The 72,089-nt window shown below is 42.4% G+C and overlaps 4 protein-coding genes and 1 pseudogene across 4 annotated transcripts; 1 reads left to right on the forward strand and 4 right to left on the reverse strand.

The window, feature by feature from the left end:
• Nucleotides 1-546: 546 nt before the first annotated feature.
• Nucleotides 547-1,584, reverse strand: LOC128116546 (melanoma-associated antigen B4-like). Its single transcript, XM_052747881.1, has one exon. The coding sequence runs from the start codon at nucleotides 1,582-1,584 to the stop codon at nucleotides 547-549; it is 1,038 nt and encodes a 345-aa protein (XP_052603841.1).
• A 21,563-nt stretch (nucleotides 1,585-23,147) lies between these two features.
• On the reverse strand, nucleotides 23,148-24,146 carry LOC128114810 (melanoma-associated antigen B3-like). Its single transcript, XM_052745101.1, has one exon. It carries the CDS (start codon nucleotides 24,144-24,146, stop codon nucleotides 23,148-23,150), a length of 999 nt encoding a protein of 332 aa, XP_052601061.1.
• Nucleotides 24,147-33,493: 9,347 nt separating this feature from the next.
• On the forward strand, nucleotides 33,494-33,592 carry LOC128118436 (uncharacterized; annotated as a pseudogene).
• A 7,858-nt stretch (nucleotides 33,593-41,450) lies between these two features.
• Nucleotides 41,451-42,476, reverse strand: LOC128116552 (melanoma-associated antigen B4-like). The gene has a single exon (XM_052747890.1). The coding sequence runs from the start codon at nucleotides 42,474-42,476 to the stop codon at nucleotides 41,451-41,453; it is 1,026 nt and encodes a 341-aa protein (XP_052603850.1).
• Nucleotides 42,477-65,697: 23,221 nt separating this feature from the next.
• LOC128116557 (melanoma-associated antigen B4-like) lies at nucleotides 65,698-66,720 on the reverse strand. The gene has a single exon (XM_052747901.1). The coding sequence runs from the start codon at nucleotides 66,718-66,720 to the stop codon at nucleotides 65,698-65,700; it is 1,023 nt and encodes a 340-aa protein (XP_052603861.1).
• Between the last annotated feature and the right edge of the window lie 5,369 nt (nucleotides 66,721-72,089).

A 72,089-nucleotide genomic window follows, 5' to 3' on the forward strand; every position in this document is an offset into this window, starting at 1 on the left:
ATAATGGTTTAAGGTAACACTAGCAGTCTTCCAAAGAGGAGGTGACCAGAACAAATGAGTCTATTAAACAAATTTTCTTTTTTGCATTTTTATTCAGTTAACAACAACTAAGTATATTTCTTCAAACTTTACCAAAAAGTGAAACAGAAACAAAAGTGAATAAGGAAAATGGCAGTTTATACATTTTGATTTGTTTTCCTTTTTTTAGGAAACAAATTACACTCTCTCACACATTAAAAAAAAATCTCCATTATAAAGTCATGGTTGCTTGCTCTTCAACTTAAAAATTCAAGGGTTTTTAGAATGTAATATAGAATATCAAAATTCTTATAGTTAAATCTTCCAGCAACAAGTAATATGAACTATGTTATTTATAACTATTGATTCTGAATCTAAATAAGAATTCTAAGAAAAGGGAAACACTTGAAAAGTACTAATGTATAACCAAAGTATAAGAAGATACATATTATGAACTCTCAGCCTCTCACTCCTTTTAATGTGGGAAACTCTGCTCCATACCCAAGGATACATCTGCCTCTAATTTCTCTAGGAGCAAGAGGAGTCACCAGGTGTGACTTTAGACTCTGCCTTGTTTGTGGCAGTAGTGCCACACTTGCCTACAGCTTCAGCTCTCTCTTCCTCATCTCTCAAAGCCTCTTCATAATGAGATGGGAAGGACTGAGGAACGGTCTCATTGACCTTGGCTAAAAACTCCAGGACTTTCATTTTGGTGGTTTCAGCATAGGCTCGGGGACCCCAGAGGAATTCATAGCCTGGAGGCTCACTGTTTGCCACCCGCCGGTACTCCAGGTACTTTTCCTTAACCAAAACTTTGGTGATGAGGTGTCGGGGCTCCCCAAAGATTGTGTGCACCTTCCCATCATAGATTCCCAAAATATTCAGGAATTCCCAGATCTCTACCTCAGAGGCACGGTTGCCATTTAAGAAGATCACACCCAGCAGAGGCATCAGAAGCCCATTTTGGGGGAAAGGCAAGCCAGTGGCCAGAGTCCCACCAATGCTGGGGTCTAACTTGCTGACAAGGGTGTAGTAGCTACCATTGGGCTTGAGCTGCTTCACTTCAAGACCAAAAACGAGCTGTATGCGCTCAGAGGCTTTCTTGAGGATCTCAGGGAACTGCTCCCTGAATCTTTTGTTGATGACTTTCAGCATCTCTCCCTTATTCATTGGCTGTTTCATTTTGTACTTGCAGAGCAGATACTGCATCAGCATTCCCGCCTTCCTTGTTACAAGGACATTCTGGAGGCTCTCAGCGGACTGTGGGGCCTTAGAGCAGCAACTAGCGCTTTGCTCCCTTAGGCCTTTGGCACCTTTACCAGATCTTCTGCGGGCCACATGTTTACCAGCAGTGATGGGAGGTGCCTCACCCAGAGATTTAGACTTCTGAGGGAAGCTAGCAGCAGAGGTGCTTGCAACAGCATCTCCAGAATCATGAGCAGAGGAGGAGGGTGACTCTTCTTTCTCGTCTGCCTTTGTTTGAGCATCCTTGAGCCCCTGGGCCTCATCTTGGAGCTGGCGGCGTTTCTCTCGAGCACGGGCCTTACTCTTATGTCCCCTGGGCATGATGGCTGTGGTGAGAAGCCGCAGGTAGGAGTGTGGGCTGGAAATCAAGCACTTTGGGGGGCCTGGAGGAAGGATAAGGAGATCCTGTAAGAACTTTCAGGAGGATCATAGCACTTTGGCTTTTAGCAACCTGCCTCTACAGGTTTATATACAAACATACAAATACTAATCTAGGAATTCTTCTTGGTTAGCCTGAGAAAACAGTGAAGGAAGTTATGGTTTGTGCAGGCTGCAACAAGCCAGGCTCCTCTATAAGCTAGGCTTGCTGGAGTCTTCTCAGTTCACACACACTACTTTCAGCGGGTCCTAGAACCTCTTTCCTGTGCTGCTCAGCAGCTGAAAGCTCAAATCCCCCTAGTAGTCATGAAAAGAAAATGCAGGAGGATTTTCCTCCCACTGCTCCTATAAGGAAGAATTATCAACAGCTCTGTGAGGATCTAATTTGTCTTTCTGGGTCCCTTAACTGTCACTAAGAATTATCATTTTGTCTCCATACAGGGTCAAGAACCCTCCTTTCTCTTGTACCTTCAGCAAGAGGATTACATCTCACTTAAACATGATATAAAGAATTGAGTCTCAACTGTGTTCTGAGGCGCCAAGGGCTGAGTACCAAGACATCCACAGAGTATGGTTTCCATAAACTGGGATTGAGGGAGAAGTACTTTCAGTTTTCACCTATTGTTTATACACTGAATCCTGAAGTACTTAGCGCTAGCTCCCCTCTCTATACTTAAACCTCACTGACACTTAGCAGAAGGTGTGAGAGTGCCTCTATGTAGCCATATTGACCATATTTTCCAGAGGCCTAAGGCTGTGGCAGGTAGGTTAAGGCCCTTTCATGTGTCATTTAGCTCATGGTCCTCACTCAGTCTTCGAGTCTCAAAAAGGCCCGAATTCTTCCCCTTGCTGATTCATCAGACTAAGACCCACATGCTGTGGATATCCCTCTGTATAAATAAAACACTGATTGGCCAGGAGCCAGACAGGAAGTATAGGTGGGACTATCAGAGAGGAGAACTGAGGGAACAGGAAGGCAAAGGGAGAGACCTGCCAGCCGCCGCCATGACAAGCAGCATGTGAAGATGCCGGTAAGCCACGAGCAACGTGTCAAGGTATAGATTTATAGAAATGGGTTAATTTAAGATATAAGAACAGTTAGCAAGAAGCCTGCCATGGCCATACAGTTTATAAATAATATAAGCGTCTATGTGTTTATTTTATAAGTGGGCTGTCGGACTGCCGGGGCTTGGTAGGACCCGGAGAGAAAACTCCAGCTACAAATGGCGCCCAATGGCTTGAGTTTCCACCTTAAACCTAAAATATTTAATAACCAATTCTAAACGGAGCCCAAACCAGGTTCCTGCTTCATGTCTCATATGGCGGCTAGACGCCGCAACATGCGGGTTTGAGCTATGGAGGGTTTGTGGCCTGTGTGCGGGCTTGACCTAGGCTATGTTACACAGAGGTGTCTCCAAACTGCACACTATGCTGTGTGTTGGATATAGTTTTTACTAGTTTAAAAAAAAAGACGTTTCAGGGCTACACACTGCTTTGATAGAAGCACAGACCCACTATTTCTGAGAGTTGATGGCTCCCAGAGCTGGCAGAAAACGTACCACCACCATGTTGGAAAGCTGAAGTAGGTGGAGCCAGCAGTCACAGCTGTTTCAGTCTTAGAATGCTGCAGTTTAAAGCAATAGGTTCAAGGTAACATAAAAAATAAGCCACGTGCCGGGTGGTGGTGGCGGCGGCGGCGGCGGCGCACGCCTTTAATCCCAGCACTCGGGAGGCAGAGCCAGGCGGATCTCTGTGAGTTCAAGGCCAGTCTAGGCTACCAAGTGAGTTCCAGGAAAGGAGCAAAGCTACACAGAGAAACCCTGTCTCGAAAAACCAAAAAAAAAAAAAAAATTAAAAAAACAATAAGCCATGTAAAGATGGCTACCACATAGAGAATCTGGATTATGTTCTCTTTGATATTCGTAACTGAAGAAAAACATTTGATTGCAAAAGCTGTTGAGTTATGCAAAATGTATATTTTAAAGGTACCTTGACTTCAAAATTTAGATGTAAGAATATGTTGCTTTGGAACAGAGGCTCTGCTTTTGTTTCCACAGAAAGCCAGAGGCTATGGATTTGTTCCAGATTAAGATACATCAGGTTTGACCAGCCAAGACCCCCTGAAAGGTCTCCAATGACACCAAGGCCCAGATGATCCAATATCCAGAACGTTTCAAGGCAACTGGCTCAGACGATACACCTTCATGGACTACTCCATAATTCTAAAATTTTCTTTGTGTCCCCATAAGATACAGTGCCCCCTTCCAGCAGGAAGTAGTAAGAGAAGCTACGCCCAAATTCCCAAACATACCAAGCTGGGTTTGGAGATGGAATTGGCTCACTCCCTCTCTAAACCCAGGCATATTGCTAAAAAAAAAAAAAAAAAAAAAAAGCTTAAGAGATTCAGAGATTCTTATGTCCCAAATCAAAAGAGCCCTCTGGTGTAGGACAGAGAAAAACCAATATTTTTATTTAAAACAAGTTGATTATAAATACAATCTCTTTCTAAAGAAGAAGAGGGGATGTGATACAGATATGATAGGATAAAAGGGTTAATTGTTAAACCTATTTTAAAGAGCAACAACTTGTTTAAAATGTTTTACAATGGTACAGATTTTAGTTTATTCATACAAACTTAAAGTTAATTTTGTTATACTGGGTGTATATTTCTACTCTTGTTTAAGGTGTTACGTTTGTACAGCTCATTTAAAATTGTAATGGATAATTAAAAATAGATTAATAATTACTCATCTATGATAATCACACTCGTAGTCATGTTAGTTAAGTCTTCTAGATATACATAGATATATTTCAGATAGATAGGTAATCTTCAAATACTTCAAAGACCTACAGAATATGGCATTTAAAATATTTTAAAAATTTAGACTTTCTGGACAGTGAGACATGTCTGCTACTGGCAGCACCAATTTACTTCAGAGAGGAGAATGGGCATTGAAGACACTCCATATGGAGTTTATCTTCACCTTGGCAAAAATAGCCATTTGGGCAAGAAAGTGTTCTTGCCTGGACTGCTTGATCGACTGGACATACAAGACCCATAAAAAGGTGACCACTGAACTTTGCTTGACAAAATGGTCCTTCAGGTTTCTGCTTCGCAGAGGAAACTGCCAGACATTCTACAGGACACTAAAAAAAGTGACTGAGAGACTCTAGGCCTGTGGGCTAAAGACAGATGCCCCAACTCTTTACAAGAGAATTTTGCATGACTGTCCAGGCTGCCAGCTGTCTCTGTCTACCCTGCAAGACTCCCAAAAGTTGCTTGCATCCTTCTCCCACTTCTCAGGTAATAGTATATCCTTCTGAGGTCTTTGATGTAGTTGAAGCTAGATAGTTACAATTTTCCTTAGTTATGATAAAAGATAAGTTAGATATAAAACCTTAGACTCACAAATATAAGATAGATAGGATACCTTCTTTAATTTTGTCAAATAAATGTTATTATAAATAGACTAGATATTATAACTGTAATTCTTGCTTGGTAATTGTTTTGTTATCTGTAAATTTACTATGTTAAAGTTAAAACCTTCCTTTTTGAAAAAGAAGAAAAGGGGAAGTGCTGTGGATATCACTCTATATAAATAAAACACTGATTGGCCAGGAGCCAGACAGGAAGTATAGGTGGGACTATCAGAGAGGAGAACTGAGGGAACAGGAAGGCAAAGGGAGAGACCTGCCAGCCGCCGCCATGACAAGCAGCATGTGAAGATGCCGGTAAGCCACGAGCAACGTGTCAAGGTATAGATTTATAGAAATGGGTTAATTTAAGATATAAGAACAGTTAGCAAGAAGCCTGCCATGGCCATACAGTTTGTAAATAATATAAGCATCTGTATGTTTATTTTATAAGTGGGCTGTCAGACTGCCGGGGCTTGGTAGGACCTGGAGAGAAAACTCCAGCTACACCCACATTTTTAGTGGTTAGTTAGTCTTGCGGAGAAACTAAGGGAACTTCTGTAACTGAGGCCTCATGGGGATAACATCAAGCGGGACTCTGTGGGACCTCCCCAATATAAGGTGTGAGTTTCCTGAATTCCTCATGATCACCTGAAAGTCTCCCCTATTGACTTGATACCCTTCAAAGCAGATTAATATTTTTACCTCCCTCAGAACCCTGTGACGAAAGAAAACATGAGCTACAACCAGCCTACTGTACCCTCTATGGGACCCTACTGCTAGGAGGCCATGGGTCTCTTTAGTTCTCTGTCAGCCAAGGTATAAACTCACTCCTCAGCCCATGTGATTCCTCCAGCCTTATAGCAAGGCCTTCATTTTCCTGACTCTCCAGAGTTAGATGTAAGAGGGCCGTATATCAAGTGAGTTCTGCTTGGAGTTTCCTAGAGGGAAAGGAAGTTGTGGGTTGCACTTTCTCATTAAGTACTCCTTCCTCTTAGTCCTCCCCCAGTTTCCTCCTAGTCTTTACTTAGTGTTTATCTACTCACACTAAGGCCCTCACAATCCTGAGAGATGCTAAAATAACTCTTAGTGAGCCTGTGGTCTCATCAGCTTGCTGCAGTCTGCCAAGGCTGACTGATTAATCAGGGAAAAATATGCACTGTCTTGTTATGTGGTAAATGGATCCTAAAGTTGTTAGAATCCTTTCCGTGGCTCCTGGAACTAACTGGGAATTCTCTACCTATTAAACTGAGGTTGTCCATCTACCTTATCATAGATGCTTTAGAGAGAAGATAATGAGACTTACATTGCCGTATCCAGACCCTCCATGACTCACAGGTAGGTACAAGGATTTATGTGGGTCACTATATTGCCAGATAGGCCTCTTTACACTTATACCAAATTAATTCCCGTTAGGAACCAGGTCTCCTACTAATGCTTAATGGGTGCTCTCCAAATAAATCAAAGTATTAATGTCCCTGAGACCCTATCTGAATAAACTTAGGTGGCATCTAACACTGAGAGTTCTAACTCTGGATTCTCAAGGCTGGATTGTAAAGCTCAAGACCCTCGAGCTGTCAGCTGAGTCACTATAACTCTCTCCATTAAATATTGGGAAGGGAAGAGGCCACCCTGTAACATGGCTCAGTGCATAAAGGCAAGCCTAATAAGTGAAGTTGGATCCCTGAAACCCACATGGTGGAAGAGGAAAACTGACTCCTGAAAGCTGTCCTCTGCCATCTCCACACTCACATTTTAACACACACACACACACACACACACAATGTAAAATAAATAAACTGATTAATATTGAGTATGGGTCAGTGAGATGGCTCAGTCTGATAACCTAAGTTTTGTTCCTGGAACCTGTATGTGCACTGTGGCACGCATGCACACACACACACACACACACACACAAACACATGCACAAATAAATACAAAAATATTTTGAAATTAAATATTGAACAGACTCCATTTCTACACTCAGGCTATTGCCTTTGGCTTCATCTTGAGGGGATTCTGTTCTCTGCTGTCCAACATCTGCTAGAAGCAGGGACTAGAGTCTTAGATCTGTGTTGGAACTCAGCTCTCTTAAGTTTTATGCAGAACTAGTAAGATTTAGGATGTCTCCATCTACTGACTTGAGTCCCCAAGTTTCAAATACAAGCCATATTTTTTTTTTTTTTTTTGGTTTTTCGAGACAGGGTTTCTCTGTGTAGCTTTGGAGCCTGTCCTTGATCTCGCTCTGTAGACCAGGCTGGCCTCGAACTCACAGAGATCCGCCTGCCTCTGCCTCCTGAGTGCTGGGATTAAAGGAGGGTGCCACCACCACCCGGCTCTTTTTTTTTTTTTTTTTTTTAAATCTTTTGGTTTTTTGAAACAGGGTTTCTCTATGTACTTTTGGTGCCTGTCCTGGATCTTGCTCTGTAGACCAGGCTGGCCTCGAACTCACAGAGATCCGCCTGCCTCTGCCTCCTGAGTGCTGGGATTAAAGGAGGGTGCCACCACCACCCGGCTCTTTTTTTTTTTTTTTAAATCTTTTGGTTTTTTGAAACAGGGTTTCTCTATGTACTTTTGGTGCCTGTCCTGGATCTTGCTCTGTAGACCAGGCTGGCCTCGAACTCACAGAGATCCGCCTGCCTCTGCCTCCCGAGTGCTGGGACTAAAGGCGTGCACACCGCCGCCCGGCCCAAGCCAACTTCTTGCTGAGTCATTAGAAGGGGAAGTGTGCACCACTGCTGACTATGCTGAAGATTTCCAAGCCTAACAACAACAGGGGCTCAACTTTCTGAGCTTCCACATTTTGACTATTGATCTACCCAGTGGCACTCCAGATTGCTTCCGCTAGGGCTGCTTGGCAGCTCGTGCCTTTAATCCCAGCACTCTGGAGTCAGAGGCAGAGGGAACTCTGTGAGCTCAAGATCAGCCTGGTATACATAGTGAATTCCGGGCCAGCGGGAACTATAAAGTGAGAGTCAGCCTCAGGAAAACGAAACAAAACAAGTAAACCAACAAAGACCTTGTCTATTCTGAGGCCCCTCCCTCTCTGCTAATGGGGCTTTTTTTCTTCATAAAAAAAAAATTATAAATTATTCCTGTGTGCCCTGGCCCACGCATATGTAGGTCAGAAAACAACAGGTCGGCTTTCTCCTTCTGCCAAGCATGTCCGGGAGATCGAACTCGGATCCTCGGGCCTGCACGGAAAAGCGTGTTTAGCCGCTGAGCCATTTTGCCATTTCCGGTGTTTTTTTTCTTCTAGGGGAAAAAAAAAAAAATCTATTCTCGGGGAGCCTCTGGGTGGAAATAACGCTCCAGTTTAGTTATAAAAAGTCCTGGCCCAGGACCTCCCCAGGATGACTGATGCGCCCCACCGCCGACAACAATGCCGACATCGCCGACGCCCACGACGCCGAGGGATAAAGGAGGAGAAACAAAGCAACAGGAGTAGGGAACAACATTTCGTGGGCTCTGCTCTATCATGGGTGAGGGGTTGGTCCCTTCAGAACATATTCGGGGACCTTACCTTGATTCCAGAGAGATTCACCCGCGGAGGACCACGCACTAAGCGGCAGCTGCAGCAGCGGCGTCTCGGCGTGAAGACCAAAGTCTCCGCCCTCACAGCGGAAGTGAGAAAGAACTGTATCCGGTTGTGGTTGCCTGGGGTCTCTTAGAGCTAAGAGCTGGGGTGCATTGCTGAGGGTGCATTCCACTATTTCGGAATCAGTGTTCCTAGAGTGCCACTTGATAGATAGACGAGCTTGAAAATACTCACTGTAGTGGCCGAAGTCTCCCAACCACCAAACCAAGCCCAGATCTTTCACAGTCCCCACAAAGGCAATGGAGCCGAACCTCAAATAGCGTCCTCTGCAGGAACCCCGGGGCATAGCACCAGGAGAAGGACTCTGAACTGTGTTTTTTTTTTTGAAACAGACGCTGAGAATGGCCTATATAGATCCTCTCCCATATTCAGATTTTCTACAAATTTCTTCCTTTGTTGAACTAGGACCCCACCTACTAGAAATTACTACTTTGCTTTTTGGAGACATTTCAGACAGACAGGATTACCTGAGTCTGGTGGTTCTATATGGAAACTCAGATGGGTATTTGTTAAGTGATCCCCACCACCACCATCACCCCCCCCCCCCCACACACACACACACCTTTTTTTTTTAGCATAATCTCGTAACAAAGTTTTCACATTCTTGGAAGGTCCTAGGATTTTCCTTCTAGTAAAATTTGAGGTTGCTCCCATTAAACTGAAACCCTCACTTTCTTGAATTTTTCTAGGTAGAAATTAGCTTGGTATATCATTCTGCCTGGGACTTCCTAGGGAATACAGAACTGAGCATTTTGTGGTATCTATCCATAGGAATATTTCTGCAGTGCACACTACAGTCAGATGCTGACCAAGACAAATGGCTTGTTTTGAGACTTCTCTGCCTTTCACATGGACATCATTTCTCCCTAAGAGTTTTAAGTTGAGAGTGAGGATGACTCACAGTTCTTTTGGTCATTGCAATAAAGTATAGCAAGAACACAGCACTGTAGGATCCCACAGCTGTGCATGGGTCTTTCGATTTATGCTCATTTAGGCTCATCACATTTATATCCACCATAGCTTAGAACCTTTTGTTCTCAAGTAATTTCTAAATGATAGCACCAAATGACATTAAAAACACCTTTATGGGCTAGAGAGATGGCTCGGTGGTTAAGATCACTTGCTGTTCTGCTAGAGTATCTGTTTGATTCCCACCATAGCTTAGTACTGGCCACCTTCATTAAAGTTCTAAATGATTCCTATATTGTGGTGGGACTGTCTCTCCAGTTTTCATTTATCTTGACTGCTAGCTCTTGTTTAAAGGCTTTGAGGGAAATTAGATATCGCTGAAAAAAAAAAAAAAAAACTTGACCAGTTTACTGATTGCAGACCATGAAAAGAAATCCTTTTCTCAGGAATGTGATGTTGAGAAGTTTCAACAGAAGACAGAACATACAGAGACTTAACTGATAAATTCACCCTTTTGTTCTCAAGTAATTTCTAAATGATAGCACCAAATGACATTAAAAACACCTTTATGGGCTAGAGAGATGGCGCGGTGGTTAAGATCACTTGCTGTTCTGCTAGAGTATCTGTTTGATTCCCAGCACCTACACTGTGGCTCAGGACAACCTGAAATTCCAGTTCCAAGGAACCTGATGCCCTCTTCTGTCCTCCAGAGTCACCAGTCATACACATAGTGGGCATATATACACGTAGGCAAAACACCCACACACATAAAATAAAAATAAGTAAAAATCTTTAAAAAATACCATTTAAAACTGATATGACAACAATCTTAAAAACTATGATAAAGGTGAATTGAAATGGAAGGAAACTAGGGTTAACATGTATTAATTTAATGCTCTTGGCCAACTCCGTAACAATATAATAAAATATTTGTTCTTAAGAATATGCTCTATTGGTTTTATATTGTTTGAGTATTCATTGCTCAGTTTTGCTTCATATTTGTCCGTGTATCTTGTGCTCCAAATGAAACTAAAATTTATGTTCTAGTTAAAAATGGCAGGAATCTCAAGATAAATCTTGTCTTATCACAGAGCACACAGATCTGTTAGTTTTCCTTGCCAACAACATAAAGGTTCTTCTAAAATACTTGCTTTCTTCACAGAACGATAGAGCCAGATGATTTTCTGAGCCTTGGATCTTTTGAGTCTATCCAGTTTTGCATATGTCATTGATCATATTGTATTATCTCTCTTTCTATTTTATCGACCCCTCTCAGTTCTTTTTACATTCTTATTGATTTTGTATTTCAATTCAGCATTTTAGTTAGAGTTCATCTTTTTAATCATCTGAAGTATATTTGGAAATAGTAGAAGAAAGCAAATGAAGCAGTTCATGGTCAGCTCAATCTTGAATAAGTGGGATAAAGTGGGCTCTCAGAGTACTTCAGACCAAGAATTCAGGCTCAGTTTAGTCATTTACCACCTGGGTGAGCTTGAGTGTTTGGGTGGGAGCTCCACTTCAACCCCTGGCACCCTGGCATCCCTATATTCCAAGAGTCTGGAATGTTTGGAAGGAGTCTGGTGGAAGATATACCTCAACTCTCCTCCCCTTCTCTTTCCCTAAACCCGCCCCTTCAAAGCCCATCAAACACAGCTTCTCCCCAAACTCACCCCTTCAAAGCCCACCAAACACAGCTCCTCCCCTAGAGAGGCTCAGGACGACTCCCACAGGGAACATATAAGCGGCATCCCAGAAAACAGACTCATGGTTCTTCCAGTCCCTCATCCCCATCTCCTCTCTGTGGGACAGGGAATCGCCTGGAACACTTTACCCATTAAAACTGGGCTTTCCAATTCAGTCTGATTCGGTTTGTTGCAACAGCAGAGAGGCCTTCAGGAGGCCTAAAACTTATCATTGGGTACATTACCAAACTCTATGACCCTCAAGCGTTGCATCTGGGAGATCAGTTCATATGATCTGTCTTACAAGATTGGTAGTGTATAGTTAGTATATGCAAAGCACCTGGCACCATGCCTCGAGTGCACTGAGACTTTAAGAGATGTCTGCCATCACTACCATTACTATAGTTGTTTTAACCACAGAGGATAGCATTCCATCCTGATGAGCTTTTTCAACATAATATTTTTATTGATTCTTTGGAAATTTCACATCATGCACACTGATCACGTTCACTTCCAAATCCTTCCATGTCTGACCTCCCCACCTCAAAAATTAAAAATAAAATAAATAGAAAAATTTTAAAAAGAGTCCAGTTTGTGTTATCTATATACTCACTGGAGCATGGTCAAACAAACTCTCAGTATCCTGTCCTTTAAATAGAACTGAGTCCTTCCCCTCCCACACCCTCTCCAGAAGCCATCAATTGTGGAGAGCTACACCTAATTATCCTTATCATACTTTTTAAGAATTCTCTTCGATAGCTTCCTGTTTTAGGTTGCTACTTTTGGGGTAAGTGGGGGGATAGGGGTTGCCACAGAAGCTTTCATGTCCCTCTTTCTCAATTGTTCATCTGAAGTCATCAGTATCACTATAAAAGCAGCTTCCTTGCTCTTTTCAGTGGTAACATGGGTCATAGACATCCCAGCTGCAGTAGGACCACAGACCCAGACATGGCCTTCTGGGGCTGCACAGGCCCAGACATTATCATAGCCTCAGGCAGCAGCATAAATCACTCACATAAATATGGCTCCCAGGAATAGCACAGCCCATGGACATCAACATGGCTTCAGGCAGCAGCACAGACCACGGACATCAGCACAGCCCTTGGGTAGTAGCATGGCCACAGCCATCAGTGCAGACCCTGGCTGCTGTAGACAGGAGACAGGGTGGCCTGGCTGCCTTCCACACCCTGATGACTTTTTTTAAATCCAGAAGATGACAAAAAGTTTAACACTGAGGACATGGAACAACAAATCAGCTCAAAATGCTACTTCTAAAAAAAATTTAAGAACAACTTCTCTCATTAAACCATATTTTCAGTAAAGGTGTCTTTCCCAGCTAAATCTTCCAGGATTCTACTTAAAGACCAAATCTGACCTTTTGTGCCAGTGGTGTCTACCCTTTTGACATTGCAATATGATGTGAAAATCTGTAAACATCTGGGGACACATGCATAGATATCCTGGGATGCCATCACCTAAAATCCATATCTGCTTCGCTTGTCCAGACACACACAAAACACACACACACACACACACACACACACACACACACACACACACGTACGTGCATACACCCGCCTGAAAATTTAAATATCCTTTTTAGTGGAATGGGCTTCCTAGTTCACAGAAAAAGCACCATCCTGGTGGCCTCTGAGTTTCTAACCTCAAAGATCACAGGACAATTTTCTATGCATGCCCCAGGTGGAGATTCCCTCCAGTTTATTCACAGTCCCATGATATCTATTAAGAGTAATTTTCTGCTCTAGGCCTAGAATCTCAGCTATGAGCATCTACAGCCTCATCTAGTCACCATGCAGTCAACTTATATTTACCTGCCACTGAGGAATATGAAGATGTCCAATGTCTAATATCTTTCAAGGAAAATTTATACTAAGAATCCTTCTTCATTTGGAATGCCTCACATTTTATCCTCTTCTGTGGCTTCTCTTAGGAAGTATCTGGACACCTTCTTTCTATTATAGATTCTCCCTCTGTCTGTCTGTGTCTGTCTCTGTTTCTCTGTCTGTCTCTGACTCGTGTGTGTGCTTTTAGATGTAAGTCTGCATGAAGGTGAATGTATACACATATGTAGATGCCAGTGGTCAGCTTGAAGTGTCAACCTGGTAACCTGGATTTTTTGAGACAGGATCTTTCACTGGCCTGGAGTTCACCCATTAGGTTAATCTGACCAGCCAGAAATCGTCTGTGAATGTAGAGGCCAGTTGTCAATCTCACGTATCATTCTTTAGGAGCTGTTCACCTTGTTTTTGTGAGAAAAGATTTATTATTATTATTATTATTATTATTATTATTTAAAATCTGATTTTTTATAACATGATACTTTATTAATTCTTTGAGAATTTCACATCATACACCCCAATCCCACTCACCTCCCAGTCCCTCATTATCCACCCATCACTCCTGCAGTGTCTCACCAAAAGAACCCCCCAAATTAATTTAAAACAAAACAAAACAACAAAATCCCACCTCACACTGCTCTGTCTTTCCCGTCTTTCCAACACCTCTTCATTTGTCTTAGTGGCATTGGGAGCTGCAGTGTGTCACACAGTATACCCTTTTGTCCAATCAGCACCACTCACATATGTTCATTGTGTAATGTGGTGTTGGTCTGCTTCAAGCCCTCTGGCCTCTGGCACACCATCATCACTGGACCCTCATCAAAACTCCTCTCGGGCCGGGCGGTGGTGTTGCACGCCTTTATTCCCAGCACTAGGGAGGCAGAACCAGGAGGATCTCTGTGAGTTCGAGGCCAGCCTGGTCTACAGAGCGAGATGCAGGACAGGCACCAAAAACTCTTCTCGGATATACTGCCATTGCCCCAAATTTTTAAAAATATACAAGAGTACAAAAATACGTGAACCCCCTGAAATAATAGGTGATAATATTTTGTCATATGTGTATATATTTTATTTTTGAAATTAAAGTCTAATATTTACAGTAAATGCTAGTCTAGTACTTGCAGTTAATATTGTGTAAGTTCTATATAGTCTTCTACTCTAGATTGACTATTAATGCATTATGTAATGTAGGGATGGTCTGTCTGATATAAATAAAGTATCCCATTAAAAGGGGGCAGGGGAGGCCAAGCAAGCAGGCCTAGCTGAACCATAGACCCTGGAGAAGGATCTTCTTGTCTCTGCATCCTCAGGGCTGACCATTAGAAGTACATGCCACCATACTTGCTTTTTAACATGGGTTCTGGGAATTAAACACAGGTCCTCATAGTTGTGTGGCAAGCACTTAATTGACTCTCCTATCCCTCTAATCACCCCCCCTCCAACGCCCAAGAATCCCATTCTTAAGAAAGGCCAAGTCACTGATCAGACTCTATGACTGAAAAAGTCTAGCTTAGTGACAAGTATGTAGGAAGGGGCTCATGCCCTTCAATTCAAGGCCAAAGATTAGTTCCATGTTCTCAAATGTTCTCCTATGAATATCAGAGTAGTGTTCACTATGATTTGAGTTTATATGACAACTGTGCTCCTCAGTGACTATATCAGGAACAATCTGTCTATGGTGTGCACTGGGTAAGCATTGACCAGTCTTTTCCACATGATGTCACCAAATCTTCCTGGCTAGGAAAGCTCTAGAAACCTGCTGACAAGGAAACCTGTGAACCTGGGTGCTGGTTCCCATCGTGGACCCAGCCTGGGAAGCCCCACAAGTTGTTTCTATTGATGTCATCATTTTTGGAGGCTGTAGACCTAAAGGGGTACTGCTGACTTATGAGGCCTTCAACGGGCATCATGGGATGTCTGTGGATAGCTTCTTGTCCTCAGAATCCACTGAAGCCACTGAGCACAGATAAAAGACCAATTTGCCATATGGTCTTTTTCTAGTTAAACTTTGGACTTTACCTTGAACACTGGCAGAGCATAGGGAGACACAAAACCTGGCTGCTCCATATCTTCCATGACAACTGGTTACTGAAAGATGAAGCAGGTAGATTCCTATGGCTAGGCTTTGGGGAGAACGCACTCAAGCTAGACTGTATCCGTCAACCATTAGGGGGAGAAGACAGTGCCCAAGAGACACCTATTTGGCTGTACCAAAGGAAGGAGACCTGGATCTCAGTGCCCTCAGGCATTTAAACCATTCAGCTATTCTCCATCCCCAGGGATTTCTAGAGACAGAAGGTTTTTAATATTCAAAGCTGCCTGATAGAGCAGGCCAATCAGGAGGTGTTGACTGAGCTCAGAAGGATGTGTGCACAGAAAGTGACCTGAGGCTCTAGACTAGCAAGAGCACAACATCTGCATGCTCATGCTTGTGCTGTTTCACTCTCACCTGACTGCAACCAGAAGCCATAAAGCATTTGTGAAAGCACATTCAGTTTTAAGACAGCTGAAATCTCCTCCTCCTCTTCCTCCTCCTCCTCCTCCTCCTCCTCCTCCTCCTCCTCCTCCTCCTCCTCCTCCTCCTCCTTCTTTGACAAAGTCTCATGTAGGCCATGCTGGCTTCAAATGCACTGTGTGGCTAAAGATGTACTTTCAATGCTCCTCTCTCTACCGTCTGACAAACATGCCACCAAAGCCAGCTAGACAACTAACACATCATCTGTGTCCTAGGCACTGTTCTAAGCACATTACAAAAAGCCCTTTCGCCGGGCGGTGGTGGCGCACGCCTTTAATCCCAGCACTCGGGAGGCAGAGCCAGGCGGATCTCTGTGAGTTCGAGGCCAGCCTGGTCTACCAAGTGAGTTCCAGGAAAAGGCGTAAAGCTACACAGAAAAACCCTGTCTCGAAAAAACCAAAAAAAAAAAAAAAAAAAGAAAACACCATTTTACAGATCAAGAAATGAAGTTGGATTGAGCATAATGGCACATGTCTTGAAATCCTAGCACTAGGAAGATCAAGGCAAGAAAACTGCATATATAATGAGACCCTGTCTCTAAAGAAAGAAAACCACAAACTAGAGAATTATCCAGTGGATAGCCCCACATCTGTGTGTGTAACAATAATTAGACTCCAGGAGGCAGAGCATGTGGCTCTTGGTGAGTTTGAGGACAGCTTGGTCTACAGAAGTAGCTTTAGGACAGCCAGAGCTATACAAAGAAATCCTGTCTCAAAAAAAATAAGAATGAGGGGCGGGGGGTTGGAGATATGGCCGGGTGGTGGTGACATACACTTTTAATCTCAGCACTCTGGAGGCAGAGGCAGGCAGATCTCTGTGAGTTCAATGCCAACCTGGTCTACAGAGTGAGTTCCAGGACAACCAAGGCTGTTATACAGAGAAAAGAAACTCTGTCTCAAAAAACCAAAATAATAATAATAATAATAATAATAATAATAATAATACTCGATGGGTTATTAAAAAAAACAAAGACGAAGTTCAGAGGATAATATGTTGGGAAATGTCTGGGGTAAACTGGAGAGGGAAAGTGGATTTGATCAAAAGACATTGTATACCCATATGAAATTATCAAAGAATAAATAAAAATATGAAATATTTTTAAAGTGAAAACAAGAAGAGAGCAGGTGATGCAGCCACCCTGATAGAAAACAGTGAGGTAATACGAGCACTTGCATCAGGAAGATATCATTTCCTCTTTCAGGAAGCTTCTTCTCTATGTTTCAGGGTAAGCATTGTTCTAGGCATCCAACTGACCTGTTTGTCTTATCCAGTTTGTACACCAACAATGCAGTAGATCAAGCTATCTTTTTCAGGCTACAACCCACTACTGTGCACATTTCTCACTGCAGAGACAGCAGGACATAGCCTCTGTTCAATAGTGCAGCTGTTTCTTTAAGTTTGAATTCAGTATTTTCATGTCAACGCTTGTCAGGACCTGGCTCTCCTTCCATTGCAGCTCAAGACTGACGGTTTCTTTCTGTGGGTTGTTTATTGAGATGAATTTCATTATGTAGCCCAATTTGGCCTCAAATTTGCAGACCTCCCAAGTGTTGGGATTACAGATGTATGCTACTATGCCTGGCTCTGAAGTTCATACTTTAAAGTTCCCTGGAGTGCTGAAAATACAGCTCAGTGGTAGACTGTTTTCCTAGTGCATGGGGCTCTAGGGTGCTTCCTCACTGTTGCAAACGATAACAAACCCCTATAAAGTGCTCTGACATCAAAATCTTAAGAGATATGTCAGACTCAGAAAGACAAACACAAAATGTTTTCTTTCATACAAAATCTTGACTACAAAGAAGACATGAAAGCAGGAAGGGGAATACTGGGGACAAACGAGACCATGAGGATGGTAAATGAGACAAGAACAAATGAATGGGGAACGGATATAAGTGATATACATTTTACACAAGATTGACATACATTTTATGCATATATAAAATGTTATAAGGGAACCATTATTATGTACAAAAATATGTACTAATAATGAGAAGGAAGTAAAAGGAGTGTCATCCTCATTCTCTCCCTTGCCAAGAAGCTCTCTCTGCCTCATATGGGGAAGTGTAAAGGTGAATCGTTCAACCATCCTTACCAAGGAGCATGCAGTGATGATAGCTCGGTAGATAGAGCATGCCTGCCCTGAGCTCCTCAGGCCCTAAGTCCTTACTCGGTGTCCTCATCTGAACACCCTGCAGGGTCATGGTCTCACTTGTTCACTGATGACTGCACATGAAGAATAATGATCTCCTTTCCTCTAGATCTAAGGCAAAACACGATGGGCATCCATGAAGCAAGCGATACATTTGCCTTCACAGAATTAAAATATATTCCTTCCCTAGCCAAAAAAAATATCATAAAGAGAATGAGAAAACAACTCACAAACTTGGAGAAATAATTTTCTAAAGTCATAGCTGATAGAAGGCTGTTTCAAAATATTCAAGAATATCTAAAACTCAATGACAAAAATTCAATGTAAAAATAGGGGAAAGATCTGAAAAGATGCCTAAGCAAAAGATACAGAATATACATAAGCATGTATGTCCTGACATCACATGCCACTAGACATCTCAAACTAAAACAAAGATGCAATTCCACTACACGTCTATTAGAAGGGCCCACATCCAAAACTCAGACAACAGAAAACCTTGGTGGTAGGCAAAAGTTTCTGAGGCTACTAGAAAATGCCAATAACATCTCTGCTTTGGGAATATCCCCTAAGACAGGAAAGTAGGGAGAGGAGTTGGGGGCCACTTGGAGACACTGGAATTCAGCTTGGGCCTTGTGGGGTTTCTCAAAAGCATGGACGGGACCCTTTTCATCCTGAGACAGGCTGACTGGTCAGAGACAGACGACAAGAAGGTGGGCTGAAGGGCAGGCGATGCAGGCACCAAGACTGTGCAACGTGAGTCCAGAGTCATCACCGATGAGGATGCAAAACAGCACAAGCACTTGGGAAGACAATTTGGACGTTTCCTACAAAACCATTCAGACTTTTGCTATAGAATACAACCATTATGCTACTTGATATTTACCCAAACAAGTAAAAAACTTAACATCTATGCAACAATCTACACATAACGGTGTTTAGTAGTTTTATCCAAAGTCGTCCAAATTAGTAGCAATTAAGATGCTTGTCAGTTTGTGATCAGATAGATAAACTGTGGTGCATTCAGGCTATGTTACTAAAACTAAAGCCCCGTTCTTTAGCTGTGACCTTACTACTTCAACTGGGCATAACTTGAACAAATTCTGTGTGGTAAAGGGTCCACAAACTGAGTTTTCTTTAAAAAAAAATGAATGAGTTATTAAAGCATGAAAAGATACAGAAGAAACTTATGTATATATTACTTAGTGAAAGAAATCAATATGGAGACTATGTATGGTGAATGTTTTATATGACATTCTAGAGAAAGGCAAAACTGTGGAGACAGTAAAATATTGACAGTAGCTAGCACTCAGAGGGAAGTATGACATGAACATAAGGAACCACAAGGATTTTTCAGTGAAACAGTGCTATAGTGATTAATTCTCATTATACATTAGGAATTTGTCAAAAACGACATAATATACAACACCAAGAATAAAGTATAACATAAACTATGGAATATATATATATATATGTATACATATATATGTATACATATATGTGTGTGTATGTATGTGTGTGTGTGTGTGTATATATATATATATATATATCCCTGCACCTTTTATGTAGTCCTCATTCATGAAAATGAAGGTAACTGACCTTATCAGTCCACAAATATCCTTGATTTCTAAGATGTGGCAGACAAGAGCTGAAGAGACATCTCAGTCAGCAAAGCATTTGCCCTGAAAGCATGTGGACCTGATTTCAGTTCCCAGAAGTTGAATGCAGTAGTGTGTCCTTGTAATCCTAGCGCTGGGCTGGCAGAAACACGCAGGTCCCAGGGGCTTGCTGCCTGGCCAGCCTAGCCTCCTTGGCAACTTCTAGGCCAGTAAGAAGCCCTGAGGACTCAAAAAAAAGTGGCTAGTGCCTGACAACAAACAACAACCAGAGTTGACCTCTGACCTCCTTGCATACCTATCCCCTCACCCAACATACAGAAGTAGCAGACAGATTTATGTTTTGTGTTGGAATTCTCATTGAGACTCTTAACTCAGGAGCCTAAATCTAGCTCATTGTAGGACCGTACTTTTGCTAAGCAGGGTGTGAGGGTGGTTTTGACTTACATTGATGCCTGAAATCTCTAATGTCTGAGAGAGAATTCTATGGAGGTCTCACTGATAGAGGCTTGACAGTTTTAGCACTATTCAGAGCATTCACTTTCTACCTGCCATACCTTGAAAATCCTCCATCTCAAGGTCTGAGTCACCCAAGCCTGAGGCCAAGGTCTTCATCTTCCAGACACCTCTGAAGGAGAAATCAGCCCCACTCCGTTAAGGCTGTGTGGAAACTGTGAGCTGACCACAGGGTCAGGATACGAGGAACCACATTGGTCTGGGTGAGTGTTTCTCCACTTCCTCATCATTGTATACAATTTCTCATCGATTTAAGACTCTCCCTCTACTGATGTAAGGCAATTCTACTTTAGGTAAGACAGACGCTGAGAACCTTTACTATTGGGGTAGGTGATCCTCTGGCTGACAGCCCTGCTTAGCATGTTATTTATCTTGTATTCTTATAGGGATATCATAAATTTTATTCATGTTGCTAGATCACAGATTCACTGGGAAACACCAAATTCCTAAAACTGACCAGTTCCTCTCTACTGTAGGAAAATCATTAACACAGGAAGGGACCTTGGATAGATGCTTTTTTAGAAAAACACAGGTTTGTTCTTTTCTTTTTTCATTACAAGTCAGATTTAGACTCATATATTTACATTGAAAATGTTATAATCTTTAAAAAGAAAATTGTGCAGAATGATGGAATATGAGTGCATTATCTGATTTGCACATGTAATCATGGTTTTATCAATATTTTCTCTCTTTCATTCTCTCCTCTGTATCTCAGATTTCTTTTTTGTTTTGCTTTAGTGATGTATTTCAATCTAGTGGATTAGCCACTAAATCTCTCTTTGGAAAAAATATCAGGATCCTAACCCCAGGGTCTAGCTGGGTATGACCACTTCATTCTCTCCTGCATGCACCCTCCCCAATGCCTAAGATCTAGCCTGGGATCTTCTTGGCTTAGTCTGGTTACTGCTGCCTGAGCTATCCCCAAAGTCTACACTTCTGCCAAGATCTGCCCGACACCACATCCAACCAACCTCTTGGCCAAACTAGATCTTGAACAGCTTTTTTCCGGGGGCCAGGACATGCCCTACCTACTCCCAATCTAAAGGCCCCTTTTGAGCCACATCTAACCTGTTAACTCAGTCATAGCCTGCACATCCTTCACCAGGTGAGTCTGTCTCATCCCATACACCCTTTCTAATCTTCTACATCTACCAAACTACATCTACAGATCAAACTCCAGACTGGCACCAGGACATATATCCTTCATGGCAGTCCAGCTCGTGTCCACCTGACTCCATTTTACCTAAGCCATATCCAGTGTTTAGGCCCAATCTCCTCAGTGCACCCTGTGTCCAGGAACCAAGTAGATGTTGCTATTCTAATATCTCCTTCAACTTCAGACAAATGGCCTTTGACCAAGCCCTATGGTTTACCAGTTGTGTGAAACTGTGCATTATCAAAATCTGTGAACTTCAGACTTTTCCTATGCGACGTGATTATAATAACCGCTATCTTGTAGGAATGCCTAAGTGTGTATAAGACATGTAGAACTATGGAAATGTTTTTTAAAACACCAATTCTTGTTATGATTCATTTTCCTTTGATGTTACAGTGACCACCTTGTTTTTAAAGCCAGGATCTATATTACAAATTATATCATATTCCAGGACAAAGAAAACACTACCAAATAATGTGCTACTTAGCAAGGAAAACTAAGTACTGTGTTTTCCTATGAAAAATCAATTTCTGTGTGAGGTCAACCTTCCTCAGTTGATGCAGCACAATGTTTTTAAAACGTACATCAAGTACTCTAAAACTTGCCTCCCTTTGAGGTGCCATTCCAGTAAAGGCACTTTTCCTTTTTATCCCTCTAGCCCCTACTGAAACTGTTTGAAAGTTGCCAAATTGCATACAGTGTAACCTGATTAGTGCCCTCTTAAGAGGGCAAGCTCTGGATTCCCCAGCCCCTGGCAAAGAGTACCAGCAGTGTCTTTTAGGTGTCCTACCTTCCTGGAGCGTATCACTCACTTCTCAGATTCTGTGTGTAGAGAACACTCGGGTTATTCAGCAATCTTTAACTCCTGGCACGGGCTTACAGGATACTTTCTATCCCTGCCAGTTTTCTCACAACCCCCCACAAATAAATGCCAAGGACAGTTTGCCTTTCACAGCTTCATTTCTCAATTCTGAAGGTTCCTGTTCCTCACTCCCACATCCTAAGCTAACCCACCTGGTAGCCTCATTTAAATTATTTCCCACGGAAAGGCTTGAAGTTTCCTAAGACCCAACTTTGCATTAATCAAATAATTTTCATTTGATTACTTTCTTGTAAACATCCCTTCCTAGTCGGGCAGTGGTGGCACTGGCCTTTAATCTCAGCATTTAGGAGGCAGAGGTGGGTGAATCACTGAGGCAAGTTCCAGGACAGCAAAGGCTACAGAGAGAAACCCTGCCTCAAAAGACAAAGAACAAAAACAAAAACAAAACAAACAAACAAACAAAAAACAAAAAACAAAAAAAAAACAAAAAATACCACCCCCAAACCCACTTCCTTCCCTCCATTAACTGTATTGGTTACTTACTACCTCTTCTTTGTCTTAGCCCTCCCAGTACTAGTTTTCTAAGAGAATATGGTCAAATGATGTTTATGGAACAGATAAGTATATGAGCATTTGGGCCTAACTGAATACTACTTAAGTCCACATTTGTTAATTAAAATTTTTTCATATAATAAATTTTGATCACATTGTTTCCCCTATTCAACCTCCTCCCAGGTAAATAAACCAAAGACATTTATTTAACTCTTTTATTAAATACAGAGAAAAAGTTTTAATGCAAATATTAACCACATTACTATTTTTCTATTTCTCTATTTCATATATTTTACTGTTGAATTATTTAAAATTAATTTTAGAGAAATGTTTTTTATAATTCTATCTTATCTTGAAGTAGATAGATTAGCTAATAAAAGCTTCGCCAATTTCTTTTATAATGAAACTCTTTCTTTTAACACTGATGAACATGTGTGAACAATATAGTTTTTATTGAATGAATCATACTGATAGACTAAAACGAACATTTGAAAAAATTAAAATTAAACAAAAGGCAGATCATTTTCCAAACTGCCCATACAGAACAGGAACACAAAGCTATTCACCACCTTCCCTCTAGCTACAAACAGTCCTTCACTACCTCTTTCAGTAGCTGCCCTCTTGAACTACAGAGTAAAATCAAAAAGCTCTAACTTCCCCATCAAAAAGCTCTAACTTCCCCAGATGTGGGAGGACCTGTTTGACATGGTTGTGGAACATTTAATTGCCGTGGATTAATGTGTCACCGAGTATCCCTGCAGCTCCAGCTCTTTCTTTCTCATCTCTCAGAGCCTCATCATACCAGGACTGGAAGGCACTGGGAACTGTATGGTTGATCTTAGCCCAGAACTCCAGGATCTTCATCTTGCTTGTCTCAGCATGAGATCTCGGGCCCCACCGAAACTCATAGCTTGCAGGGTGGCTGTTAGGCACCTGACGGTACTCCAGGTATTTAAGCTTCACTAAATCTTGAGTGATAAGCTTCCTGGGTTCCCCAAAAATGAAATGTTTCTTTCCATCATATATTTTCATCTTATTCAGGAATTCCCAGATCTTTTCCTCAGTGGCACAGTTTCCTTTCAGGAATATCACACCTAGGAGATTCATTAGCAGGCCAGTCTTGGGAAGTCCCCTGCCTCTAGTCACAGTGCCATTGTTAGGGAGATTCATTTTGCTGACAAGGATGTAGGAGTGATTTATAGAATCCACTTCCTTTAAGTCCACACCGAACACCACCTCTATGTTGAAAGAAGCTTTTTTGAGGATTTCAAAGAAGCGTTTTCTATGCTCTTTGGTGATCACCTTCAACACATCTGCTTTCAGAATGGGTTTTTTCATTTTATACATCTGCATCATGTATTTCACTACCACTCGGACTGTGCCAATGAGAGAGCTTCTAGGGGCCTTCACAGTGGAGGATGAGGACTTGGAAGAATCTTGTTTTCTCTTAATTCTGTAGTTACCTCCTTTAGATGATCTTGTAGGAGAAACACACTTAGACTCAGTGGCAGAAAAGGCTCTCTGAGGCACCTTGGAAGTGCTTTGTAGCCTGCAGGCTGATTTTGTACGGGTAGTAACCCCTAAATAAGGAGAAGATGGAAGTAGAGAGCTTTTCTCCTCTATTGTAGGGGCCTGAACACTCTGGAGATCTCGGGTCTCACCTTCAGTCTGGTGGCATTTTTCTCGGGCTTGGAGCTTACTCTTCTGCCCCCGAGGCATGATGATCTTGTTCAGGAACAATAAGCAGGAGTGTAGTGATGCAGTCACCTGGAAAGAGAATGGGATTGCGTAAGTACCTCCAGCACAGACACAGACATAACTCTTGGCTTTAAGGAGCCCACCTTTTCAGGATTCAGAGAAAGTACTGTCTTAAGACGTCAGCGGGCACTTGTTCCGATCAGCCTGTCCTCTGATAACATTATGAAACTAAAGTGTGCTTTCGACTGCAGCCTGCCGCACCCCCTGCTTGGTGTGCACTAGGAATGCAAGTGGTGGTGGCAGGCTTAATTCTGGTGGAACCCCTTTCCTCTGGGGAGAGAAGATCTCTCAGCCTCAAAGCCACTGCCATTATCATCCCAAACTGTTAGCAGTGCCTGGGCCCCTTCCTTGCGCTGCACTTATTTTTAATAACTCCATTTAATGCCCTCACCACTTCCTTGGACCCCTAAGATTAAATGAAAGAACGCCTGAGCCCTCAACACTTTCTATGGGTCACTCAGTTCTAAGAGCTGACACAGGCTCCCTGACGTCCTCAGTCCTCATTCAAGGTCCTCACTGTGTCTTTAGGTAGGACCTGATGCTCCTCACCTCACATTAGAGACTCAGTAGGCTAAAATGACAAAAAAAAAGAATGCATACACACACAATCGATCTCCACAACTAGGCTCCTCAGAGTTGTAAACCAGGTATGGGAGAAGGGATTCTGCCATGGCCTCTTTCTGGTAGGAGAATTAATTAGTACAAGTCTTCTTTTAGGATCTTGACCTAGAGTCTGGTAATGTTTTGGGTCTCCTATGGAGAACTGGGGTGTACAATAAATTTAACGTAATCACTCTTGGAGTAAAGAAACTGACATCTACTGACCTTTTTCTGGAGATGCCCATGACTGAGAAGAATAAATGAAAACTCATTTTTGTACACTTGCTTTCTTCAGTCATCATTCAAGTCTCTGACCTTGACAACCCACCAGTTCCCAAGGTCTTGGACAGGACAAATACCCATTGTCTGGAGCCTTAGAGATGAGTGTAGGAATACCGCTCTGTGTTTCTGTTTCGAGTGGAGAAAGATCCTCCGATTGGGATGGAAGACCTTCAACTTGTCTCCACTTAATGCCCAGAAGTATTCTGTACACTGAGTCCACTGGCTGTTCTGTTAGCTAACACTTTCCTTTCTGAGACTTTCTGTGCAAAAAACTTAGTATGACAGGTTTACTGGGGCCACACAGGGCTGGGGTGACCCCAGGGGTCAGATTCAGTAGGACCCTATAGATTGTGAGAATGGAATTGATCTCCTAAATCCAAAGTCAGGGTTTTAAACTTAAATCCAGGTAACTCCTAGAAATTCATCTCTAATTGATTAGACAGATGCTGAGTCTTTCTTCCAAGGCCTGGAATCACAAGATAAATGAGGATGACCTACATCCTGCCACTATTGCCCAGGTTTTCTCCATACTGACAACAGGGTTGTGTTGCTAAGGAACCCTAATATTATAGAATCCATGCTTTTTAGGTCCTCAACATATCAGGTAGAGGTAGGGATTCTGAGCTGTTCTGACCTGAGTAATGTAAACTTGAAATGAAGCCTTGACTTTCTTTGGTCACCATTAGGAGTAATCATTTCAAGCCTCAATGGGCTAACCTCTGTAAAGATTCTCAGATACGACAGGAGATACAGGACTCTCTGAGACTCCCTAATTTGGGGATGTGTCCTTCAATCACCACTCAGTTTCTCAATTGATTTTGAACAAGACCCCTCCCTCGCAGAACCAGTAGCCTACCCATTACATCCCATTATGTTGTTTTCTGTGACTCTCCAGGAACAAATGAAGGACACTTCAATCATGGAATTCTGTCTACTGAATGATTTTTCTGCATCCTAGGATCCCTCCTTTTACCAACACAAGTTCGACAGCCACAAACATCTTCCTCTCCTTCCATGGTCTTTTGAGTGAAAATCCAGATACACTACAAAAGAGAACAGCTTTCTCTGGGTCCCCACAGGACTGAAAATGGAGTTGGGTCTTTTGACATCTCCTCTTTTAAGTTGTACACTGGTAAACCCAAAGGATACCCCACTATACTGACTGAAGTCCCTCAGCCTCCAAAGGAAGCCACATGCTTCCCAAGAGGAAGCAACATAGGCAAGCCTCCCATGGTGCTCATGGCTGAAGCTTCTCAGCCCAGCAGATTTGTGAGAATCCTGGTTTAGGGAACAATTCCTCTACTCTCATCCTCACAAGGGCCTCTTGGCTTTACTTTGGTTTTCAACAAGAACTCCCTGGATCAGAACTGGGATCCCCACCCACTGTAATCTATTAGGCTATTTGCTGTGTCCTTCCGGGCAGAAATGAGGAGCATGCCAAATTCCTGTTCATGGGCATCACAGAGTGAATTCAGTGGAGCAAGAATCCTCCCTATAAGGACTCAAGGCCTCCACCTTCAAATATAGTGTTCACCTTGCTTAGTTCTTACAGAATGTGTATAAACTAAATGGCTAACACCCAGACCAATAGGAAACAGAATTGAGTCTTTTGATAGCCCCCTACCCCACTCCTCCACTTTTAGTGAGTGGTCTAGTAGAGCTACAAATTCCTCGTAGTACTGACCTGAATCACAGACCTCCCAAGTGAAGTTTTCACTCCCTTCAGTCAGCTGATAGGAGCTGCGCAGGGGCACATCTCCCTATGTCGGTTGACAGGGCCTAGGCAAAGGCACGCCCCCCACCCCCAGTCAGCTGATAGGATCTGGGCAAGAGCACATCTCCCTACGTCTGGTGACAGGACCTAGGCAAAGGCATGCTCCCCCTCAGTCAGCTGATAGGATCCAGGCGAGTGTACACCTCCCTCAGTCCTTTGGGAAAGTCTCACTTGGCACTCACTCCCTGCTGGAGGTTCTTAGGTCTAACAACAAGGGCTGAATGGCGCCTCCTTAGTTTGGGGAAAAACTTCTCTCATCAGTACTTGGGGTGCCCCAGCTTTACTGTTTTTGACCAAGACCTCTCTCTTGCAAATCTGGGGCTCATAACATCCTATTAGGCTACTTGTTGTGACCATCATGACAGAGCTGGGGAGCACACCAGAAATTTACCATGCTGACTCAACAGAGTAGATTCTGAATCCTGTGTTCCCTCCCTCTATAGACTCTCCATTTGAAGAAAAAAAAAGTTTTATTTTTTATTTTTATTTTTTTTGTTTTTTTCGAGACAGAGTTTCTCTGTGTCGTTTTGGTACCTGTCTTGGATCTCACTCTGTAGACCAGGCTGGCCTCGAACTCACAGAGATCTGCCTGGCTCTGCCTCCTGAGTGCTGGGATTAAAGGCGTGCGCCACCGCTGCCTGGCTTATGTTAGTATTTTTTAATTTAAAAAATTATTTAGTTTATTTCATGTGCATGAGTGTTTTGCCTGCAGGTATGTACATCCATGTGCATGTATGGTCCCCAACAAGGTCACACGAGTGTGTGGGATCTCTTAGAACTGGAGTTACACACAGTCATGAACCTCCATATGGGTCCCTGGGAAATAAACAAATGCTCTTAACTGAGGAGTTATCTATCTAGCCCTTGATGGAAGTGGTCCTAATTGCCTCATCTATGCATTCTATTTCAATTCCTTTAGACAAAGACTTTTGGAATCCCTTAGGGATTTAGGCTTAAGACTAATGAGTATGTGGTGGCTTTTATTCAGACTGTTAATAATACTGTATTGTACAATGGAAATTCCCCGAGACCTTTGGGTGTATTTGAAATAAAAGGGAATTAGTAGATACACGGAAGGCCGCTCAGGCAGGTGGTGGTTCAGTCTCTGTTTCGCTTTTTTAATTTTTAAAAATATTTTTTGGTTTTGTCGAGACAGGGTTTCTCTGTGTAGCTTTGTGCCTTTCCTGGAACTCACTCTGTAGCCCAGGCTGGCTTCGAACTCACAGAGATCCACCTGGCTCGCTTTTTTTTTTTAAAGACAGATTTGAGGCCCAGAGTAGCCTCAAACCCACTGACCCGAAATTTTTAATCCTCCTGCCTCTTCCTCTCCAGTGTTAGTATTACAAGTGTGTTCCACCACACCTATCAGGCCTTATTTTTGCTTTATTCATTTATTTGTATTTTAGCATAAATTAACTATAAAACTATGATTCCTGGCATTTTCCCACACATTATATGTTAATATGTATGAACCCCCATTTCCAGCTCTTAGCCACTACTCCGATCACCTTTCTCCCCCATCAGTCCTCCTCCTATCTTTAAGATTTTGTTTTTGTTTGTTTTTCGAGACAGGGTTTCTCTGTGTAGTTTTGGTGCCTGTTCTGGATTTCGCTCTGTAGACCAGGCTGGCCTTGAACTCACAGAGGTCCGCCTGGCTCTGCCTCTTGAGTGCTGGGATTAAAGGCATGTGCCACCACCATCCGGCAAGATTTTTTTTTTAAATATATATTTTTAGTGTGAAAGAAAATGTGGTTATTTGATTTTTGGAAAACATTACAGCACTTAAAATCATGATCTCCAGTGCCATCTACCTTCTTGCAAATGACATGAACTTTTGAAGCCTTCAGACATCACAAATCTACATAATCCTATAACTACTACATATATTATTTATTTTTCTTCATACTTCACAGTGAACAGGGAGTTCTGCTTCACGTTTTTTAATCCTTGCACTCAGGAAGTGGAGGTGGGAGAATTCAATAGACTTTGAGGCCAGCCTGGTCTGGTAGTGTGAGATGTTTGCTCCAAAGTGAAATGAGCACATAAAAACAATTCCCTCCCATTTATTTTGCTGAGCTTACTGCTTTTACTGGATATCATATCCAGCAGTTTGAAGACAGAGAGTTTATCTGGTTTGCGTAGGACGCGGCCCTAGACTCAAGCTTTGTGCTTTCCTGATAAGCTCTAACATTCACAGTAAGGGGAACAAGAAGGAATTCAGGAGCACAAAGGAGATCTCAGGTTGGGAGGGGTGAAATACTGTGGGTTTTGATTATCTTATACTGTGGAAGATACTCTCACTTAGCATCTGTGCAAGTTAACAAGTTCCCTGAGCTGCATGTTTCACGTCTGTACAATGGTTTTGGTAAGCCCTATCTTCTAGTAGCCATAGAATAAGTGCAAGGAATGTAAAGTATTTGATACAGTGACTAGCATATTTTGAATCTCTCCCTTATTCTGTCTCATGGCTGCAGATGTCAACTAAGAGATTCCCCCCCCCCACACACACACACACTTACTTAAGACTTAACATAAGCTGGGAGGTGGTGGCATATGACTTTAATCCCAGCACTCCAGAGTCAGAGGCAGGTGGATTTCTGAGTTCTAGGCCAGCTTGGTCTAAAGAGTGAGTTCCAGGACAGCCATGGCCAGGAAAAACAAATACAAAACAAAAAAAGACTTAACATAAAAACAGAGGGATTCCCATCGGATAGGCCTGCTTTAAGACCCTCTCAATGTGGTTAATGAAGGACAGGGTGGGACACTTTTCTGTCCTCTCTATTGAAAAGCATATTGTCAGCTCTGTCGCTACCCAGGTTCCCTGATTTACCTTCTGGAAGAAAAGGAGGTTCCCTTCCTTTTGAAAAGATTTTATCCACTATGTGAGGCCCATGCCTCCATGAGGCCCAGGAGGAGGCAAGAACCCTGCTGGGTAAATGCTTGTCAGTGATCTCAGCACAATGGAAGTCTTTCTGACCAAAGGCCCTAAGTGCTGTGTGACTGTTTTTCCTGGGTAACTCGTCATTCACACTTGCTTGTCACCATCTTGATACTTTTTGGGCAGTGAGCTTTCTCCCCCTTCTAAGTCGAGCCCCACCCCTTCTATTCAAAGGAATCTTGTCTCTGAAGCTATTTCCCACTCCACAAGGGGCTAAGTTCAACCCATGTCTTGGAAGTGCCCTCCCCTGGATAAAGTAGTGAGATTTTTCTAAAGTGACTTTTCTGCCTTGTTTGTCTTTAGTTCCCACTGCTGCTTTTCCCCACACACTTTTGTTCTGCTTGGGTCTTCTATCATTTGCATTTTGGTTTATTACCTTACTCCGATCAAAGCTGAAAAGCCTCCCTTGCTTGACATAACAATGCTCCCTGGTCCCGTTAAGATTACTCAGAATCTTAACCGAGTATAAGAAGCGATATTTCTAGTCAGGGAGTAGCTGTGGAGTAGGTCTCTCTGCAACAAACTTCATATTCTGAGGTGCTTGCGTCCGTATTTCTCCCATATGTGTGTTCGTATCTCAAGCTTTTAAAAAATTGTCTGGAGGCATAAATAGTTCTGGGAAATGCCCAGTCCTGCCAAAAGGAGAGTTAACATTGTTGTTGGCAAACCTTCTCAGTTTGATTCAAAGGTATATTGTTTGTTAATTTGTTAACACTTTAAAATGAGTAGTGCAGTGATATATATATATATATCTCAGAGACAAGATTCCTTTGAATAGAATGGGTGGGGCTCTACTTAGAAGGAGAAAGCTCACTGCCCAAATATATATATGTACTGAACTATAGTTATGCCATCTCCTGAAAGTGTTCTTAGGAAAAAATTTAAGTGATAAATTATCATGAGTAAACTAGTCACTAGTCACGTTGACCAGACATAAATTTCTTACATTGTGTCCCTGACCTCAAGGTTATGAGAACAGCCTGACTCTTTAACTGCTGCCTTCCCACTTCTGTAAACAACATCTGCTTGCTTCCTGCAGGCGTCTATAGCTGCCTTTCTGTATATGTCACCTAATTGTGGGTTTTGGTTTATAGCTCAAGCAAACTGGAAGTCAGGACTGCTCCCTGCTACTTTGTATGTGACAGCCTCACCAGCAGAGAATAAAGGCTCCATATTATTTGACTTATTTGGGCCTCTCAGGAGGGTCTCTCTTCAGGCACCCTGCAACATTTTGGAGGTCCTACCAATATACCTGAAGAGAAAACCCTCAGCCCTTGAGGTAGGGCTCCTTCCAGGCAAGGGTAAGGGCTGTTGGTCCTAGGGTAGGTGACTGAGAGGACATTCCATGGCCTCAGGAATTGACTATGCCTCACTAACTTTCCCCTAAAATTTTTTAAAGGAGTCTACCTGCATCTCTGAATTCAGAACCTTCAAAGAGAAGATAAACCTAGGTTTCTGGTTTCTCGTCAGTCTAGGGTGCTAATTGGGGGACTCGTGGAAAAAGCTGTATGTAGCCTAAAGATTCCAAGTCTGTGTTGTGGCTGGGACACTGTCACACACCCTCAGGATCTGGTTTGTCTTGGTGGCCACCAATCTATGTCCTATGTCTGTTTGTTTCATTTTTGTTGTCTCTGTTGTGTTTCTGTGACCTCATTAAACCTTTCCAGTTACAAGAAGACATGGGAAACCAACCCATGTTGATGCTCTCAAGCCCTCTCTAGGAATACATTTTACAAAACTTTAAATTAGGTTTCAAAGCACAGGAATCAGAATTTGAAGTCCACTTCTCCAAGGGACCCCCCGACATCCCCCACCCCGCCATGTTCACTTTGTGAACTGGATTAGCTAGCTGTCTGTGTGGGTTGGCCAGATACTAAGTCATTCTATATCAAAGTTGCTGCCAGGGTACAGTGTGGTGATATATTGTGTCTCCCAATATATTGTGCACCCTAATAAACTTATCTGGGGTCAGAGGACAGAACAGCCACTAGATAGACATAGAGGCCAGAAAATGGTGGCACACACACCTTTAATCCTATCACTTGGAAGGCAGAGATCCATTTGGATCTCTGTGAGTTCAAAGCCACACTGGAAACAGCCAGGCATGGAGACACACGCCTTTAATGCCAGGAAGTGATGGCAGAAAGCAGAAAGGTATATAAGGCGTGAAAAACAGGAACTAGAGCTGGTTAAGCTTTTAAGCTTTTGAGCAGCAGTTCAGCTGAGATCCATTTGGATGAGGACACAGAGACTTCCAGTCTGAGGAAACAGGATCAGCTGAGAAGTTGGCCAGGTGAGGTAGCTGTGGCCTGTTCTGTCTCTCTGGTCTTCCAGCATTCACCACAATACCTGGCCCTGCGTTTGTTTGTATTTTTATTAATAAGACCTTTTAAGATTCATGCTACAGTTTAGTCTACTCTTCTAGGAAGACCCAGCACCTGGATCAGTTTCCCTACATTAAAATATGGCTGGATATCCTGGAAATGCAACCTTCCTGGTTGCCAGAGTGCCACAAACTTAGGATCCAGATCTTAGAAATGCAGGAGAAAAAGCTTTCCATACTGCCAGAGGACCCTGATCCTGAGCTTCCACTGCCACTTTCTCCCTGCCTGTGACTCTTTCAGAACCTACCCCTCCTGACTCTATTCTTAGTCCTTTCCACACCTGCAGTGGGTCCTCCTATGCCCTACCTCCCTCCTCTCAATTTTATGCAAGGCTTCCCCACAGAGTTGTACTCACAAGACCCAGGTATAGCCCAGCCTCCAGCCCAGTTTCCCCTCAGGGTCTTTGGTCTCCCTCCAAGGGAAGACACTGGTGATGATGGTACCCCTCCCATGGCTGTATTTATGGTCTATATTCCCTTTTCTGCCAGCAATCTTTATAGGTGGAAAAATCAACCCCTACCTTCTCTAACAAATCTCAAGGTTTAATTTCTCTTTTTGAGACAATGTTTTTCACTCATCGGTTTATCAGGGATGACTGCCAAAGCTCTTCCAAACACTCTTTACTTCAGAAGACAGAGAGAGGATCTGGAGGGAAACAAGGAAGTCAGTAGCCCCTGAGGACCCCTGATTTAGGAAACTGTCTTTCCTTCTACCAGACCTCAATGGGGCCTTAATATTGAACAAGGTAAGGGGAATCTTGGGAATCTTGATACTTACTGCAGCACGCTGATGAATGGTGTCTGCAATGCTGCACAGAAGCCCACAAATTTGTCTTAGGTTAGTGAAATTTTGCAAACACCAGCTGAACCTCCTGTTACATTTCTGGAGAGGCTGTTGGAAGCCTACTGGACATATACATCCATTGGTCCAGAAGCCCTAGAAAACAGGGGCTATAAACATAGCCTTTGGTACCCAGTTAGCCCTGGATATTAGAAAGACCTTCCAGAGGTTAGAATGATTTGAGGGAAAGATACTCTTAGAGTTAGTGGAAGTAGCTTAGAGAGCCTTTAATAATAGAGATTTGCCAGAAGATAGACAGGCAAAAAGGTTAGGAAAGGCAATTGTTGAGAGCAACGGGGATGTATAGTCTGCCAGAAGGTAATGAATAAAGCCTCCAGAAGGGACCAGGAAATGCAGCGAGACCACTCAAATCTTCTCTAGCCTGAAATCAATGTGCATATTATAAAAGAGGACATTGGAAAAAAGGAATGTCTGAACAAATGGGCTAAAACACCCAAGGTAAAAGTCCTCCAATTAGAAACTGAAACGGGTGCTCGCTTTGGCAGCACATATACTAAAATTGCAACAATACAGAGAAGATTAGCATGGCCCTTACGCAAGGATGACATGCAAATTCATGAAGCGTTCTGCGCAAGGATGACACGCAATTTCATGAAGCGTTCCATAGTTCTGGGGATGTAAAATAAATGAATACATTTAATAATTTAAAAAAAAGAAAGAAGGCCGGGCGGTGGTGGCGCACACCTTTAATCCCAGCACTCGGGAGGCAGAGGCAGGCGGATCTCTGTGAGTTCGAGGCCAGCCTGGTCTACAAAGTGAGTTCCAGGAAAGGCGCAAAGCTGCACAGAGAAACCCTGTCTCGAAAAACCAAAAAAAAAAAAAAAAAAAAAGAAAGAAAGAAACTGAAACGGCCTGATGGGAGCAGGGCTCAACTACATTAAGTTCTCACAAGCCAGGGTTACTTTACAAGTTGGGGGCAAGACAGTTTCCTGGTAGATGCTGGGGTGACTTTTTCAGTCCTAAAGAAATCCGACAGACCCCTGGCAAAAAGAGATAAAGTAAAAGTCCAAGGTGCAACAGGGGAATCCAACCAGGACTTAGGAAGAGGTACAGTCACGTACACATCCCTGGCTATACTGGAATGCTCTATACTCTACTGGGCCAAGACCTGTTACAGAAACTACAAGCCACCATCATCTTTAAGGAAGACATGACAGAATTAGACTACAAACTCCCCACTAAGAGCCAAGTTACTTGTCCAGTTGTGGAAGAATACCAGTTACTATCTGAGCCATCCCCAGTCCAGCTGGAATCCACCCCACATCTGGCTGAATTACAAGTAAAGATTCCTGGGGTACTGACAGAAATAAATCCACCTGGACAGGCAATAGATCAAGCCCCAATAGTAGTTCAGTTGACTACTACCACAGCCCCAATCCAAGTAAAACAATACCTCCATGGAAAGGGAAGGGGAAAAAAGGAATTGCCATTCATATCCAGAGACTCAGGGAGGCTAACATTTTAGTTCCTTGCTAGTCACCTTGGAACACCCATCTCCTTCCAATCCAAAAACCCAGCATTAACAATTACAGGACTGTCCAATATTTGGGGAAGTAAATAAATGGGTAGAAATTATTTACCCCACATTTCCAAACCCATATATCATTCTTAGTTTCTTGCTCCCCCATTAAACAAGTCTACACTATTCTGGACCTGAAGGATGCTTTCTTCAGCCTGTTGCTAGTTAAAGTAAGCTAGCTTATATTTACTTTTAAATGGATGGATCCAGAAAAGTTATTTAACAGACAACTTACTTGGACTAGATTGCCAAAAGGATTTAAAAATTCACCCGCCCTGATTGACGAGGCTCCCAGTGCAGATCTTCTTGCCTTTAGGAAGAATTACCCAGAGGTTACCCTCTTACAGTATGTAGATGATTTACTATTGGCTGCTGACACTGAGGTCAATTGCAGACAGGCCACAAAAGGCCTGTTAAGGGAGCTTCAAGAGCATGGCTTGAAAGGGTTTTCCAGCACAAGGGTATATTAGCAATCCAGAACTAAGGAATATCACAATGTCACAGCACACAACAAACCTCACATAGAGATTTATTGGAGAGAAACAAATGGCAGCTACCTCTGAGCGGGAACAGAGACAGCAGTAGGGTGGGCAGAAAGGGCAGGCTTTATGGGGATCTGGAAACATGCATAGTAAGCTAGTCCAAGTATTATTTGGCCGTTAAGTCTGAGTCATACAGGTGGGAATTTCAAAGTTCCAGGTTTGGGGACAGACCAGGGGCAAGATGATTTTTCCACTGGCCTGTTGCCCTACAGTGACTACCATGTCTCCTCCAAGATGTCCCAATTATGTAGCACAAAAGCTACCTAACTAGGTTTTGTAAGTTACAAAAAAGAAAATACATCCTGTCGCAGAGATGTATTGAGGCAATCCTACAAATCCCTCAGCCTAAGACTAAGAAGCAAGTCCAGGAATTCCTCAGGACAGTGGGATATTATTGACTATGGATACCAAGTTTTACTGAAATTGCAAAACCACTACACTCAATTATGAGAAGGGCTACTAAGTTCCCTCTTTTGGGGTCAAAGGAACAAAAGGCCTTTGAGATCTTAGAAATGGCCCTGGTCCCTGCCCTGGCAATGGCCCCTCCAGAAATGACTAACCAGAAATAATCTGTTTCGAAGTGAGGCCCTGGGACTAGCAAAGGGAGTCCTAACCCAAACTTTAGGACCCCAGAGGCACCCTGTTGCCTACTTACCCAAAAGACTTGACTCAGTAGCTGCTGGCTAGCCAACCTGCCTCAGAGCAGTAGTGGCCACTGCCCTTCTTGTCAAAGATGCTGACAAACTGATATCAGGACATTAGCCTGGCTGGTCCACACAGTGGAGGCCCTCCTACAGACCACCCCTGACTGATGACTCTCCAGTGCCTTCATCACACAGTATTAGGCCTTATTCCTTGCTCAGCCAATGTAGAAAGACCATTGCTCTTAACTTAGCTATGCTTCTCCCAGATGGTGATCCTGATGAGCCCCCTTCAAGACTGCCTAGAAGTGGCCTACACCATCTAAAGGTTTTGACCTGACCTCACAGATACCCTCTGTGCTCAGTGTGATCAGGTACTGTGCACTGATGGGAGTAGCTTTATAAAGGATGGAATGTGGCATGGTGGGGCAGCCGTGGTAAATAAACGTAAGGTCATTTGTGCTCAGGCATTGGATCATGGGACATCTGCCCATAGGGTTAAATTAATAATAGCTTTCACATAGGCCCTCTGCCATGGGCAAGGGAAGACTGTAAACATCTTACAGATAGACATTATGCCTTTCCCAACAGCCCATGTTCATGGAAATATTTGTAAAGAGAGACGATTCCTAGAGGCTATCTGACTACCAAGAAAGGCAGCCATAATACACTGTAAAGGACATAAAATGACCCTGAACCGGGCACGCCTTTAATCCCAGCACTCGGGAGGCAGAGGCAGGCGGATCTCTGTGAGTTCGAGGCCAGCCTGGACTACCAAGTGAGTTCCAGGAAAGGCGCAAAGCTACACAGAGAAACCCTGTCTTGAAAAACCAAAAAAAAAAAAAATGACTCTCTGGAGGTCATAGAAAACAGGCTTGCCAATCAGGTGGCCAAAGAGGCTGCCCTAGGAGTGGGCCTCTGCAAATTTTTGTGTCCATACCTGAGCCTCTTTTACTACCTCAGCCTTCATACAAGGAAGAGAACAATAGGTAGCAACCCCAGCTCCAGGCCACTGCAGATGAAACTAAAGGGAAGTACCTCCCAGATGGATGCCATATCCTCCCCCAAACAGTGGGAATTAACCTGAATCACCAACTCCATCAAGGGACCAACTTGGGCAGTACAAAACCAACAGAACTATTAAGACACAAGTTTTACATGTCACATCTAGAAAAGATGGGTTGGGACACTGCCAGGTGGCATACAAATTGTATCCAAACAACCACCGGGCCACCATCCAAGGTACCCATGAGAGTCGGGACTTGAGGAAAGATACCGGGAGAACACTGGGAGGTGGGCTTTACTGAGGTAAAACCAGGTCTAAAGATGGGACAAGCTATATTCCTTTGCCTCAAGGATGGTTTTTCACTTTTGAACAGTACACTTATAATTATCTTCCCACTAACTTGTCTCACAATACCCTTTGATATTTAAGCAAACTGTCAATTATTTTCTCAACAGTCCAAGAAGAAAAAATGTCTAACAAGACACCAAAGTCAGAGACAGAGAGAGCCCCTAACTGAAGACTGTGATGATGATCTCTTCCTCCTCTCAAAAGCTGAGGCTTTGACCATCATGTTCTCTGTAATAGGCCTCCCCATTCTGGCTGCCTACACTGATGAGCAGCTTAGCTGGATGGCCTTTAAAATAGCTAAAGGTTTAAACGGTATGTCCACAGCTACTGCCTTATTAAATAAAGAACAAAAAGTCCACTGACAGGCTACAATAGATTCAAGGGCCACTATTGATTACTTAATGTTACTGCACCATCAAGGATGCCAAGAAATTAGGACAATGTGCTTTTTAATCTCTCTGACAGTAACAACTGAATTACTGGGAAAAAAAACAGAGTTACAAAAACTTGCAGAAATGGTTACTCAAGATGGGGGCTGGGATCTGACTGGATGGCCCACTTCATTGTTACCAAAATTTACCTGGGTAAAGCAGGTGCTTATTTTTTTCTGTCTTATTGTTCTGTGGATCTTAGCGCTCATTTTTATATGTCAATGTTTATCCTTTGATCCCCACCTCCCAGCCAATCAAAAGAAAAGGACATTAAAGATACAAGGGGCCCTAAAATGAAACTTCCAAGCTAGGAGTTGATAACGCAACTCATTCTCCTAGAACCAGTGAGGAATGTAGTGGGCTCCTGAACTATAGTTACACCATCTCGTGAAACTATTAAGAAAAACCTCAAATGTTAAAATTATCTTGGGAAAACTGTTCATTGGTCACATATTTCTATACAATGTGTCCCTGACCACTTAGGTGCTATCTTTCTGCTTCTCTCAACAATGTCTATTTGATTGCTGCAGATATCCACAGCTGGCTTTCTATGTCACACAATTGTAGTTTTTGCCTTGAAAACCTCATGCAAATTGGAGGTCAGGATGTTCTGTGCTGCTCTGTATGGGACAGCCCAGTGGGTGGAGAATAAGGGCTCCATATCATTGACTTATTCAAGCCTCTCAGGCGGTCTGTCCTTAGGTATCCCATAATAGTAGCTGTTCTATAAATTGTATGAGATAAGAAAACTATAGCACTGGAAACATCCAACGATAGATATATTAAGGGGAAAACTGATAAATTACTATCTTTATTAGAATTAGATTTGGGTGTAACCTCTGTCCTTTGAGTATTACTCCCCACATTAAAGTAGATATCCACAGTAGCCAGTGTTATGTCATATAGTTGAGGGAACACATGAGCTGGCAATTGCTCTAGAATGTCTCCCTCTATCCTGACCTCATGCCCCTTATCAGTTGAGGATACATAACACTGAGAATATAAATATATGTCACTGAATAGTCTGTTCTTCCTGTGCTTATTTATACATTTTGAGAGTCTTGTTCTATATATTTTAATTCAGTATTTTGATGAAAAGGTCCCTCCTTTACATCAGACACATGTTGAAATACTGAAAATAAAACTGTAAGAAGAGCCACAGCACACAAATCAACTTAGGAGGAATGGAACAGTGTGGACTCTGAAAAAGGGACCTAGTCTCAAATCATAACTTTAAACTATTAAAACACACTCTAAGCTTCTCATTCCCATGAGTGTTGGCTGTGCAACTATTTCCTCTGAGGACTCGGGGAAGAAATATTCCATCCTCCAGGAAGCTCCTTAAGCAGGAAGGTAAACGACTGAAAATAGCTCCAGGAAGCTCTTTAAATAGGAAGGTAAACAACTTAATACCTTCAGGAAGTTTCTGAAACTGACCAGATTCACTTGACCATTTCCTGCCAGAGAAAACAACAAAAGCTCAGAGTCTCGCTTAAGACAACAGGAAGCAGAGCTGCAAAAAAGACTCTCAGAAGAGCCAAACTGCCAAGACTTAGAAAATCTATGCTGCAACGACTTTCAAAGGCGAAAAGCTGCTAAGACTCTGAGACCAGCAGAACAGCTGCCTGGAAGAAGCAGAAACCAGCCAAGCGGCTTGGAAGAGGTTTAGATCTACTTTAGCACCTGGAAAGGACAGTCTCCAACCTGGTGATCTTCCTGCAGGCTGTGAAGTGTGCTCTAAGTTCCCACTATTTTGACCAGTCAGTCACTCATTGGGGGGAGAGGGAGCTTTGGTGATACAGCAGTCTTTGAGTCATTTCTTCTCCTGTATGTAACCCCAGTAAAACTCATGGCTTACCAAGTTGGACTTCAGTGTTACCTGTATTTTGGTCTGTTGTGGGCTATCTGGGGTGAAGAGACATGCATTGCATCTCCACAGGAAAAAAAATTTTGACATAACACTGAGAAATGAGTTTGAGAGGTTTCTTCTTGTAGGACTGAGAGAGAACAGTACGGAATGGACAGCAATTGCATTTACCTGCCTCGTATGACCTTCATAAAACGTGGGAATCGGCCTCCACGGCAGGCAGCAGCAGTTCGTGCAGTGGCCACTACACAGTGCTGCCAGGATGCCCAAGAGGAAGGTTATGGCAGATGCAGCAGCAAAGGTGGCGCCCAAGCGCTCTGCACTGGAGAGGTAGATGCAGGCAGCTCTCTGTGAGTTCAAGGCCAGCCTGGTCTACAGAGTGAGATCCAGGACAGGCTCCAAAGCTACACAGAACCTGTCTCAAAAATATCTGTCTCAAAAAAACAAAACAAAATGTTTAAATCATTTGCTGATTGTTTATTTCTTGGTATAACCAGAAAATAGCAGGATATTGACTCAGGAGAGGCTGTGACTGTCTGGGGGTCACCAGAACATTTCGTAGAGGGGGCTAGTCTTCTATCCTACAACAAAGCATATTCAACCGCAATTTGCCGTCAGGACTGTCATGTCTCTGGTCATAGTCCATTTTCCTAAAAAATGTGATAATGTGCTGTGAAATATGGAAATTGAGTATGTACTGTGTAGTTGGAAGTTTCTGTGCTGCCAGCAACTCCCAAATACCCAGCAGCTGCTTTCTAAATTACCACACAGAGGCCATATTAATTATAAATATTGGCCGGCAGCTCAGGCTCTTACCCTTAAATTAACCCATAATTCATATCTGTTTAGCCACATGGCGTGGTACCTTTTCTCAGCATGGTATTCTCATCTTGCTTCCTCTGCAGTCTAGCTGGTAACTCTGACTCCGCCCTTCTTCCCCCCTTAGTTTGGGTTTTTCTCCCTAACCTTATCCTGCCTGGCTATTGGCCGAACAACTTGGCTATTAAACTACTCACAGAGGACAAATCTTCACAGTGTACAGAAGGATCAGCCCACAGCAGGACTGTATGTGGCATAAAACTGTGAGTCAGGGAATTAAAGATTATGAGGTTTGATTGTTATGTGAGGTCTTGGGGAAAATCTGCTAAGTTGTAGGCTGGAACATCACTGGAATAAGTTCAAAGAGAAACAACACATGGCTGTTTTGGTTACATGAACACAATGTATGACTTCAGAGTTTGGTATACAAAACCTCAGTTGTGAAAGAGGGTTTTTTTTAAAAAAAAAAAACGGAAGTCATTAATATAAGCATTTTGATTTGATTCATTGCTACCTATCCACCTGGGATTATTTTTCTTCATGTTTAAATTGAGATGCCACAGAGTATACAGATTTTAAATTTCAATAAAATTAACTATCAGAAATGTTTCTTTAAAAAAGCAGCTTAAAAATGTTTTCTGTCCAATGCCACAAAAACCCGTTTCTTTCTTTATTGGGAAGAAAACTAGTTTTCATTCTCATGAATAATGAGATCTTCTCCTAGAATCTAACACTGCATATCTACTTTCAATAAACATCTTCAGTATAAATCTGAAAACGTCCCAAGACTGGATGTTTAATTACTGTTTAGGTAGAGCACGAGTCTTAAAAAGAGATCTGACTCACTGTGATTGAATTTCTCATGCATTCTTTAATATCAAAAACAAATGCAGGTGTACATCTCTTAAGTTTGAAAAAAGTAAACGATTAAACAACAAATGACCAACTTTCACTTTTGTCCATTTTCAAATATTTTGCTACATATTTTTGTATCTCCAAGATGTTTCCTCTATAAATGCCATGTTACTTTGATGTAGCACCGCCAAACTTACATGCAAAATTCCAATTTGTATTTCAAAATGTGAACATTCAACTTGACAAACAGCAGTAAAGAAACAGTCTACAAAATTTATCTGTATATATTCTAACTCTAAGTTAACAATTTGTTAAAACACCCCCAAAACCTTATCAACAACTTATTTGTAAAAAGATGAACAGACCTTTTCAACCATATAGCAGAGGCTACCTATATCTTACTTGTGAGTAGGATGGCTTAACTTGGTCTTAGTATGTCCCTTGGCCTTGCCCTTAGTGCCAGGCTTGGCTGCAGCTTCCTCTTTGGCTTTCTCTTCCTCTTCAATCAAAGCCTTCTCATAGAGAGATGAGTAAGCACTGGGCATGGTTTCACTGACTTTAGCTAAAAAGTCCATCACTTTCATCTTGCTGGTTTCAGCATAGGCTCTTGGACCCCACAGGAACTGATAGCATGGAGGATCACTGTCAGGAACCTGACGGTATTCCAGGTACTTTTCCTGCACTAGCTCTTTAGTAATGAGCTTCCTGACATCCCCAAAGATGAGATGTGGGACCCCATCATAGACTCCTAGCATATTTAGGAAGTGCCAGATCTCCTCCTCTGAAGCACAGTAGTTATTTAAGTAGATCACACTTAGGAGAGGGATCAGAATGCCCCTGTTGGGAAGACCCAGCTCATTGCTCCTACTTCCATCATCCTGGAAATCAAGCTTGCTGATAAGCATGTAGGATTGACCATTGGGCTGGATTTCTTTCAACTCAATGCCAAAAACCATATCCAAACGATATGAGGCTTTCTTGAGGATCTCAGGGAACTGCTCCTTGAACCTTTTGTTGATAACTTTGAGCATCTCTCCCCTCTTCGCAGGCTGTTTAATTTTGTACTTGCAGAGCATGTACTCCACCAGCATTCCTGTCTTCCTTGATAAAAGATCCATCTGCATGCTTCCAGTGGAGAGTGGGGCCCTAAAAGAACTCTCACGTTTCTCTTCTTGGCCCTTTGCACCTTTCCCAGACCTTTTGTGGGCCATGTTGTTACTAGCGGTAATGGTGGGTGCCTTACCCAGTGGAACGCCAGCAGGAGGAGTGCTTGGCTTAGCATCTCCTGAAGCTTGATCAGAGCAGGCACGTGACTCTCCTTTCTCTGATGCCTTTGCCTGAGCATCATTTAGCCCCTGGGCCTCATCTTGGACCTGGCGACGTTTCTCTCGAGCGCGGGCCTTACTCTTCTTTCCTCTGGGCATGATGGCTGTAGTCAGGAAGAGAAAGCTGTAGTTTGGGTAGCAGAGCAGGTGATCTTGTCACCTAGATCAGGAAAATAATATACTATAAGCAGTTTTTGCAGATTTCAGACACCTTGGCTTTCCCTAACTTTTCCCATATTTTGAGGAGAACATTGTGTTAAGAATACACTGGGCTTTTGTTCTCCTGACCGGTTCCCATTAATTCTGACTTACAGAGTTGCCTGAGTACTCTTAGTTCTAATCATATTCAGAATTGTTCTACTTTCCTTGCCATATGAAAGATGTCTAAGAGCCTGGAGAAGAGCTTCAGAGAGCTCAATCTACTGAAATGACTGCGTACAGAGTACTGAGAATTCTAAAATGGTCCATCCAATGTTCTTTGGTGTCTTCAACCCTACTTGCGGTTCCTTTCCTAGGCTCCATGTTAAGCATAGCACCATGACCTTCTTTTCACTGGGTCCTACAATACCAGACTAAGAATTTTACCTCTGGATTGAAATAAGACATGCTGATGGGCTAGGATGGTATTTCAATCCATAATGAGCTTGCCCTGAGCTTTAAACCTAGAATCCATGGGTAAAAAGCAAAGCGAAGTGTGGTGGATTGCACTTATAATCTCAGTTCTGGGATAGAGACAGAAGGATCCCTAGGCCTTTGCAACCAGCAAAGCTAGCCTATTTGCCAGATCCAGGCCATGAAGAAACGCCATCTTAAACACAAAATGGATAGCTTCTAGGGAATACCACCTTAGTTTGGCCTCTGGTTCCACAAATATGCACTCACACATTGACACACACATATACACATGTATTGAGAAAACACAGATTTCACACACACACACACACACACACACACACACACACACACACACACACACACACAAAGATGTGAGGAAGATGCTGAAACTCACAGCACTAACCTTTGCCCTCTTGGGCTGCAAATGCCCTGGGAACACTGACTGTGGCTAGTCAGGACTACATGTCCAGGTCACACTATAGCACCTGGACTTTCAGTGGCCCCATTATTTTTGGAAGTGATTCCCTCACCTTCGTATATCTTCACTGATGTTAGGTACTGGATACCAAGGCTAAGGTGGCCTATACAAGACCAAGGCTGTTCCTTCTCAGAGAACACTTCTGAGGAGCAGAGAGGACTCTCACTTTACCAGCTCCGAATTCAGCAGCATTTTAAATATCCCTAGGCTGTGCGCTAGGTTTCAGGTTGCATTCAACCAGGATGCTAGCTAGTATCCTGCTCAAACATTTTAAACTGACACTTTTTCTTTGTCTGCATTCATTTTACTAAGTTATGGGAACTGCTGTAAAATTCTTCATATGTATACCTCGTACACTTCATACTTTGCCCACTTCCCTCACCCACTGCTGTATTTCCTCATTCTTTTTCTCCTCATCCCACTTAATTTCCCATTATCCCCTTCCCCCATCTCTCTTTTGAGACAGCTTCTCTGTGTAACAGCCCTGGTTGTCTTGGAACTTGCTCTGCAGACCTGGCTGGCCTTGAACTCACAGAGACCTCCCTGCCTCTGCCTCCTGAGTGCTGGGACTAAAGGTGAGCACCACCACGGCCTAGCTTATCCTCTTATTTCTAACGGTAGGTGAGTTTTGGAAGGAGGCTTTAACTCTTTCACTATTTATTCATATTTAATAACATCTGCTTTTGCCGTCTTTGCAACTTTACCTAGGGCTCAAGAATGCTAAACAAACACTGAGCTAATTTTCCAGCCTCTATCCCTACCCCATTTATTTTATTTATTTATATTATTATTTTAATACTGTGCTGGTCCTTTTTTTTTTGCTTTTTAAAGACAGGGTTTCTCTGTGTAGCCCTAGCTGTCCTGGAACTCGCTCTGTAGACCAGGCTGGCCTTAAACTCACAGAGATCTGCCTGCCTCTGCCTCGGGAGTGCTAAATACATTTAATAACATCTGCGTTTGCAGTCTTTGCAACTTTACCTAGGGCTTCACAAATGCTAAGCAAACACTATTCCCAGCTGTGCTCTCTGTTTCTCCCTCCGTTTCTGATTTTTAAAGTAGTTCAGGAGAATATAAAAGCCTCCAGATATGTATGGTTCCTTCTGACCTCCATACGCTGGGCGAGGCTACCAAAAGTTAGGCTTCCTCTAACTCCCACCGGCTGGGCTGGGCTGGGCGTGGCGTGGCCACCTCGTTAGGCCTCCTCTGACTCCCAAGGGCTGGATGTGGCCACTTGGTTAGGCTTCCTGACACCCACGGGCTGGGCGTGGCCACCTCATTAGGCCTCCTCTGAGTCCCACGGGCTGGGCGTGGCCACCCGGTTAAGCTTCCTCTAACAACCAAGTGCTGGGCGTGGCCACCCGGTTAGGCCTCCTCTGACTCCCAAGTGCTGGGCGTGGCCACCTAGGTAGGCTTCCTGACTCCCAAGTGCTGGACGTGGCCACCCGGTTAGGCCTTCTCTGACTCTCAAGTGCTGGGCGTAGCCACACGGTTAGGCTTCCTGAAACCCACAGGATGGGCGTGGCCACACGGTTAGGCTTCCTGAAACCCACAGGATGGGCGTGGCCACACGGTTAGGCCTCCTCTGACACCCACGGGCTGGGCGTGGCCACCCGGTTCGGCCTTCTCTTGACTCCCAAGTGCTGGATGTGGCCACACGGTTAGACCTCCTCTGACACCCACGGGCTGGGTGTGGCCACCAGGTTCAGCCTCCTCTGACACCCACGGGCTGGGCGTGGCCACCAGGTTCAGCCTCCTCTGACACCCACGGGCTGGGCGTGGCCACACGCTTAGTCCTCCCACATCCACGGGCTGGGCGTGGCCACATGGTTAGGCTTCCCGACACCCACGGGCTTGGCGTGGCCACCCGGTTAGGCTGCCTGACACCCACGGGCTGGGCGTGGTCACCCGGTTAGTCCTCCCACACCCACAGGCTGGGCGTGGCTATGCTAAGCCTCAAAGTATCCCTTCCTTTTGGTTCACTGAGACCACCCACCACCCCGGTAGGACACAGCCAACCCCGTGCCTTTCGCGGCTTTTTACAGTTCTTTGTTTTTCTGACGTGGGGGTTGCAAGTGTCGCCTCAGGCATTTAAAAATCTGTACAGAAATTGCACAAGTTGGTGCTCTCATTCCACCATTAAAGTTTTAAGGACCCAACTCACATTTCACTGACATTAGGGCTTTTTCTAGTGTTTTAAATTTTTTTCCCCCACACTATGTCTACATCTCTCGTTTTTTTAAACATTAGCTCCCTATCTTGAGGTGATTAAGTCCAGTCCACTTCCTTTGTTTGTGTACTCTCCCTGGGGCATTTTAGAGCCCAGGGCCAGGACAGCACATTGTGGACATGAATTCAGTTCAAAGTTCTCTCCTTACCATTTAGAAGCCAGAGCTTGGCTTTAACTGTGATCTAGGAAGCCACCATTTTCAGAATCAGGGTTACTTTCTAAGACCGGGGTCCCTATTTCCTCCCAGAAACATGCAGAGCTACAAGACGACTCACATTTTCCCAGGGCAAGCCTGCTGACCTATGGGCGAGAGCGAGCACAGCTCCTGCGGTTATTATCTGCTCTTTGGTACACATTCAGGGTCCTTACCTTGACCGCAGACCTCCGGCCGAACTTGCCAGCAGCTGGTCCAGAGCAGCAAATGCGGCTTTTGTGCCACGGGCACTAAGACCCAGTTCCTCCCCTCCTCACAGGAAGCAAGGATAAACCACATCCGGTGAGGGGCAGGCTCTGAAGATTGACAGCAGGGCTGGGTTGCTATGGAACCCCACTGCTGTGGAGGCAGTTTACAGGAGAGTCTGATTTCCTCACTGTGCTTCCCTAAGACACCTAGCCTTCCCCGCTCCCCCCCCCCCCACTTTCCTCCCTCTAGTGCACACAGAGCTTAATTCTCAGCCTCTGAAGCCCCCGCTTAACTCATGCTCCATCCACCAGCCATACTTCCATCCCCTCCACACACTACCTGACCCTGCCTCCTCCTTTGCATGCCCTGCCCCAGGCAGTGTGCAAATCTTCTGTTTAGAGCTTAATTCTCAGCTTTCAGGTACACTTCTCTGTTTTCCTATAATTCTGCTCCCCCCACCCCAGGGAGGGGGCAGTGTGTGTGTGGCGGGGGATGGGGGAATAAAAGTTACCAGGTTACAACTTCTGTCTAGTATGTCCCAACTAGGAACAGTGAATCTTGATCTCCTGACCTGTATGCGCTCAAGTCTGTCAGCTGCACACACAGCCCTCCCTGCCTCAGTAACACACATTCATATATTTATAATATTATATTTACAATAAATGTGTGTATATATGCATATATTATTTTATTTTTTTCCATTTTGCATACCAACCACAGTTCCCCCTTTCTCCCCTCCTCCTGCTCCCCTCCTACCTCCCCTCACCCCCCATCCATTCCTCAGAGAGGGTAAGGCCTCCCAAGGGGAGTCAACAAGGTCTGGCACATCAAGTTGAGGCAGGCCCAAGCCCCTCCACACTGCATCAAGACTGAACAAGGTATCCCACCATAGGGAGTGTGCTCCAAAAGGCCAGTTCAGGCACCAGGGATACATCCAAGTCCCACTGTCAGGGGCCTCACAAGCAGACCAAGCCGTGCAACTCTCACCCACATTTAGAGGGCCTGGTTCAGTGTCCTGCAGGTTCCCCAGCTGTCCATCCAAAGTCCATGAGCTTCCCCTAGCTCAGGTCAGCTGTCTCTGTGGGTTTCCCCATTAGCCCTTGAAGTGGAAGTCTAGATTTACTGCAGAGGTTGACAGCTTTATCTTGGACTCCAGAGTGCTGCGTCCCACTCTTTCCCAGAGCCAAGAAATGCCTCAGGTTAAGGTCCAGTCTCCAGAAGAAGCCACACCTTCTTGAGTTCCAGAGGAGACAGACGATTTGGGCAAACTTTTTCACCTGGTGCTCAAGGCTAGGGTTTCTTGGTTTCAACAGCAGGGCCAGGATTCTGAGCTCATACTTTGTCTTAGGAGACAATTCCTTTCATTCCACAGAGGGTCTCTCAGATTGACTTTGGTTTTGAACAGGAACTCTGCCTTGCAGGACTGGGGTCCTGACCCTTAAAACCTATTAGGCTGCTTGCTGTGATACTGCAGGCAGAGATGAGGTGCACCACAAACTCTTTCTGCTGGCTCAACAAATGGCTTCTGGGGTTCCTGGCATCTTCCCTTCTACTGATCTTGGGCCATTTGCTTCTACCATAGAATTCACTCCCCTCAGTACCCGAAGTGGATGTCTAGTCACACCCCAGTTAGGACCGGTTTCCTATTCTTCACCTGTCCAGTCAGAAGCATGGCTGAGGGTTTTGAGGTAGCACTCTTTTTTTTTATTAAGAAATTTTCTATCACTCTTTTTGTATCTGGTCCTCCTGTGATTGTTCCTGGCTGTTCTCACCTTTGTACCCATTAAAGGCAAGCCTCCTGACTGTTAAAGGCCATGGTACTTCACTCCCAACTTCCTTCAGGAGAAAAATCAGGATTAGCTCATCCTCATAGCTCTGCCTAGCCTAATAACAGCTGTCAGTTCATGAAGTCTTTTGCTTTTAGTATAAATATCCATATACATATATTTATATTAATCATATATATAAATATATATGCACATATTATTTCAATCCCGTGCTTGTGATTCAGTGATCACTTTCTCTCTCAATAAACCTAGATTGCCCTTTTCAGTCCCTAGTGTGGCTTCTTTTCTTTGGAGAAATCTCCCAGGTAGAAGTTTTTGTGGGCTACATTAGGTTTGGCATGTTTGGATTTCGGAAAAACCAGCAGCAGAGTAAGAATTTTAGGGAACAAAACTATACTTTCTCTTCAAATCCTAATTCTGACTACAATCTGACTATCAAATCTGAGAATATTTTTTTCTCTGTATTTCTGTCACTCTCTTTTGGCCAATGCTCTCAGTAGGTTCAAGAGAAGCTATCTAATAGCATGTCTCTATTGTCTGAGGAATCCTGGGCATGATATTGCATTTGGGTAAATGTTTGAATGATGTCTTGTTGAGTGTATATTTTCAGTAATAATTCATGCAAGGATAACACTTTTCTCCTATGTCATAAAAACATCAGGAAATGGACAACATAAGTCAGGGGTTCAAAATTAGGAGGTGGCCTGCAAACCACCATTTTTATATAATAAAAGTACCTGATAGACATGGCAGTTTATTCCTGTTAAGCCAGGAAAATGGAAAGTTCAGGTCAAGTCTAAACTATGTAATAATTTAAATGTCAGCCTCATTTGAGAACATCTGGTCTAGATCAAACTCCTAAAGAAAAAAATTAAAAATAAGTTAAATACAAAGAAGATTATGGAATTCAGAAAGGGCTAAAAACTCTTATCTATACCTTCATTTTTTTGTCAGCCTGATTTATTAAGGTTGCTTCTTAAACTTTTATTTTTAAAAATTTGGATGGCTGAGATAGATTTTTATAAGCCCTTTATCTTTTGAAGCTGTCTGATATCACATAAGTACACAATTCAATCACCACCAAACACATTCTATTTTTTTCTATTTCCATACCTTATATTTAGTCAGATATTTTGGATCATAACTTCAATCACTGCACTCATGAAGGAGAGATATGATGACTGCCACATCGTCTGTTGCATGGAATGCCCTGGGACAGTCGGCATTGCAGTACAAAACTGTTTCTCTAAGACACACAAACACATAAGAGGTCTTCACAATTATTTTGGTGATCTCGTTTATCTCACTATATGTTACTACCAGTATTTTGAGATCAGAGGATTAACTTGTTATGATGTTGTTACAGAAATAAAAAGAAAACTGAAGGGCTGGAGAGATATCGCAGCAATTAAGAAGTGTTTGGTTGCTCTTGCAGAGGATCTGGGTTTAATTCCCAACAGTTTTAGGGGGATATGAGGCTTTCTTCTGACCTCCATGGGCACTGCATGCGTGTAGTGCACTTAAATACATGCAGGCAAAATATTCACACACACAAAAATAAAAATTAGAAAATATTTTAAGGAAATAAGATAGTTTATTCTGGATCCATTTTGAGTGTCCATGGCCTGATAACACTGATTTGGGTTACCTCAAATTCTATGTTCCATTGTGGAAGAAGTGTCATAAGTTTTTATAGTTTTACAGAACAAAGGAAGTGACAAATCAAGGCAAATTTAAAATGCATTGATGGGAACATCAGAGAGGCAGGTACAAGATGGGAGAAACCTTTCTATGGTCCCAAGATACAATCTGATGGCATTCTTAGCATTGGTTTAGTGGAAACTAGTGGTCTGTTAGTTAATAGATTTGAAAAGGTTTCTATCAGTCACAAGATGTTAGCTGAGACACAGACAGAGGCAAGGAATGGCTGTTCAGGAGAAATAAACTTGCCCATGAAAAGGTAATTAGCCACTGGACCTGAAACATTTCACAGTAGTGAGATTTTAATCAGTTAATCACTCTCCATAGACAATTTCTTTTTGAGAATTAATCCTTCACAGCCAGACACAGCTTGTTTTCATTTATGATTCTCCCTATAACTCAGGAATCACAATTTGTGCATGCAGGGACCACATAAAATTTATTAAATATTATAAGGTCCCATGTAGCTAGGAAGGGTCATTCCTAGGATGTGATGTAGATGGGGCTGGGTAGTGGACAGGATAGCAGTCTCCAGGAGAGAGGAATAGCTGGTATAGGCCATTAAGAAAGAAAGTCTTGGATCATATCAAAACCATTAGCCGTTAATGTTACAGATCTGAATTATTTTTACATCCTCTGTATCTGACATAACATTTACATGTGACATAAAATTACTATACTTAAAATTAAGTAATCAAGAATACAGTTTGGCCTAATGGAGTGAAAGTAACAGATGAAACCAACATCTAAAATGACCAAAATTTACACATATTTTTAAAAGATTGACTATATAGTTCTCCTTGTATTTACAGTTATTTGTATTCAATGAACTATCTTACTTATATTTAAATAGTTAGAAATGGGACTTTCAAAGGAATCACTGTAGTATTGTCTTTTTGTATTAAAATACAAAATTGTTTAACTTTTAAATCATGGTTAATTGTACTATACAACATTTTAGATACTAATTACATCAAGAAACATCAGTATTGAAGATATTAAACATAATAAATGTTGTGGTTGTTAAACATTGATGTCTTTTGTATAATTTATAATGTTTAAATAAGAATTAACCTAAATCTTTGAGTAACTCTAGGTAAATAAACTTAAAGTTTAATTTGAAAACTATATATTTTTATCTAAATTATACTAAATCATGAGAATATATATTATATGCATATATTATAAAGACAAATACTTGAGTATTTCAAACATTAGTTTTGTATAAGGTAGGAGCTTAGGGTAAGCAAACTGTTATAACAAAAAGGTATAATCAGATGAAACAATATGATATTTTCATTTGTAACTTCATTAAAATCAAGACTAGTATTATTTTATCATTTATAAATATACCAAGTAGAATACTGGATATCATAAATATTTTTTAAAATCTAGTTACAAAAATATTTAAGAAACATAAAAGGTGAGAAAAATGTTTAGTTACTCAGAGTTCTCAACTGTTAGTGGTGTTGAAGATGAGTATCATCCAACATTTTCAAAGTTCACATGAATGTGCTCTTAGACAATGTGAGAAAGTTTGCCATCTCCTAAGAGTGAATAAGAAGTACTTGGAGACAGTCCTGATCTTAAATCAGAATGGAGTCTTTGATGTGATATCCCGTTTCCCCCTTTTAGTTGATGAGATCATCTTTTGTTTTCCTTTGAAGAAGACTCTGTAACTAATTTTGAACATTAATTATCATGGTTAAAAGTCTTTTACAATACTATGTGTTGTTTATCTAATAGACCAAATTTTATACACAGTTTTAAATATTTATCCAGTGGAACAAGTTTTACAATCACTATGTAATCTATCAGGTATATTTTAAGTAGATATCACTCTCTAAACAAAACATTTTTTTATGATTAAAGCAAAAGCTTTGTCCAATGGGAAAGCATTTTAAAAAACTATAATTTGGGGTTGGGGATTTAGCTCAGTGGTAGAGCGTTTGCCTAGCAAGCGAAGGCCCTGGGTTTGGTCCTCAGCTCCGGAAGAAAAAAAAAAGCTAAAATTTAATCATAGGTTTTAAATGTCCATTTAGTGAAAGAATACTAAGAACAGATCAATACTCGAGAAAATATTGTTAGCTGGGAGGTAGTGGAATAGGCCTTTAATCCGAGCACTCTGTGAGTCTGAGACCAGCCTGGTCTTCAGAGTGAGTTCCAGGACAATCAGGCTACACAGATAGACTCCGTCTCAAAAATAAACAAACAAACAAAAAAACAAAAAAAGGAAAAAAATTTGTAGAAAATCAAGCATTACATCTCAGGGTATTGAATTAACCTTTAATTTTTTAACCTACATATTATTTTCACTTAGTTACAACCATATTTATTTTTAAAGAGCCTTTTACAACATATTTAATCTTAACATTATGATTGCTAATTTAAAATTTAGAAAAAAAACTTTAATGAGGTAATTTTAAATGAAAGCTCAGTTGGTTATATCTAAAACACAGTAGACATATGGTATTTTAGATAATAGTTGTAAACTTATGTAAAGTGCATTAATAGATTTTGTTTTCTTAACTAAATTTTAATTACTTGTTAAAGATTTAAGTTACTGTAACAAGTACTTTGGATTTTTTTTATGAAAAGCATTTACTTTTCATTAGTGTTTATGAGGCATCAAAAGTCAGATAAGGCATGTAGAGCTGAATAAAGTTTTGCCTTTATGCCTGTCATTATAATTTTTAACTAAGAAAAAAGATGAATAATTTAAAAATATATCACTATGGAGTAACACATTAAGATGATCTGTAAACTCTAAGATGTCTATGTAAGCCTCAAAGTAGGTTTTCAAAATGACAATTTAAATTTATTTAGGGTTTTCTCTTACATATGCCTGGCTAAAATAAGACACTTGAAAAACCTGTTTGTTTGTTTATCAAGAGGTTGTAGTGATTTTTTTTTATTCTTAAAATATTTGTGTCATATATACACTAACATAAGTTATTCCTTTAATCTTTGGAATAAAGAGTTTAGTATCTCAAGAGAGTGCAATTATCTGATAGGAAAACTTACCCAGGAGTAGGAGTAATCATAGCTTAAAGTTAATTTATACCCTCAGGCAATAGAGTCCATGGTGTAGAACCAGAATTAGGATAAAGATCTAGGAGATAACATGTTGACCAGTGTTGTATAATTATGTATGTCTTGTCCTTAAAAGCAGATTTAAAATTTTTAGATTAAAAATACTCATGTTAATTGTCCCAAAGAAAGATTTAGGACCATTACCAAACTCTATTTGTTTTACCTATATGATCATATTGATTAAATATACTTTTTGTCTTTTATCATTATTTTGTTTCTTGAAATTTTAGTTTACTATGAGTCAAAATAAAGCTGAACCTGTATGGGGAGCCCACTGAGATGACCACTCACACACAATCTATAGTCAATTCTAAGTATTTATTCCAGCTGGCTGGGGCTACACTTAGGTCCCAAATACCTATTTGCCCTAGGCATTTAGAGCAGTAGTTCCCAACCTGTGGGTCACAACCCCTTTAGGGTAGTTTAGGGGTCACCTAAGACCATCAGAAAACACAGATATTTACATTATGATTTATAACAGTAGCAAAATTATAGTTATGAAGTAGCAATGAAAATAATTTTATGATAGGGGTCACCACAGCATGAGAAACTGTATGAGGATTGCAGCATCAGGAAGGTTGAAAACCACTGATTTAGAACAAGAGGCTTTTAAAAACAAAACCTACATCTTGGTATTTTGCTCTGTAACATTAGGGATAGAGTTGCACTAGCAAGCAGTTTAATAGAAGCTAAGATAAGCTGTTAGCTGGAAGGGGTAGGGTTCTGAAAAAACAAGCAGTTTAACAGAAGCTAAGGTGTTAGCGGCTGCATCTTGGCCTCAGGTCCTAGAATAGATTTGGGACATTTTTCCATGTGATTCTCCATCAAGGAGATCAGACTCTGGTTAAACATGAAATGGTCTCATCAAGAATACAAGATGGAGGAACCTCTGCATTGTCTTGCCCTGTCACATTCCCCACTGGTTCTATGAGCTTGAGTCAAATTGGTGATTTGTCCTGTTCTAGAGACCAGTAGCTTAGTTGGCCATGCTGTTGGGGACACAGGGGTCTCATCATTAAGCAGGTCAGAATAAAAATCAATGGTCTGGCTCTTGCTGACAGTAAGGTGGTCAGCCATGGGGACCAGGTAAACGGAGACTGATACCAATGATCTGATCTATGCCTTCTTTCTTTCCTTTCTTTAAGGTTGTTTTTTTCTGACCATGACAAGGTTTTCCATAATTACCATTGATTGGTTGGCATAGAAACAGCAAGTTTCTCCTAAGGCCATGTGAAGTCCTCTCTGTTTCATAAAAAGGAGGCCTAGCCTCCTTAGCTCTGTAGGACTACCTCTGTGAGGGAGTCAGCTTGACTCTCCAGCCTGGAAACAGAATTCTCCAAGAGGCCAAGTTCTAAGTCTGTCTGGGAACTAAGTTCCCTAAAGTTCGGGTTCTCAACAATCAATGCTGAGGTGCCTGTGGTAGTTATACTGGCCATTCCTGCCCATACTAGCTAGGATTGGGACCAGAATCAGGGCCCCTTTGATTTTTGTTATCACTGATTCAAGGCCAACATGAGCTCTCCTTTCTTCTCTACTATAGGCATATACCTGAGGGATAACATAGACCAGGAAATATAAAGTGTAGTTGTAAATTTCCAGTGAGCACATTTAGTCAAACCATTAGTACTTTGAGGACATGATGTAGGTACCTTTCCGCTAGCAGAGCATGCATAAAATTGTGATCCCTGAAGGCCTTTTTCTGGCCAATCTTCTTCACAATCTGACTTACTGACACCCATCTCTCCCCTAGGCCAGTATTATTCCATTCCTGGTAAGGGAGCAGAGATTCACCTGGAAGATAGAGCTTTCCATGCCTGGTTTTTCTGAATTCCCATGTCCAGGTTTTGGGGCTGATGGGGATTGTGTATCCTGGGTTAGGAAACTCCGGTCAGTCTTACCTTTAAGGCATCCATGTGACAGTGCATCTGGTGTCATCCTCAGTGGCCTCTTTTCAAGGGATGACCCCAGCTACTTTGACAGCAGTTGAGGAATGCCTTGGAGGGTGGGAGGGATAAGAGGTGTTCTCCCAGACATAACTTCAAAGGAGGAAGCCCCTCCTGGTAAAGAGCATATCAGGCCCTGAGCAGGGCAAAGGGGAGGTTGACTAGGTAGAGATCCACAGCCAGCTGCTTCTCCTCCACCACCCTTGCGTATCCTCTTTAGCCACTTTTTGTTTTGTCCTTTGAATCTTGACCTGAATTCAGGGGTGGCACATAAATTGGGCTCCTGAAGAGCTATGAAGACTTGGAGGGGTCCCACTGAATCTAGGGCCATTTTTCAGGTGATCAAGTCGGATGCTCTGATTTAGGAAATCCCCCTTTAGATGTCTTTTGCAATGGACAATGGCCACCCTCCTGGTGAAAAGTTCCTGCACCCTGATAAACCTCTCCACCAAGGACCAAATCAAACCGAATTAGAAAAAGCCCATTTAATGGGTAAAGCCCTTCTGGATGATTCCCATCCACCACCCCACCACCCCACCCCCACACACAGAGGAAATGGGAAAGATATCCCGAAAAATCATGTGTCTGTTTTCTGAGGTGCTGTTAAAATACCCTGTGGGAGTGGTCTTGAGCATCTCTGGGGAGGAGTGGTGTCTGGCAGGCTTGAGACAAGGCAGGGTTGGGGAAGAGAGAGATGGGGGAGGGGAGTTGAGGTGGACCTTCCACCAGAACATTCCAGACTTTTTGGGTATATGGGTGCCAGGGACTGAGGTGGAGCCTTCACCAGAACACTTGGATAAGCAGATAGCTTATAATAGGGCTAAGATTTCTTCTCTATTTTTAATTTCTTTCTGCTGAGGCTAGCAATCTTCTTCCCCTATATAGAGTCCCATGAACATGAGCTGTGGTGAAAGTATATTGGTTATCACTGTATATGGTGACGGCCATGTCTTTCCCCCAGCAGACTTCTTGAGTCAAAGCTGTAAGTTCAGCTCTTGAGCTGAGGTTCCCTTGCTTAAAGATTGTGTCCAGATAGTCTTGGGTCACCACCAGTGCTTCTGCATACCTGATCCTGTTTCAGGCAAAGCTCTCCAATCGGTGAACAATACCTCTTCTGGTCTTACCAACAGGACCTCAGTCAAATCAGGTCTGATGGACTAGATCAAGCTCAGTCTCCTCAAGATAACCATGCAAGGGACCCATGACATTGTCATCTGGAAGGGGACTAGTGGAGTTGAGGGCTGGCATCTTATTGAAATGGATGTGGGGTTGATGAAGAAGCAGGGCTTGGTATTGGTTCCCCTGGGTGTTAGACATCCATTTCTCAGGTGCTGCCCTCAAGTGGGCCTCAACAGAGTGTGGGGCTATCAGGAACAGTTAGTGCCCTAAAGTTAATTTGTCAGCTTCCTTTACCAGCAAGGTGGTGGCAGCTGTGACCTGTCTGTATACATGCTGGTCATCCAGCTGCTACCACGTCAAGTCTCTTAGACAGATATGCCACAGGTCTTTTCTGGGGTTCCAGGGTTTGTATGAAAACTCCTTAGGAAATATCTCTGGCCGCATCCACGTACAAATGGAATGGTTTAGTAATGTCTAGGAGGGACAGGGACAGGACAGACATCAGGGCCTTTCTCAAGGCTTTGAGGTCCCTCTGCTCAGTCTCAGTCCATCCCAAAGGCTGTATATATACCCCAGGAGCTGGAATACAGGGGCTTGGCTATCTCAGCAAATCCCACTATCCATAACCAGCAGTATCCAATTGCCCTCAGGAATTCTTATATTTGTTCTTGTTATGTGGGGGTGGGAATTTGCAGGATGGCCGAAATATGGTCCTGGGAAAGCATTGGCTTTCCTTCCTCCAGGTTGTAGCCTAGGTATGTGACCCAAGGGACATACAGCTGAGCCTTCTTGGATGAGACTCAGTACCTCAGGACTTGGAAAGCCTCTGCAAGGGCTTTTTTTCCTATCCACATTCCTCCTCAATGGTCATGGCTATGAGGAGGCCATCTACACACTGGAGCAGGGTGCTTTGTCGACATTTTTTCTAAATTCCAAGAAATTGCCACTTGGGGCCCCATCACATGATGCTGGCAAGTCTCTGAACCCCTTCTCCTGGTCTATCTCCCCCATTTCCTCTCTTGTCTGTTTCCTTAAGGGCAGTGATCACTACATGGAAGAGTTTCCTTCCCTGTCTCTCTTGAGCTGAATTTCAGCTGTTGCAAACCTTTTGAGCAATTTCTAAAAGTTGAGACCTATTCATACCTTCACATCTCTTTAATGTCTGGATCTTTCCCCTCATGCCTGGGGCCAACTGCATGACAAAGGCCATATTAGTGGCTGGTAATTTTTTTCTTTTTCTTTTTTAAGATTTATTTATTTATTTTATGTATATGAGTGCTTTATCTACATGTACACCTTTATGCCAGAAGAGGGCACCAGATCTCATTCTAGATGGTTGTGAGCCATCATGTGGTTGCAGGGAATTGAACTCAGGACTTCTGGAAGAGCAGCCAGTGCTCTTAACCGCTGAGCCATCTCTCCAGCCCTGTTTTTTATTTTTTATTTTCCAATAGCTACCCAATATGTCTTACAGAGTCTTTCTATAAATCTAGCAGGCAGTTCATCATGTCTTTGAATGACCAGACTTATATAGTAAGTTAGCTGGTAGGTTTTCTGACCATGGCTTTTAATTCTCCCAATGTTTGGTGAAAAAAAGCATCCAACACTGTCTTACCTTAAAACAGTTTCCAACAATTTTCTTTTCCAAAATGATTTCCTTATCAACAAGGCTGATAAGGGCCTGCAGCTTATCAAAAATGGAGTGGTTTGAGTCTTTCAATTATGCAAGTCACTGATAGAGAATAAACCATAAATGGGAAAGGTATACAACTTCCACGCCCCAATACACAGCCAGCACAATTTGGGGAAGTACTTCCCCACTCCTTGGGGAAAACCAGCTGCTTAGAGCAGGCGTGGGAGGGAGCAGAGAGCTGGGTGCTCTGGGACTTATTTCTCCTCCCTGCACGGACTAAGGCTTTCCCCATCTCCACACAGGGAACAGGACCAGTACCTCAGGACCACTAGTGGAGCCTGAGATAAGAGACTAAACAAGCTGGAAGTGAGTGCTCCACAGGGAAGTTGGGGAGAGGTCAATTTCCTCTGGAGGGGCTGGGAGAACAGATGGAAGTTTTTGGGTTTCTTTGGGCTACCTTCCCCAGGTCAAAAGGATTCAGGTCGCCAACAAGAGGGCACAAGTTATAAGCCTTGGGGTAAGGTGGGAGGTGTCTCTCCCACCAGAGAAAGCCATTATTTATATTACAGGGAAACTAGTGGCTACTGCCGATGCCAGTATTACCATAAAAACTGCAGCAACCAGCTGACACGGGAGTCAGGGGAGGGGCACTACAAGCATGAATGGACATCCAGCAAAGCCTATGAGACTGCAAGTAAACATGGGAAATGGTGCATCACCTCGGGGTTAGTGGGTTAATGAACTGAATACTCCAGGATAGCTTACTTCCCCTTCCATTTTAGATGTTTCACCAACCAACAGAACTGGCAGAACACACACAGAGACACACCAGAAGACACAGTCATACAGAGCCACATAGTAAAGACAAACTGGGATGGCCATAACATTCATACACCTGAACAGAGCAGGGGAATCCAGTGATGTCTCACATGGATCCCAAACATGGGATCTGTGGTTGGGTCTGACTTCCCCTCTTGTTTCCTAACTGGATGATACCTCTTACAGACCAAATTTACCTCCAGAGGTGTTCAGACCAGATGACCCTCGATTTATCATTTTTTTTTTCTTTTGAGTGGAGGCATCAGAGTGCCTGGCAGCAATTGGTCAAAGAGGATATTCTTGGGACCCTATAACATCTCACGATGCACACCCACTAAGATTCCTCTTCAGCCAGCAATTCTTCCCCACTCCTGGGGATCCTGAAGGCCCTAAGTGTCTAGGTCCAGTCTCTGGGGACCTCACTGGGGGCCTGCAAAATGTTACAGGGGAGCACACCAAAGATGACCACTCAGACACAGTTTATAACAAATTCAAAGTCTTTATTCCTGCTGTCTTCGATTACACTCAGGTATTCAACACCCAAGTATAAACCCTGAGCATTTTCAGCAAGAGGCTTTTAAAGGCAAAAACCACATCTTGGTATCTCACTTTGCAGCTGCAGGGAGAGGTTTGCACAAGCAAGCAGTTTAACATAAGCTAAGATAGGATGTTAGCTAGAGAAGAAGGTTTGAACAAGCAGGCAGTTTAATAGAAGCTATAGTAAGTTGGTAAGTTAACGGGGATGTCTTGGCCTTGGGTCCTACAATAGATTTGAGACATTTTCCATGAGATTCTCTAACAAGGAGATCACATTCTAGTTAAACCTGAAATGGCGGTGGTAGAGCATGCCTTTAATCCCAGCACTCGGGAGGCAGAGCCAGGTGGATCTCTGTGAGTTCGAGGCCAGCCTGGGCTCCCAAGTGAGTTCCAGGAAAGGCGCAAAGCTACACAGAGAAACCCTGTCTCGAAAAACAAAACAAAACAAAACAAAAACCTGAAATGGCCTCAGCAAGAATACAAGATGGAGGAAACTCAGCACTCTCTTGCCCTGCCACAAACCAAGTTAATAATTTTAGTTTACATAAGCATTTACTTATAAGCCAATGTGGCAATAAGTATATTATGTAAAAGTAAACCATAACCACACGTAGATAGTTTATATACATAATCATACATAAGATATATTTTAAGAAACCAAGATTAAGCACGTTTTTGTTTGTTTGGATTATATTTTATATAGTCATCATTGTGAAAAGGAAACTTAATACAGATATCTTTAGTAAACTTATAAATCTATTAATTTATATAATCCAATCTTAATAAAAATATTGCCGGGTAGTGGTGGCATATGCCTTTAATCCCAGCACTTGGGAGGCAGGGGCAAGTGGATCTCTGTGAGTTGAAGGCCTGCCTGGTCTACAGAGCGAGTTCCAGGACAGGCTCCAAAGCTACACAGAAAAACCCTGTCTCGAAAAAAACAAAAAAAGCCCGGCGGTGGTGGTGCAGGCCTTTAATCCCAGCACTTGGGAGGCAGAGCCAGGCGGATCTCTGTGAGTTCGAGGCCAGCCTGGTCTACAAAGCGAGTTCCAGGAAAGGCACAAAGCTACACAGAGAAACTCTGTCTTGAAAAACAACACCAAAAACAAAAAAAAAAAGAAGAAAACCAAAAAAAGAAAAAAAAACCTTACATTTCACAGTTCAATATTTTTATTTTGAAGAAATCACATGAATTTTATGTTATATATTATATAAGCTGGATCTTGTTTTGGAAGGAAATCCTTATCAAAATCTATGTATATATTAAAGTTTTATGAAATATTTCATATTCTCAAAGGTATCATTTTAATAGGTGATGTTAGTAATCAAATTTATAAGGTAGTATGTATTTATCAGACCTTACTTATACGATCAAAATATTTAAATTTGAATGTGCACATGCATTTTAATTGGACATACCAAAAGAATAATTTTAGCACATAACAAAAATGAATTTAGAAAGAGAACTGAAATCGTCAGTGTGTATTAAAATCTTTGACACAAACAGCATATGAAAACAACCAAAAATATACAAAAATATTTATCATAGACACATGACACAATTACATGAAATTAGGTGCACCCAGTTACGAAAAAAATGTTAGAAAGTTTATCCTATTTCTTTAAGATGTGAAAAAGGCTTAGTAACACAAAAGATCAAAAAGTGAAGTTTGTCCTATGGACAAGACAATTTCTCTCTCTTTTTTTTTCTTGTTCTCTAAATGGCCAAGGAAGGGAAATTGTTTTTTATTGTGTCCCAGACTGTTTTCTAGCAGGTAACCTGGGGTCACAACTCATGCCAAGTCACATCTCGAGACACTTCCCCAACAAGCTGATTAAAAGAACCAAATGAAAAGCAGAAAGCAAAGATTTACTGTGGCCATATTGGGAAGGGGAGGAGGATAAAGATATCTTCCTTCCCCCAGAAGGAAATTCCTGGGAAAACCTCCCTTCTCCGTATGGCCCATTCTTTGATATGCCTCTTTAGAATCTTTGTATCTGCCAGACCTGTTACATGAGGCAGGGGAAACAAGTTTTATGAAGATAATCCCCAGAAAAGCAGTGTGTTACTACACAGATCCAGTAGCAGACTATGGATGGATCTAGGCGATGTCTATTTTTGATGTTAGTGACACTGAGACATTTAATGGGTTTGAGGTTAGAAAAAGCAGAAGCAAAGCAAAGCAGAACCAAAGTTTAGAAGGCCTGGTCAGTCAAATCACAGATAAGATGAATCTCAGCATAAATCCTCAGGAATGCTGTGGTGAAGACACAGACCTAGCTTCACTTGGTAATCTTTAACAGTCTGAGGAGTTCCCCTAAGCTTTAGGGACCTCCACTCAGGCCAAACTCCACAGACTTTGAGCTTTCAGGCTGGAAGGAATTTAGGACTGGTTTGTGTAGTGAAGACACTTTAATGTAAGCATGGGAGTTCAAAGGAGAAAAAAGCTGCTCAAGGAAAACTGTACGATACGTAAGAGATGAAGAAGAAAGGGCAGAGAAAGAGATGAGTAGGGAGCTATTTTAGAATTTATCCTTAGGATATCAACTCTAACAAGCTTTTAAATTTTTTTATTTTAATATCTCATTTAACTCACATATATTTTAAGGGCTCTTTTTAAAATAATGAATTGCCAATTTTATCAGTTATTTTTGTTAATATTTTACATTTTAATTAAAGCAGGCTGTCTGATTTGTTTAACCTTTCTCAAGGTTTTTCTTTTCTTTCTTTTGGTTTTTCGAGACAGGGTTTCTCTGTGTAGTTTTGGTGCCTGTCCTGGATCTTGATCTATAGACCAGGCTGGCCTCGAACTCACAGAGATCCACCTGGCTCTGTCTCCCAAGTGCTGGGATTAAAGGCATGTGCCAACGCCACATGGCTTGCCTAGGACTTTAAGTCTGCATGATAAACCACTTTGGAGGTAGAACTTCCTTTTTTCCTTCCAAATACTTGCAAGTTAATAATTATCACACATAATAGAGAACCTGATGGTAATTTTCTCCAAACATCCAAATATTTCCCCCTTTTTGGAAATTTTATTCATATACATATGTATGTATGTATACTTTTCTTCTCTCCTGAAAAGTTATCTGCCCATGCTAGCTAAGGAATGTGTTTGGGGTCAGTTTTATGTGCTGCTTGTAGAATTAACTTTCTCAGATTTTATGTTGCAACCTTTTTCTCCCACTGGGTCTTGGGGTTATCCTTACCCACACATGAGGAGCTTCTAGACACAAGGGGACCAATCACTCACTCATATATGTCTTCCTGGGCAAACCAATAAAGTTCCTTCTCACTCACGAACAAAGTTTGTTTGGTTTCTCTATGCAGTCATTGCACAGAGTATGATGTTTCTCCTGACACCTCTTATGGTGATATTTTATTTGTGCTGAAATGTGATTTTATTTGTATGTTAATAAATAAAGTTGTCTGGGGGTCAGAGCTAATAGCAAGCCATTTAGCAGAAGTCTGGCAGTGGTAGCACACGCCCTTAGTCTGATCACATGGCAGGCAAAGTCTCTGTGTGTTCAAGGACACAGCCAGCATGGAGACACACGCCTTTAATCCCAGTACCAACCACAGAGACCTGGAGGGCTGTATAGACAGGCAGTGACGAGAAAGTCATGTGGTTGGGTTTAGAACCAATGAGAAGGCAGAACAGAAAAGCAAAAAAAAAAAACCAAAACCAAAAACAAACAAAAAAACGGGTCTCTCTCTCAGGGGATGGACGGCAGCGACTGGTAAGCTAAAGGCTATTCACTAGTGCTCTGACCTCTTGGGCTTTTAACGCTTTATTTGGCTCTGTTTTTTATTCAATAAGACTGTTTAGAATTACATCTACAACCTCTAAACTTTTGAGTAGGAGGGGACAAGTCTCTCTTCTCTTTAGTGCTTTGATCATCAGGGGCTCATAAAATTCCTAAGCTAAAGGCTTGGCTTCGTCATAGGAAGAATTAGTTTAAAAAAACACTGAATAAAGGGACATGGGGTAAAAGTCTGCGGCTGGAGTGGACTACTATGGCTTTAGATTACCTCACACCATAAAGAATTGTTCTCAAAATGTGCAAGTTCTCAAACTGTTTGGACTGCGGGTTCTACATTTACAGTTAGTTTGGCAAGCCCTGTTCTCTGCAAGTGATGGAACTTGTGTAACAAATAGCAAGCACTTGAAACTATGACTGCTATATATAAGCTATTCCCGTTCTGCTGTCTTATGGCTGCAATTTTCAAACAATATTTTTATGTCCTTATTCTAGACATAAAGAAGATATATGAAGAGTCATTTGACACCTCTGCTCTGTAAGTTTCTCAGTGTGATAATGAAAAACAGATACACTTTTCTGTCCCTGTGATTCTAAGGTCCCTTCAGGCCCCACCCAGGTAACACTGACTTGCCTCCTGGTAACACTGTAGTCCTTCCTTCGAGTGTATGTTAAATGCTAAATATGCGTGACTGTCATATACATGTGTAGAGGCTAGACGTCAACTTAATGTCTTACTAATTATTTCCAAGCTTATTTGTTGAGACAGAGTTTCTCACTAACTTAGATATCTATCACTGGTTTGGTCGGTCAGGCTGGCCAGCTAAGCCAAGGAGAATGTCCCATCTCTGTCTGTGAAGTACTGAGCTTCAGGAGCCCACCACAGCACCTAGTTTTTTGTTTTTGTTTGTTTTTTCAGGCTTCAGGGCAGTTTATTTCCATAATGAACCGATTTCCATGAAACACACTTTTCACACTAGTTATTACACTTGCAGTGTCTCCAGGACTTTGTCTCCTCTCCCAACAAGGCCATGCATCCTCCAGGCAGAGCATGGTCCTTATATTCTTTTTGGCATATACCTCACAGAGGCAGCATGGTCGGTCCTCTGCGCACTTGCTGATTTAAAAACAGTTAAACACCTAAAGGCCAGGTTACATCCATGGCCCAGGGTCCTTCAACAAGCACAGTTCTAGATACATCGGAAACTTCAGTAGGGATATGAACTCCATTACAGGACAGCACCTCCCAGCTGTCCATAATGGACCTGGGAATGTGACCCATCCTGGACGCTACTGGTCTCCCCCTGAAGGCTGAGACTGCTGGAAGACAGGAATGTGTGGCAGTCCAGTGTCTGCACACCTGACTAGCCAAGAAGTATGTGTGTAGGGAGCTATCAGGTTCTTGGTACAAGCTAGAAACCTAGCCTCTGCTGACCTGAGACAGAACACTTTTTGTTGTTCTTTAAGGCCTTTCCATGTCCCAGATGGAAGTGAACGTGAGTCACGGTTACCATACCCATGTCTCTCAGCATTCGTTCTGTGTTATTCGCCTCACTCACACTTGGGATCATGTTGACTCCTGGTGGGCTCGCTCGCTCTCTCTCTCTCTCTCTCTCTCTCTCTCTCTCTCTCTCTCTCTCTCTCTCTCTCTCTCTCTCTCTCACACACACACACACACACACACACACACACACACACACACACACTTTCTGTTTAATTAAGCCCGTCCCTATCAATCTAAGGAGATCCTATCACTGAGAAAAACTTCCTACTACACGAAAGAGTAAGCTCAACCTGACAGTTCTCATGGCATCCCAGAGATAGAGATGAGGCTTTCTTAGATGACCTTCCTTCTATGTTTACCTTTAGCTTCAGAATGCCGCTTTTCTGAGCACTTCTGTTCTACATGTTCTGTCTTACATGATCCTCATTCAGGTTTATCAGCTTATTCCTATCAGAGTCCAGCACTCCTTTCTCACCTGACATGAGAAAGCTGCTCCTGGGCTCTGACAGCCCTTGGAATTTGTGTGGGTATATGTGTGTAGGTGCTTGCAGAGGCCAGAAGAGGGCACAGGTCTCCTAGAGCTGGAGGCAGTGTGAGCAATTAAGACACATTTAGAAACATTGAAAACAAAACTGAAATAAGAGCCACACTGTGCCTCAACACAAGAGGAATGGAGTAGTGTGGTCTCTAACTCACATGTCTAATCTAAACTCTCACTTACTAGCCATGTAGACATGGGAACATTTAAATTCCTAATATTCTTGCTCTCCATTGAGAAGTGATTTTGACAAGTTGTTTCTTGTATAATGGTGATACATGTGTGTAATACAACAGATCTGTGCTTGAATCTCTCTTGTACTGAATTATCAGAAAGTGCCCTTTAATAATGTGAGCATTTTAATCTAATTCATTTTTATCCATATTTTTTCTTAATGTTTTGCCTAAAAGATTCTACAAAAAGTGCTGTATGCCAGGTCATGAAAAAAAAAAAAAAGCAAAAACAAGATCTTTTTCCCGGAAGATAACCAGCAATGAATACAGAAAAATACTTTTTGTTGAACAAAACATCACCCCATTTCTTATTTCTTTAGGAAGTAGAGATCTTATTCTAGTCTCTCCAATAATGAGAGCTTCTCAGAGAATGTATCATTGCATATTACAGACCTGCTGCTTCTTTAACTAAACATTTCCAGTACAGAGGGTAACAATTTTGCAAGAGTAGATAGATACTCAATATATATTTGGGTAAAAGCATGAACCTTTAAAAAGAGATCTGTTTCTCTGTGATTTCATTTCTCATACGTATTTTAATACCAGAAGCAAAAGCCAATATACATCTCTGACATCACTGAAAAAAAAAGACAAGGACTAAAAGAAAACATTTATTAAAAGCCTAACACTCTTTGAATATTTTTCTTTCATATTTCATAGTATTTTCTTAATCCAATCCCATAGTATCCTACTGAACATCACCAAACACTTAGAACATTTCAAACTGTAAACTGTATTTCAAATCGATCCAAAAATTTTGAGCACTAACTTTGTAAACAACAGTGAAGGAACAGTCTACAGAATTTATCTGTATACATTCTAACTCCAAGTTAACAATTTGCTAAAACACCCCCAAAACCTTATCAACAACTTATTTGCAAAAAGATGAACAGACCTTTTCAATCATATAGCAGAGGCCACCTATATCTCACTTGTGAGTAGGATGGCTTAACTTGGTCTTAGTATGTCCCTTGGCCCTGCCCTTAGTGCCAGGCTTGGCTGCAGCTTCGGCTTCGGCTTTGGCTTTCTCTTCCTCTTCAACCATAGCTTGCTCATGACGAGATAAGTAAACCCCAGGCATGGTTTCACTGACCTTAGCTAGAAAGTCCATCACCTTTATTTGGCTTGTTTCAGCATAGGCTCTCGGGCCCCACAGGAACTCATAGGATGGAGGATCACTGTTAGGAACCTGATGGTATTCTAGGTACTCTTCGCGAACTAGCTCTTCAGTGATGAGCTTCCTGATATCCCCAAAGATGAGGTGTAAGATCTCATCATAGACTCCTAATACATTCAGGAAGTGCCAGACATCCTCCTCTGAAGCACAGTAGTTATTTAAGTAGATCACACTTAGGAGAGGGATCAGAATGCCTCTGGTAGGAATAGACAGCTCACTGCTCCTACTTCCATCATCCTGGAAATCAAGCTTCCTGATAAGCATGTAGGATTGACCATTGGGCTGGATTTCTTTCAACTCAAGGCCAAACACCACATCCAATCGATATGTGGCTTTCTTAAGGATCTCAGGGAAGTGCTCCTTGAACCTTTTGTTGATAACTTTGAGCATCTCTCCCCTCTTCATGGGCTGCTGCACTCTGTATTTGCAGAGCATGTACTCCATCAACATTCCTGTCTTCCTTGTCAGAAGATCCATCTGTATGCTTCCAGTGGAGAGTAAAGCCCCAGAGGAACTCCCCTTTCCATCTCCTTGGCCCTGGCCACCTTTACCAGACCCTCTGGGGCCCATTCCTTTGCTGGCAATGGTGCTGGGGGCTGAACTTTGAGACTGCTGTGGTACACCAGCAGTAGAAGTGCTTGGCTCAGCATCTCCTGAAGCTTGATCAGCGCAAGCAGGTGACTCTCCTTTTTCTGCTGCCGTTGCTTGAGTATCCTTGAGCGCCTGGCGCCGTTTCTCACGTGCACGGGCCTTACTCTTCTGTCCCCTGGGCATGGTGGCTAGTGTCAGGGACAGCAGGAATCTTGGTAGTAGAGGAGGTAACTGATAAACCTGAATCAGGAAAACAATGTACTATGAGCATTTTGAGCATGTTGAGAACACTCTGGCCTTCACCACTTCGTTCCCCTTCCTTCTCTCAGATTATAATGACATCAGTGTTCTAAGAACTCACTGTATTCCTCACCTTCTGGTCACCTTAAACACCCTGCTGAGGTAAAGTATGGCTCCCTCTCTCTGGTGTTTGAACACTCTCAATTCTACTCACATCTAACACTATGCCACTGTACTGTTTCACAGAATCCAGGAGGAAGAAAGCCTAAAGAAGACTTGAACTTGAATGGCAACACCAATTCACATGACAACATGGATGGCGAAAATCTCACAAGGCTCTACCCCTAGATGAAGCACTATAGACAATGGCTGTTAAGAGAAGGAGAATCAGTCTTCTGCAGGCATAGTCTCTCTAACTGATTTTCTGCTACCAAGTGGGCAGTCCTAAAAACATATACATGTAAGCAACACTAAATGGACTCAACAGGTTTTATTTACATATTCATATAATACATATATGCACTTATATTATTTATTACTTACTTTGTATTATTATTGTCATACATAACAATATATAAAAATATATGTATGCATTTATATATTGTTACATATGTAACAATAATAATTTGAGAAAACAGGCCACGAATTTGAGAGGTAGTGGGGGATATATGGGAAGGGTCAGAGAGAGGAGAAGGAAGGGGAAATGATACAAATACAGTGCACGTAAATGAAATAAAGAGTCAAAAGTAAAACTAATCACAGCACTCAGGAAGTGTAAGCAGAAGGATTTCTGTAAGTCAAAAGCCATCCCGGTCTACATTGTGAGTACTAGGAAAGCCAGAGCTATATACAGAAAACTTGTCTTAAAAAAATAGAAAAAGACAAACAGGCAAGATGCACACTGACAGAAAACACACAAAGATGTGAGGAAGATGCTGAAACTCACAGCACTAACCTTTGCCCTCTTGGGCTGCAAATGCCCTGGGAACACTGACTGTGGCTAGTCAGGACTACATGTCCAGGTCACACTATAGCACCTGGACTTTCAGTGGCCCCATTATTTTTGGAAGTGATTCCCTCACCTTCGTATATCTTCACTGATGTTAGGTACTGGATACCAAGGCTAAGGTGGCCTATACAAGACCAAGGCTGTTCCTTCTCAGAGAACACTTCTGAGGAGCAGAGAGGACTCTCACTTTACCAGCTCCGAATTCAGCAGCATTTTAAATATCCCTAGGCTGTGTGTTAGGTTTCAGGTTGCATTCAACCAGGATGCTAGCTAGTATCCTGCTCAAACATTTTAAACTGACACTTTTTCTTTGTCTGCATTCATTTTACTAAGTTATGGGAACTGCTGTAAAATTCTTCATATGTATACCTCGTACACTTCATACTTTGCCCACTTCCCTCACTCACTGCTGCATTTCCTCATTCTTTTTCTCCTCATCCCACTTAATTTCCCATTACCCCCCTCCCCCTCTCTCTTTTGAGACAGTTTCTCTATGTAACAGCCCTGGTTGTCTTGGAACTTGCTCTGTAGACCTGGCTGGCCTTGAATTCAGAGACCTCCCTGCCTCTGCCTCCTGAGTGCTGGGACTAAAGGTGAGCACCACCACGGCCTAGCTTATCCTCTTATTTCTTTTTTTTTTTTTTGGTTTTTTTCGAGACAGGGTTTCTCTGTGTAGCTTTGCGCCTTTTCCTGGAACTCACTTGGTAGCCCAGGCTGGCCTCGAACTCACAGAGATCCACCTGGCTCTGCCTCCCGAGTGCTGGGATTAAAGGCGTGTGCCACCACCGCCCGGGTCTTATCCTCTTATTTCTAACGGTAGGTGAGTTTTGGAAGGAGGCTTTAACTCTTTCACTATTTATTCATATTTAATAACATCTGCTTTTGCCGTCTTTGCAACTTTACATAGGGCTCAAGAATGCTAAACAAACACTGAGCTAATTTCCAGCCTCTACCCCATTTTATTTATTTATATTATTATTATTTTGATACTGTGCCGGTCCATTTTTAAGGACAGTGTTTCTCTGTGTAACAGCCCTGGCTGTCCTGGAACTTGCTCTGTAGACCAGGCTGGCCTCGAACTCACATTGATCAGCCTGCCTCTGCCTCCCGAGTGCTGGGATTAAAGACTTGCGCCACCACCGCTTAGCCTTTTTTTTTTTTTTAAAGATGGCACTCAAACCTCGCGATATTGCTGGTCTTTGGTTCCCATTCTCGCGATATCGCTTGCCTTTAGTTCCCGTTCTCGCGCTAGGTGTTGGGCGTGGCTAACTGCCAGCCAAGTGCGGCCTTTTTTTTTTTTTTTTAAACACTTTTTATAAAAAGTGAACTTTCTATTTCTCTTTTAAAGCTTAATTCTGCCTTCCTAGGAATGAAGTTGGGTCCTCAACTTTCCTTATGCTCTAGGCCCGAAGGCACACTAGAGTCCAGGGTTACACGACGGACGGTTCCGAGAGGACACACATTTAGTTAGAGGTTCTCGTCTTAATTCAGAGCCCAAACTTTGCCTTCTGGTTTAGGACTCTGTGGTAAGGGCCTTGCAGTATGTTCTCGGTGTCTACTCAGGGTCCTTACCTTGACTGTGGACCTCTTTTAGAAGGATTCTGGTGGCCGACCGACGCGTACGTCTGTGCCGCTCACACCGAGTCCGACTCCTCCTTCCACAGGAAGAAAGAATAAACTACATCCGGGGTGGGGACAGGACCTTAAGATTGACAGCAGGGCCAGGATGCTAATGGAATCCCAATGCTATGGGCCCAGTACCGTGAAAACTCTGGAATTCCTCACCGTACTCGTGTAAACCTTCGTAGCCTACCTAATTCCAACACCTTCTTCAGTCCACTGCACACAGTGGAAGCCTCTCAAGAATGACAGTACCACATACCCTGCCCACCCTGCCACACGCCTATCACTCACTCTTACACCCCACCACCTCCTCATTTTGTATACCACATCCCTGTGTTGCATGCAGGCCCCCCACCCGCGCACACTCACAAGACACCTTGGAAATGGCATTGGATCTTCTAATGTCACTATCTTTTCAAATATGGCCTCATAAAGCCAAATGATTCTTCCTTGTACTGCCCAAAGTCCCACAGGCATCTTAGGATGCTCCACCTTTCTGAGTCTCAGGGTAGGTGATCTGGGCATACCTCACAGTTTGACTTCTCAGGCTTGACAGGAGGGCCAGGACACTATAAGCCTCCGTTTTGGGGCAATTCCTCTCCTTCTCATAGGTCTCTCCTTTTGAATTAGAACTTTCCCTAACATAACTGGGTTTTCACCCATTACAGTCCCTTATGCTTGTTGCTGTTCCCTTTCAGACAGAACCGAGCACAATCCAACCTCTTTGCTGGCTTAACAGAGTGGCTTCTCGGGTCCTGAGATTCCTGCTTCCACTGATCTGAACCCGAGGTCTCCATCTGTTACAAACATACCCTCACCTTCCTCAGTCCAACTGTTTTGTTAGCATCGTTTGGGGTCCTCACAAGAAACATGCTTTTGATTTTTTTTTAGGTGCTGTTCTATTCAGGACTCATTATTTAGTGAGTACTGACTGCTCTTTTCACGTTCACTCCAGGTAGGACCAGGCCTCTTGATTCTAAAGAGTCAAGATCACTTTATTATTATTGATTTTGCAGTTTGTACTGGATATCCCTTAACAGAACAGATTTTTGTGTTGTCTTACCACACACAAAAAAATCACATAAAAAAGAAAATGCATACCTTAAGTGGTTGACCCATACGAATCATTTATTATCTATACATGTATCAAAAATATGATTACATATACCTTAAATTCACAAATTATAAGTCATATTCCTTTTTATGTTTTGATTGTGTATGTCTGTAGTATGTGTGAGTGCATGATGTGTGTGTGTGCATCTATGTGCCATGCTCACACATAGGAGTCAGAAGACACCTTTGTAGGTCAGTTCTCCCCTTTTCAGTGTCTCTGCTGCTGGAACTCAGGGTACTAGGCTTGGAAGGCAAGAGTGTGTGTCTCAAAAGTACTATGTTTTAAATGTTCTTACTAAATTTTTAGTAAATATTTTTAAATATAAATAAAATATATTTATTAAATACAAATAAAAATTTTTACTAAATATTTATTTAGTGCATGCACAGTAGTGGGCCTCTGGAGGTCAGGGTACAATCAATAACAGCTGCGACACACCCCCATATGAATTCTAGGGATCCAACTCTGATCATCATGCTTGGAAGTAGGTGCTCCCACCTGCTGAGTGATCCCAACCCACCCACATGATGTAATATACTTATTCACAGAATGTTTTTCCTTTTTGGCTACAAAAAATATCCAAAGATTCTCAGTTTGTGTATGTAAATAATAACATTATGCTGTAAATGGAAAATAGTTAAAACATGATCCATAATTGTAAAAATCACAAGAAATTCAGTAATTAATTCTGAATTAATTCTATTTTAATTGCTAAATCAGTAAATAATTCTATATAAATTGACTATATTTTAAAGAGAAAACTTCTAGTTATCTCAGTAAAATAAGAATAAAAAATTTAGCATGTTATTCTCTTATTCAAATTAGCTCCTCATTACTTAGAAAGTTAACATCTGGCAATCACAGTAAAGTGTCTTCCTCAGCCCTCAGCTGATGTAGGAGTAATATCAGTTCCATGCAGCCATGGCAGTCATGGTGGCCACTGTGGCTCAGGAACTCTCTTCTGCAAGTTTTAAAGTCACAGATCTTGAAGGAGAACTGTCTTAGTTTGGATTATTGCTGTGATGAAACACCGTGACCAAAAGCAATGTGGGGAGGAAAGAGATTATTACAATCACAGTTCCATATCACAGTTCATTATCAAAGGAAGTCAGGACAGGAACTCAAACAGGGCAGGAACCTGGAGGCAAGAGCTCATGCAGAAGCCATGGAGGGGTGCTGTTTACCAGCTTGCTCCTCAGGGCTTGCTCAGCCTGCATTCTTATAGAAGCCAGAACCACCAGCCCAGGAATGGCACCACCCACAATGGGCTGGGCTGTCCCCCATCAGTCACTAATTAAGAAAATGCCTTCCAGCCAGATCTTTTTCTCCCCCTTTTATCTATAAATCTTTACTTGCAAGTGTTAGTTGCAAAGAGACATTGGTCTGGTTTGAGGTCTCTAGTTTCTTCTTCACAATTGATGCTGGGCCCTCACTAGGACTCTTCTTGGTTGTCCTGTTGTTGCCCTATGTTGTGAAGACCCTGCAGCTTTGGGTCTGCAGTACCAGTCCCTTCACATGCTCCAGCAGATCACAGATGGAATGCATGGTGGGGTGGGCCAACACATA

This window comes from Peromyscus californicus, unplaced genomic scaffold (genome assembly GCF_007827085.1).
Source record: "Peromyscus californicus insignis strain IS unplaced genomic scaffold, ASM782708v3 Scaffold_10__1_contigs__length_136768540, whole genome shotgun sequence".
Classification (NCBI taxonomy): Eukaryota; Metazoa; Chordata; class Mammalia; order Rodentia; family Cricetidae; genus Peromyscus; species Peromyscus californicus.

Bases quoted from the DNA above. Each gene is read 5' to 3' on its own strand.
- LOC128116546 (XM_052747881.1), bottom strand. From the start codon at position 1,584: ATGCCCAGGGGACATAAGAGTAAGGCCCGTGCTCGAGAGAAACGCCGC.
- LOC128116552 (XM_052747890.1), bottom strand. From the start codon at position 42,476: ATGCCCAGAGGAAAGAAGAGTAAGGCCCGCGCTCGAGAGAAACGTCGC.
- LOC128116557 (XM_052747901.1), bottom strand. From the start codon at position 66,720: ATGCCCAGGGGACAGAAGAGTAAGGCCCGTGCACGTGAGAAACGGCGC.
- LOC128114810 (XM_052745101.1), bottom strand. From the start codon at position 24,146: ATGCCTCGGGGGCAGAAGAGTAAGCTCCAAGCCCGAGAAAAATGCCAC.